At 45.4% G+C, this 72,089-nt stretch overlaps 1 protein-coding gene across 2 annotated transcripts; it reads right to left on the bottom strand.

Moving 5' to 3' along the window:
* Nucleotides 1-13,672: 13,672 nt before the first annotated feature.
* On the bottom strand, nt 13,673-70,915 carry renbp (renin binding protein). 2 transcript variants are annotated; one of them, XM_072449357.1, is made up of 11 exons: nt 70,681-70,906; nt 66,489-66,600; nt 51,239-51,314; nt 51,091-51,166; nt 47,972-48,150; nt 42,996-43,214; nt 33,990-34,071; nt 32,708-32,883; nt 20,247-20,378; nt 13,856-13,943; nt 13,674-13,787 (listed from the first exon to the last, which is right to left on the bottom strand). In XM_072449357.1, the coding sequence occupies exons 2-11, from the start codon at nt 66,587-66,589 to the stop codon at nt 13,717-13,719; spliced, it is 1,200 nt and encodes a 399-aa protein (XP_072305458.1). In that variant the 5' UTR covers nt 66,590-66,600; nt 70,681-70,906; the 3' UTR covers nt 13,674-13,716. The 2 variants fall into 2 exon arrangements, with proteins under 2 accessions (XP_072305460.1, XP_072305458.1); XM_072449359.1 differs by lacking the exon at nt 42,996-43,214 and having other exon boundaries at nt 13,673-13,787; nt 70,681-70,915.
* Between the last annotated feature and the right edge of the window lie 1,174 nt (nt 70,916-72,089).

Below are 72,089 nucleotides of genomic sequence, written 5' to 3'. Positions count from 1 at the left end.
AAAGACGATGATTTCAGTCTTGTCTGAGTTCAGAAAGTTGTTTAGCCTCCACACACTGATAGGCCTCCTTCTTCAGCCTGACGACATCCTTTACTTCCGGTGTCCACCACCTGTTTTGGGGGTTGCCGCCACGACAGGCACCGGAGACCTTGCGACCACAGCTCCGAGCAGCCACATCAACAATGGAGGGGGAGAACATGGTCCACTCGGACTCAATATCCCCAGCCTCCCCCGGGACATGGGAGAAGCTCTCCCGGTGGTGTGAGTTGAATACCCGGCTTCCTCCTCTGCAGACGGATCCAACTCACCACCAGGTGGTGCTCTACAGCTCTGCTCCTCTCTTCACCCGAGTGTCCAAGACATGCGGCCGGAGGTCAGATGACACGACAACAAAGTTGATCATTGACCTCCGGCCTGTGTCCTGGTGCCACGTGCACTGATGGACACCCTTGTGCTTGAACATGGTGTTCGTTATGAACAATCCGTGGCTGGCACAGAAGTCCAATAACTGAACACCGCTCGGGTTCAGATCGGGGCTCCTCTCCAGGTGGCACTGTCATTGCCCACGTGGGCGTTGAAGTCCCCCAGTAGAACAACGGAGTCCCCGGTCGGTGCACTGTCCAGTACCCCTCCCAAGGACTCCAAGAAGGCCGGGTACTCTGCACTGCTGTTTGGCCCGTAGGCCGACACAACAGTGAGAGACCTGTCCCCCACCCGAAGGCGAAGGGATGCTACCCTCTCATCCACCGGGGTGAACTCCAACACGTGGCGGCTGAGCTGAGGCCCACACCAGCCCCGCCTCTCCCCGCGGGCAACATCAGAGCGGTATCTAGTCGATACCGCCCAACCTCCTGCACAAGCTCAGGCTCCTCCCCTCCAGCGAGGTGACATTCCATGTCCCCAGAGTTAGCTTAAGCGTCCGGAGATCTGGTCGCCGAGGCCCCTGCCATCGACTGTCGCCCAGATCACTCTGCACCATCCCCTTATGGATCCTCTTGCTGGTGGTGGGCCCACGGGAGGGCCATACCACGTCGCTTTTTCAGGCTGTGCTTGGCCGGGCCCCGTGGCGAAAAACCCGGCCACCAGGCGCTCGCCGTCGAGCACCCACCCCAGGCCTGGCTCCAGGATGGGGCCCCGGTGACGCCAATCCGGGCGACGTAACTGGCCTTGATCTTTTACTTGTCATAAAGGGCTTCTGAACCGCTCTTTGTCCGACCCGTCACCTTATTTATAATTTATCCACGGTGTCACAATTGATGGGACAGAACATAAAATTGCTTCTATGATGATAAGATAAGATAAGATAAGATAATCCTATTGTATTTAACCAAACCAGACATTTCCAAACCCAACGTAATGCATTTTCATTGGGGGAATTGGTCCAATGTCTGGGTACAAATGAAATGTACAAAAACCTGAAATTCTCTCTCACTGACATCCCCCTCTGACCTTTAGAAAGACCTATCTATTTAAATGGTAAACGGAATCTCTTAGATATTTAGGTGTGGCCCTTCTAGAGAAAAATTATACCCCTCTTTTTAAGACCATCAAAAAAGTATAAAAATGTATGTTTCACTCAGGTTTCTCTCTCTATTACAGACTCCACCGATTTCCATCCCCAACCGGCTGTTTGATGAGTGGAATAAAGCATTTTCAGGATTAATATGGCAAGAAACCTCGAATCCGATTTAAAACTTTACAAAATAAAAAGGAGGCTGGTGTTTCCTTTTTCTGTAAAATGACTTTATTTCAGCTCAAATCAGAGCGTTGCTGGTGTGACTCAGAATATGAGTCACACCAACAACGCTGGTTGCTGGTGTGAATATGTGTCGTGGGTGTACTGCCTTACTGGCAGATGACAGACGCTTGAGTCATTTGGGTGAAATCTGTTCTCACAACATGGAAGGAGCTGATCAAAACATGCAAACTAAACAAAAATGTTAACATCTTAAATTGGTTGGTTTATCAAAATTAAAAGGAGAATAAGCTGAAGAGCTTTTATGATTCAAAAGAATCCTTCGACTTAGAGAAACAGGACTTTTATAGGTATTTACAAATAAGGAGTTATTATAATAAAGAAATCAAAAATATTGATGACCCTCATAGCCTTAATAAATAGCCTAGTAGCCATAGTACACACACCACAGAGTGAAGACAAAAGGACAAGAGCTCAGCGTCTCTGGAACTCCTTCAAGACTGTTGAAGACTATTTCAGGAGGCGACCTCTTGAAGCTCATCAAGAGAATGAAGAGTGTGTGAAGCAGGATCAAAGCTAAAGGTGGAGATACTCTGAAGAACTGAGAATATAAGACATATTTTCAGTTGTTTCACACTTTTTTTAAGTATATAATTCCACATGTTCCTTCATAGTTTTGATGCTTCAGTTTGAATCTACAATTTTCATAGTCATGAAATTAAAGAAAACTCTTTGAATGAGGTGTGTCCAAACGTTTTCTCTGTGCTGTACATTAAAGCCTCAAATGCTGAATTTCAAGGGGAATAATATCGAAATGATACAAATGTATGTATGTAGGCAGACTGTTGGAGAGGATGTGGCAGCAGGAGGCAGACTGTTGGAGAGGATGTGGCAGCAGGAGGCAGACTGTTACAGAGGATGTGGCAGCAGGAGACAGACTGCTGGAGAGGGTCTGGCAGCAGGAGAAAGACTGTTGGAGAGGATGTGGCAGCAGGAGAAAGACTGTTGGAGAGGATGTGGCAGCAGGAGAAAGACTGTTGGAGAGGATGTGGCAGCAGGAGACAGACTGTTGGAGAGGATGTGGCAGCAGGAGGCAGACTGTTGGAGAGGATGTGGCAGCAGGAGGCAGACTGTTGGAGAGGATGTGGCAGCAGGAAACAGACTGTTGGAGAGGATGTGGCAGCAGGAGACAGACTGTTGGAGAGGATGTGGCAGCAGGGGACAGACTGTTGGAGAGGATGTGGCAGCAGGAGACAGACTGTTGGAAAGGATGTGGCAGCAGGAGGCAGACTGTTTGAGAAGATGTGGCAGCAGGAGACAGACTGTTGGAAATGATGTGGCAGCAGGAGACAGACTGTTGGAGAGGATGTGGCAGCAGGAGGCAGACTGTTGGAGAGGATGTGGCAGCAGGAGACAGACTGTTGGAGAGGATGTGGCAGCAGGGGACAGACTGTTGGAGAGGATGTGGCAGCAGGAGACAGACTGTTGGAAAGGATTTGGCAGCAGGAGGCAGACTGTTGGAGAGGATGTGGCAGCAGGAGGCAAACCACTATCATGTGTTCTAGGATTGTCCTTTCGTTCGGGGTCATTGGACTGAGATGAATAATCCACTGCAGACAGTTTTTGACCCTGCCATCCCACTTGAACTGAAAGTATTTCGGCCTCAAAACTCCTGCCATGGACACAATCAGTGGATACATTTGGAGTGTGCTTTTTGTGGTGGGAACAAAGGCCATCACAAAGAAATTGTTGACACAAACATTTGACTGGATTGACAATGTGACTCAGATCAGACAGATGCAAAAAATAACATTCAGACTTAATTTGGAAATGGACACATTTGACAGACTTTGGACTTTGTGGTTTTGTTTGTGTTTTTATGTTTAGTTAATGACTACCGGTACTGCGTTTACATTTCATTTATTCTCTTGTCATTTTGTTTTGTTGTTTTTTTCTTAGTTTTGTTGTTTTTTTTGTGTTATCTTTTATTTATAAAACTGGAAAAAAAAATTGTTAACAAACATTTGGAATTGCATAAGTTTGAGTTACTTCTAATACAACATGGGTGGAGTTCATTTTGACAAACTCTCAAATCTTAAGACTGAAAATCCAAGGTGGAAAAAAATAAAGTATGAGGTGTAGAGTGGGGTCATGATCTATTTTTTTACTTACCACTAGCGAGTCATTTTGCAGCGTTCATTTTTTTAGACACACAAAAAATAAACTTGAACAGATTAGTTAATATTAATATTAGGTTGGTATAACATCAAAATGCTTGATTTTTTCCAATTTGACAGTAAAAAGTACTACTTTTTGTTGTTTGGATTGGCCCCCGGGCCACAGTTTGGACACCCCGGCTCTAAGGACAAGATGCCGTCACAAAAACAGAGCAATGTAGTGTATTCTGTCCAATGCACATGTAAAAAGCGCCACATAGTGAGACTAAACAGCCACTGCACAAGAGGCTCTATCAGCACGTCAGACACTGGAGTTCAGGACCACAGAGCGCTGTGCATCTTCATCTTAAAGCCACAAACCACTCTATCAAAGATAGTGAGGAGAAGATTCTAAGCAGGAAGAAAAGATGGTTGAAAGAGTTAAAGAGGGAAACTGTGTTCAAAAGATAGAACCCCTCTTCAAACGGAAGTTTAAAGTTCAACTTAGCGGTCATATATAATAGTGTGTTGAAACCCTGGAGCGGTAGACGCCCAGGACATGGGGGCGCTGCGACCAGCTAACAATAGGATTTTGATGGCTCATTACAGGGTATTAGCTAAACAAAGAAGAATAGTTACACTCACAGTGTAAACAAAACACGGATAGGCTATTAGCAGGAGGCTCCGCCCAGTGGGCGGGGCCTACTCAGAGTAGAATTATCTGCATTCTCAGATTTGATCCGCAGATTGAAAATGACTCTTGGATGAGAGTCGAAACGTTTTGTTTTTCTAAAATGTCTTCCAGATGAAACTCTCCTGGAACAACGAGGAACTTATCTCGAAAACTTGTGTGTTTGTTATACAGTGTCCAGCCCCGCAGTGTCCGGCTCCGCAGTGTCCAGACCCGCAGTGTCCAGACCCGCAGTGTCCAGACCCGCAGGGTTTGTCCGGCCCCGCAGTGTCCGGACCCGCAGTGTCCGTACCCGCAGTGTTCGGCCCCGCAGTGTTAGGCCCGCAGTGTCCAGACCCGCAGTGTTTGTCCGGCCCCGCAGTGTCCGGCCCCGTAGTGTCAGGCCCCGTAGTGTCCGGCCCCGCAGTGTCCGGCCCCACCGTGTCCGGACCCGCAGTGTCCGGCCCCGCAGTGTCCGGACCCGCAGTGTCCGGACCCATAGTGTCCAGCCCTGTCTCCACAGAACAGTGTCCAAACCCGTCTCCACAGAGCAGTGTCCAGACCCGCAGTGTCCAGTCCCACAGTGTCCAGACCCGCAGTGTCCGGACCCGTAATGTCCAGACCCGTAGTGTCCAAACCCGTCTCCACAGAGTAGTGTCCAGACCCGTAGTGTCCAGCCCCGTCTCCACAGAGCAGTGTCCTGACCCGTCTCTACAGAGCAGTGTCCAGACCCGCAGTGTCCAGCGCCGTCTCCACAGAGTAGTGTCCCGACCCGTCTCCACAGAGCAGTGTCCAGACCCGTCTCCACAGAGCAGTGTCCAGCCCCGTCTCCACAGAGCAGTGTCCAAACCCGTCTCCAAGGAGCAGTGTTCAGACCCGTCTCCACAGAGCAGTGTCCATACCCGCAGTGTCCAGCGCGTCTCCACAGAGTAGTGTCCTGACTCGTCTCTACAAAGCAGTGTCTAGCGCCGTCTCCACAGAGTAATGTCCAGACCCGTCTCTGCAGAGCAGTGTCAAAACCCGTCATCACAGAGTAGTGTCCAGACCAGTCTCCGCAGAGTAGTGTCCAGACCCGTCTCCACAGAGTAGTGTCCAGACCCGTCTCCACAGAGTAGTGTCCAGACCCGTCTCCGCATAGTGTCCAAACCCGTCTCCACAGAGTAGTGTCCAAACTCGTCTCCACGGAGCAGAGTCCAGACTCGTCTCCACAGAGTAGTGTCCAGTTCCGTCCCCACAAAGTAGTGTCCAGCGGTTGTGTTTGGAGGTGTAAACGCTGGCTGTGCAGCGAGCTAAACCAAATCTGAAACAATGGTATCGTGCAATATCTGAGTTATTCTAGTGATGAAAAAAGTAGCTGGAGGGCCGGGGGTTCCTGTACAGGTCTTATACTGAGAGTAAGATGGTGCCAGAGGTTCCTGTACAGGCCTTGCACTGAGAGTAATGTGGTGCCGGGGGTTCCTGTACAGGCCTTATACTGAGAATAATGTTGGGCCGGAGGTTCCTGTACAGGCCTTATACTGAGAATAATGTTGGGCCGGAGGTTCCTGTACAGGTCTTATACTGAGAGTAATGTGGTGCCGGGGGTTCCTGTACAGGCTACATCGTAGCTCGATCGTGGCTCGATTGTCGCTTCACTGTCAATCTCCATCGTCGATCTCCATCGTCGATCTCCAGTGTCGATCCCCATCGCCGACCTCCATCGCCGACCTCCTTCGCCGAGCTCCATCGTCGTTGTTATCAATAAATATTCTTACATACTCCATTGTGGCGTGGTCCCTGCTAGTGAAAAGAGTTTTTAAGTCCGTTTGTTGAAACTTGGCGCTGCTGTTTCTTCACTTCTCCTCTGCACATGCTCAGTTAGGGCAGAGCCTGCAAACAGGTTTATCCAGCGTGGTTTGAGCACAGATCCAAGGGTTTGTCCTCAGAGCACATGTGCAGACAAGGCTCAGTGTGTTGAATTGTGTCTGGAACTGGAAGATTTGGTTAATTCAAGGAGTCGTATGATCATTGTGAATATGAACACAGTTCAGACCTACTGTATGTTATTTTATTTCATGTGCTTTTGAGTTGATGTATATTCATTTCCTATTAATGACAGGCTTAATAATCAAGTAACATGATTGTTTGGTTATTGGAGCTGATGTATGAAATGTAGCCAAAGGTATTGTGAATAGAGCTGCCCATGTTATGCTCTAGGAGACGACAGCTTTGTGGCTCCTAAAGGCTGCACCTGGCGTCCTTGGGGCCTCACACCCGCAGCAGGCCGTGGGTGAGGTGAAGGTTAACTTCAGTTGGCCATGATGCACATGTCTACAGTAGGACACATCGTCCTTGATGTTCTGTCTTTACCTTCTTGTCAGTCATGTCATCATTGGGACGCCAGAGGCGCCCGTAGGCTTTATTAGACAGGACAACTCAGCGTGAAATGGGGATGAGAGAAGGGAGGACATGCAGTAAATTGTCTGGCATGGCATATGTGCTGCCACCTTAACCACTCCACTACCACGGGACACCAGAGATTTCTAAGGACGAGTGGATGTGGCAGAATGGACTTTACGGATATTGATCAACAAATGATACCGGCCCTGAAATGTGAAGCTCCTGTGGCTCGGTGGCAGAGGGGACAGCACATGTGCACTTGTGTGAGCAACATGTAGTGTCCTGAGTTCAAATCCAGCTCTCTGCTATGTCCTGTCTGTGTGGGCTTGTCCCCTTGGGGACAATAAAGTTTGCCTAATGTCCCCCGTGGTCAGGAGCCTAACCCTTATGTCCCCCGTGGTCAGGATTCTAACTCTAATGTCCATCGTGGTCAGGAGCCTAACTCTAATGTCCCCTGTGGTCAGGAGCCTATCCCTAATGTCCCCCGTGGTCAGGAGGAGCCTATCCCTAATGTCCCCCGTGGTCAGGAGCCTAACTCTAATGTCCCCCGTGGTCAGGAGTATAACTCTAATGTCCCCCGTGGTCAGGAGCTTAATTCTAATGTCCACCGTGGTCAGGAGCCTAACTCTAATGTTCCCTGTGGTCAGGAGCTTAACTCTAATGTCCCCGTGGTCAGGAGCCTAACCCTAATGTCCCCCGTGGTCAGGAGCCTAACCCTTATGTCCCCCGTGGTCAGGAGCCCAACTGACCTGGTACAAACAGTCCTAAAACTGACTTCATGCAATTACATCAGACCCAAGCAACAGCTTTAAACCACATTTAAACTGTGTGAAGATGGACTCAGGAGCAAGAAAATACAACAGGCTACTGTTTTGCCTGTTTGCACCAAATAAAGACCTTGAGAACGATCCTCGCCTCTCACAGTCTATTATTATAGACTAAACTTCAACACCAGCATCTGCACCTGCAGTTATGTGTGGGATGTTCTCAGGGCCCCTTTGCACAGCCTACACCTTGGGTCTTGTCTCAGGGCCCCCTTTGCACAGCCTACACCTTGGGTCTAATCTGGTGTGGCAGATCTGGGCCTCTAAAGATCTGGTGTTCAGGGCCTGCTATCCCCTGCGGGATAAGGAACTGGGTGTGGGCCTGGATCCTTCGCAGGCGGCAGTAGGGATTTGTTATAGTGCTGCTACTGATGAATCCTACCCTGGAGGTGGTGGAGGTGGTGGCCTGTCCAAGCCCAATCCAAGGCCTCAGAGCGCGGAGCAGGCCACCTCTGCACCCTCACTCCACCTCTGCACCCTCACTCCACCTCTACTCCCTCACTCCACCTCAGCACCCTCACTCCACCTCTGCACCCTCACTCCACCTCTGCACCCTCATTCCACCTCTGCACCCTCACTCCACACGTGAGACACGCAGACACATGTCTCATGTGGCACAAGGACACGCAGACACACGTCTCATGTGGCACAAGGACACGCAGACACACGTCTCATGTGGCACAAGGACACGCAGACACACGTCTCATGTGGCACAAGGACACGCATCAGATTATGTACATGGTCTTCTACTAATGTTCACCACATTTCATATCCGCAGACAAATCACCTGACCTGTAGAAAGAAGATGCTTGGATAAGTCTCTCCAAATCTGGTTCAGACACTATATTTTTAATTTTGGCAATGTTTTTCAGATGAAATAAAGATGCTGATGTCATTGAATTGATGTAGCGGTTGAAATTCATGTCTGAATTTTTTTTTATCTTGTTTACAGGTTTTAGAGAGAGACTCTGGAGGTGACACTAACACTTTCTCTTTGTTTCTGTGACAAAGACGATGATTTCAGTCTTATCTGAGTTCAGCTGGAGATAGTTGTTTTGCCTCCACACACTGATCTGTTGAAGGCAGTGACAGATACATATTCACCTGCCATCAGTGAGACAGATCTGAGTGTCGTCAGCATCATTGTGATAGGACACACCACTGTTTCGCATTAGCTGTCCCAATGGCAGCATGTACAGATTGAACAGAAGGGGTCCAAGGATTGACCCTTGGGGCACCCCACAGATCAATGCTCTCAGAGACACAGTCACCAATCTCAACAAAGTATTTCCTGTTTTCGAGGTAGGATTTCAACCAATTTAAGGCCATACCAGTGATGCCCTCCCAGTCCTCTGACCTCTGTGGAAGTATCCCGTGATCAACAGTGTCAAATGCAGCACTGAGGTCCAGCAGGACTAAAACAGAGGCCTTGCTCAATGCTCAGACGGATGTCATTTGTCACCTTAATGAGAGCCTGTGCTGTGATGCGATCTAAAACCGGACTGGAAGACAACAAAGGACTCAATTATTAGGAGGAACTGAGTAAACTGTTTATAAATGACTTTTTCAAGGACTTTTCCCCGGTAAGGTAAGTTTGAGATTGGTCGATAGTTGTTAAGTGTTGTGGGATCGAGGCTGCTCTTCTTTAGCCGCGGCTTAATAAACGCAGTTTTCGAGGCCGTTGGGAATGTTCCGGATTTAAGTGACATGTTGATTATTACTAACCCTCACTGAGCACAGATTTTGAAAATCTAGAGGGCAACATGTTCAGGCAGCAGGTAGAAGAGCTCAGGCTGGTGATGGTCTCTCAGGCTGGTGATGGTCTCTCACTCTCTCAGGCTGGTGATGGTCTCTCAGGCTGGTGCTGGTCTCTCAGGCTGGTGATGGTCTCTCAGGCTGGTGCTGGTGATGGTCTCTCAGGGTGGTGATGGTCTCTCAGGCTGGTGATGGTCTCTCAGGCTGGTGATGGTCTCTCACTCTCTCAGGCTGGTGATGGTCTCTCAGGCTGGTGCTGGTGATGGTCTCTCAGGCTGGTGATGGTCTCTCAGGCTGGTGATGGTCTCTCAGGCTGGTGATGGTCTCTCACTCTCTCAGGCTGGTGATGGTCTCTCAGGCTGGTGCTGGTGATGGTCTCTCAGGCTGGTGATGGTCTCTCAGGCTGGTGATGGTCTCTCAGGCTGGTGTTGGTGATGGTCTCTCAGGCTGGTGATGGTCTCTTGGACAGTTGTTTCAGTCACAGGTACAAACTGAGTCAGCTCCACATGTTTGACTGGCTGTTGAATTAGTATTTGCACCGTTGGGATTGGTGTTCTTAATGTTCTGGACGTTGTCCTTGAAGAATGTGACAAACTCATTGCACTTTGATGTGGAAATGAGTTCCAGCGGCATTTGAGCTGGAGGGTTTGTCAGTCTGTTACTGTCGCAAACAGAATGCGGGAGTTGTTATTATTATTTCCAATTATTTCTGAGAAATAAATCTCTCTTGTTCTACATAATAATTAGTTGTATTCAGAAGAGAGAGGAATGAGAACAGAGAGAGAGGGTAGAGAGAAGAGAGAGGGATGAGGGGAGAGAGAGAGGAGAGAGAGAGAAGAGGAGAGAGGAGGGAGAAAGAGAGAGAAGGGAGGGAGAGAAGAGGAAGAGGAGGGAGAAAGAGAGAGAGGGGGTGAGAAAGAGAGAGGGAAGGAGAGAGAGAGAGAAGGAGGGAGAGGAGAGGGAAAAGAGAGAGGAGGGAGATAGAGAGAGAAAGAGAAGGCAAGAGAGTGGGAAGGGAGAAAGAGAGAAGGAGAGAGAGGGGAGAAAGAGGAGAGAGAAGAGAGAGAGAAGGGAGAAAAGAGAGGGGAGGGAGAAAGAGAAAGAGTGAGAGAGAGAGAGAGAGAGAGAGAGAGAGAGAGAGAGAGCAGATAGAGGAGAGAGAGAGGGGGGGAGAAAGAGAGGGACAAAGAGAGAGAGGGTGTGGTGTGGGTGAGATGAGCTGAACGAGCTTATTTATGGCCAAAATTCACAAACTCTGAACTTGCTTCAGTTCAAACAAACAACAATGAATCAAAATGACTTAAAGCAGCGTTTTAGAATACGAGCCACCGCATCATCACCCCCTCCCAGGACCATATTCCCCGGGACTATATTCCCCAGGACCATATTCCCCGGGACTATATTCCCCCGGGACCATATTCCCCAGCACCATATTCCCCGGGACCATATTCCCCGGGACCATATTCCCCGGGACTATATTCCCCAGGACCATATTCCCCAGGACTATATTCCATTGTGGCTGGATATGCTGCTTCATGCTGTAAAACCTTTGGGACTGTATTTCCCCTGGAGTCACAGAAAGGACCGTTTAGTTCTTTATCTCGTGGGTTGTTTGGCGCTCAGACCCTGGCAGAAGACATCGTGATTATAGGTGCTCCATAATCTAAATGTATTAAATGTCTCCCCCCAGGAGGAGGAGGAGGAGGAGGGGAGAGAGAATGATGAGGATGAGAGGGATGCAGAGGAGGAGGAGGAGGGAAGAGGGAAGAGAGGATGATGAGGAGGAGAGGGATGCAGAGGAGGAGGAGGAGGAGGCAAGAGGGGAGAGAGGAAGATGGGGATGAGAGGGATGCAGAGGAGGAGGAGGAGCGAAGAGGGAAGAGAGGATGATGAGGAGGAGAGGGATGCAGAGGAGGAGGAGGAGGGAAGAGGGAAGAGAGGATGATGAGGAGGAGAGGGATGCAGAGGAGGAGGAGGAGGAGGTCTTGGGTCGCAGTACGGTCTGAAGCGGCCGAGCCAACTGCCTGAGGGTTTAAATGAGACCGCCTGTGCTCTGATTGGGAGCAGAGGAGGTGCAGAGGAGGTGCAGAGGAGGTGCAGAGGAGGTGCGGCGTGCCACGGGAGGAGTGATTTTGCTGCGAGGGACGATGTCTCGGGAGTCCTCTGTCCTTAGACCCTCCTTCTCAGCCAGGAAAAACTACAAAAAACCTCCTGGAGGAGTTCCACAGTGAAGGAGGGATCTGACTCTCACAGACGGACAGGCCGACGTGGCCCCGGCGTAGCCGTGGACGTAGATGCATCATCAGTTGCATCATCAGTTGCATCATCAGTTGCATCATCAGTTGCAACTAGCCAAAGTCAGGTCACAATAGTAGAGTAGAGAGTCCATCTCAGGGCTGTTGGGGGCTCAGGGCTGTGAACAAAGAAGAATAGTCTCAAGTGAAACTGGAGGTTCCACCCAGTGGGCAGGGCCTACACAGAGGAGGAGAAATACCTGAGTTCCCAGACTCGATTCACAGATTGAGAATGACAAGAAGACAAGAGTCCAGACGAGACAATAGAACTCTCCTGGAAGAACGAGGGATTACACCAAATGATGTTCTGTTGTCACACAAACACAGGAACAACATGCACAGGTCATTGTTGATCATGATCATTGATCAACAATGATCAAAGATGACTTTGGTCCTCATGGGAACAAAGCAGTGACAGACGTGTCAGTGACAGACGTGTCAGTGATAGATGTGAGTGACAAATGTGTCAGTGACAGACGTGTCAGTGACAGACGTGTCAGTGATAGATGTGAGTGACAAATGTGTCAGTGACAGACGTGTCAGTGACAGACGTGTCAGTGACAGAAATGTCAGTGACAGACGTGTCAGTGACAGACGTGTCAGTGACAGAAGTGTCAGTGACAGACGTGTCAGTGACAGATGTGTCAGTGACAGATGTGTGAGATGTGCCAGATGTGTCAGATGTGTCAGTAAACAGATGTGCCAGATGTGTCAGTGACAGATGTGTCAGTGACAGATGTGACAGATGTGTCTGTGACAGATGTGACAGATGTGTCAGTGACAGAAGTGTCAGTGACAGACGTGTCAGTGACAGATGTGACAGATGTGTCAGTGACAGATGTGTCAGTGACGGATGTGTCAGTGACAGATGTCAGTGACGGATGTGTCAGTGACAGATGTCAGTGACGGATGTGTCAGTGACGGATGTGTCAGTGACGGATGTGTCAGTGACGGATGTGTCAGTGACAGATGTCAGTGACAGATGTGTCAGTGACAGATGTGTCAGTGACGGATGTGTCAGTGACAGATGTCAGTGACGGATGTGTCAGTGACAGATGTCAGTGACGGATGTGTCAGTGACGGATGTGTCAGTGACGGATGTGTCAGTGACGGATGTGTCAGTGACAGATGTCAGTGACGGATGTATCAGTGACGGATGTGTCAGTGACGGATGTGTCAGTGACGGATGTGTCAGTGACAGATGTCAGTGACGGATGTGTCAGTGACGGATGTCAGTGACGGATGTGTCAGTGACGGATGTGTCAGTGACGGATGTGTCAGTGACGGATGTGTCAGTGACAGATGTCAGTGACGGATGTGTCAGTGAAGGATGTGTCAGTGACGGATGTGTCAGTGACGGATGTGTCAGTGACAGATGTCAGTGACGGATGTGTCAGTGACGGATGTGTCAGTGACAGATGTCAGTGACGGATGTGTCAGTGAAGGATGTGTCAGTGACGGATGTGTCAGTGACGGATGTGTCAGTGACAGATGTGTCAGTGAAAGATGTGTCACTGGTCGAACAAACTGAATTGACCTCAGGTCATTGTGATTGTGTCACTTTTGAACTAAGATCAGATTTGGTTAAGGTTGTGGCGATAAAAACTGTGATTATTCATCTTATGTATTATGATGACTTTAAGTATTATAAAGTATTCTCATTTGGTCGATGCTTTATTAGAAAACTTACTTACCAGACAATGTGATGGTTTATTGTGGAAGAATAAGCAAACATAGAGACATGTGGCATGATGTTTTATTACTGCAAACATACAGTTGTTCTGAGCGAAGGTACAGGCTCATTCCACTGTTCACCTCAAAAACAGTTCACACAACAATTTTCACGTAGATCACAATATTTATTTCATTACACACCAAAACAATAGAAAGTACCGAGAAGTCTCCTTATGATTATTCAAATCCTGTGGGTCTTGGTCCTGGTCTACTTTGAGTCCAAGATCTGGTCCAACATGGCCTCGCACATGAGGAGACAGCGCGGCACATGGAAAAACCCTGGAAGCAAACACATGACTTCTGTATAATGTTCCAAAAAACACCTGTGACCTCACCTTTGACCTCACCTTTGAAGGGTCCACCTTTAAAGTCCAGAGCCACCTTTCCCTCCCGGGAGAGATATCCAAACCACTCTCCGCTCAAAGCGTCAGGGAACTGCACACACCATAAACACCATCACGAACCTGCTCAGTGTTCACCACATTCTGCATCTGATGCTTTACCATTCACATCTCTGTAAATCTGTCAGTTCTATGTGGTATTTATGTGGTAATATCTGGTAAATATGTGGTAATATGTGGTATTTATGTGGTAAATATGTGATAAATATGTGGTTAATATGTGGTAAATATGTTGTAATACGTGGTAAATATGTGGTAATATGTGGTAAATATGTGGTAATATGTGGTAAATATGTGGTAATATGTGGTAATATGTGGTAAATGGTAAATATGTGGTAATATGTGGTATTTATGTGGTAAATATGTGATAAATATGTGGTTAATATGTGGTAAATATGTTGTAATACGTGGTAAATATGTGGTAATATGTGGTAAATATGTGGTAATATGTGGTAATATGTGGTAAATGGTAAATATGTGGTAAATATGTGGTAATATGTGGTAATATGTGGTAATATGTGGTAAATATGTGGTAATATGTGGTAAATATGTGGTAAATATGTGGTAATATGTGGTAATATGTGGCAATATGTGGTAAATGGTAAATATGTGGTAAATATGTGGTAATATGTGGTAAATATGTGGTAATATGTGGTAAATATGTGGTAAATATGTGGTAATATGTGGTAATATGTGGCAATATGTGGTAAATGGTAAATATGTGGTAAATATGTGGTAATATGTGGTAAATATGTGGTAATATGTGGTAAATATGTAGTAATATGTGGTAATATGTGGTAATATGTGGTAATATGTGGTAAATATGTGGTAATATGTGGTAATATGTGGTAAATATGTGGTAATATGTGGTAATATGTGGTAAATATGTGGTAATATGTGGTAATATGTGGTAAATATGTGGTAAATATGTGGTAATATGTGGTAATATGTGGTAATATGTGGTAAATATGTGGTAATATGTGGTAAATATGTGGTAAATATGTGGTAATATGTGGTAATATGTGGTAATATGTGGTAAATATGTGGTAAATATGTGGTAATATGTGGTAATATGGCGTCTTCCTGCAGTCTGGTCCTGTCCTGTAGATGGCGTCTTCCTGCAGTCTGGTCCTGTCCTGTAGGTGGTGTCTTCCTGCAGTCTGGTCCTGTCCTGTAGGTGGTGTCTTCCTACAGTCTGGTCCTGTCCTGTAGGTGGTGTCTTCCTGCAGTCTGGTCCTGTCCTGTAGGTGGTGTCTTCCTGCAGTCTGGTCCTGTCCTGTAGGTGGTGTCTTCCTGCAGTCTGGTCCTGTCCTGTAGGTGGTGTCTTCCTACAGTCTGGTTATCCTGCTTGGGCTCTTAACAAAGTGAGAACAAAAAAAGTAGGACAAAAATGACAAAAAGGAAACAAAACCAAGAATAAATGGAGCTGGTTTGAAAGAGGAGTTAAAGAGGCCATAAAAAAGAGAGAATCTCTCTTGAAACACAAATGTAGGTTTAAGGTTCAACCTTCCGGCAGTGTACAGTCGCATCATGAAGCCATTCTGATGCTTATCAGGTACTCATCAGTGATGAGGGTGCTGCAGCCAGGTAACAATAGGATTTCTGTGGCAATGTTACGGTGAACAAAGAGGATTAGTTTCAGGTGAAACTGTGAACAGGACAGACTATTATCAGAGCAGGATCAAAACTTGACTCTTGGTTGAAGGTCAAAACATCTACAACTGAATATTTTATATAGTATATAGTATATGGTATATAGTATATATTATGAAGTGTATAGTATATAGTATAAAGTGTATAGTATATAGTATATACTGTATAGTATATAGTATATATAGTATATATATATATATATATATATATATATATATATATATATATATATATATATATATATAGTATAGTGTATAGTATATAGTTTATAGTATATATAGTATATAGTGTATAGTAAATACTATATAGTATAAAGTGTATAGTATAAAGTATGTAGTATGTAGTATATAGTATACAGTGTATAGTATTATAGTATATGTGACTGACCGTGGAAAAAGCAGTTACAAGTCACCCCGGAGACATTTTGAGTTATTCACAGATTCTGAAAGCTTTCCAATTACGTCTCACTCATGCACATCTGATAATATTTGAGTAAGTTGTGGTCATTTGAATGTATACAACTCTGAATTCCTCTTAATGAGAAAACTGCCTCTAAAGATTCTCACCTGAGTGAGCCCAGAGTCACAGGGGGGGCTCATTTGCATCTCATTGGGATAAGCCCTCCCCCCTGTCACACTGACAGCACCTTCCCCTACAGGGAATACTATATACTATACTATAGTAAACAGTGATCCCTCGCTATAACGCGGTTCACTTTTCGCGGTCTCGCTGCTTCGCGGATTTTCATCATGCATTGTGTTCTGCATTCTGATTGGCTAAACAGTCTCTCCGCGTCTTCTCTACCTGTGTGTCAATAACGTTATGGATGTACACGTACGTAAAACCGCTTGCCAAATTGAAGTTTGCGAGGCCGGTGAGAGCGTGAGAGCGGAGCCGCCGTGTGAGCTTCAATGTTTTATGGAGTATTTCATTGTATAATAACTGTAAAAAAATAAAGGTTTCTACTTCGCGGATTTCGACTCCCGCGGGTTCTTCTTGGAACATAACCCCCGCGATAAACGAGGGATCACTGTATAGTATAAAGTGTATAGTATATAGTATAAAGTGTATACTATATAGTATATAGGAAATAGTATAAAGTGTATAGTATATAGTATATGGCATAAAGTGTATAGTATATAGTATAAAGTGTATAGTATATAGTATATAGTGTATAGTATATAGTATAAAGTGTATAGTATATAGTATAAAGTGTATAGTAAATAGTATATAGTATAAAGTGTATAATGTATAGTATAAAGTGTATAGTATATAGTATAAAGTATATAGTATATAGTACATAGTATAAAGTGTATAGTATATAGTATCAAGTGTATAGTATATAGTATATAGTGTATAGTATATAGTGTATAGTGTATAGTATATAGTATAAAGTGTAAAGTATATAGTATCAAGTATATAGTATATAGTATAAAGTTTGTAGTATATAGTATAAAGTCTATAGTATATAGTATAAAGTATATAGTATATAGTTTATAGTATAGAGTATATAGTAAATAGTGTATATAGTATAAAGTGTATAGTATATAGTATAAAGTGTATGGTATATAGTATATAGTATATAGTATAAAGTGTATGGTATGTAGTATATAGTATATAGTATAAAGTATATAGTATATAGTATAAAGTGTATAGTATATAGTATATAGTATGAAGTGTATGGTATATAGTATATAGTATAAAGTATATAGTATATAGTATATACTGTCTTTATTCTCTTGTTTGATTGAGTTCATTATGCTCTTAACATTAAAGGATTCTACTCGTAACTTTTCCGATACAATTGCATCTCATCAATTTACCAATTCTACAAAATGATCTGGTCAAACACAAATATGAGATTAATATAAACTGAACCTAAACCTGATCATATAAAAGATGATCAAATGGAGGGAGGAAGTCCATTTCTAATGAGGGGCCCCCATGATGATGAAGGGCCCAATCCCTTACACCCTCCACCACACTGCATTTCACATGAGGGCCAGCTGTTGTAAAGTTATGTCCTCTGCTGCAAGGGTAGCCGCGCAGGTCATGTTAGCCATGTTAGCCATGTGAGCTGGTCTTTCCACTGAGAATATGGTCTGTTAGCTTTGATTGTTTAGTTCCCAAAGCTTTAGTCAAGGAGCTCAGTGTCCCTCTCACAGTGTCCCCCTCTTCCCTCTCAGTGTCCTCCCTTCAGTGTCCCACTCTCCCCTCACATTGTCCCACTCTCCCCTCACATTGTCCCACTCTCCCCTCACATTGTCCCCCTCTCCCCTCACGGTGTCCCCCTCTCCCCTCACAGTGTCCTCCCCTCTCCCCTCACATTGTCCCCCTCTCCCCTCACGGTGTCCCTCTCTCCCCTCACGGTGTCCTCCCCTCTCCCCTCACGGTGTCCCCCCCTCTCCCCTCACAGTGTCCCCCTGTCCCCCTCTCCCCTCACAGTGTCCCCCTCTCCCCTCACGGTGTCCTTCCCTCTCCCCTCACAGTGTCCTTCCCACTCCCCTCACGGTGTCCTCCCCTCTCCCCTCACGGTGTCCTCCTCTCCCCTCACAGTGTCCCCCTCTCCCCTCACAGTGTCCTCCTCTCCCCGCACAGTGTCCTCCTCTCCCCTCAGTGTCCCCCTCTCCCCTCAGTGTCCTCCCCTCTCCCCTCACAGTGTCCTCCTCTCCCCTCACAGTGTCTTCCCCTCTCCCCTCACAGTGTCCTCCCCTCTCGCCTCAGTGTCCTCCCCTCACAGTTTCCCCCTCTCCCCTCACAGTGTCCTCCTCTCCCTTCACAGTATCCTCCTCTCCCCGCACAGTGTCCTCCTCTCCCTTCACAGTATCCTCCTCTCCCCGCACAGTGTCCTCCTCTCCCTTCACAGTATCCTCCTCTCCCCTCACAGTATCCTCCTCTCCCCGCACAGTGTCCTCCTCTCCCTTCACAGTATCCTCCTCTCCCCGCACAGTGTCCTCCTCTCCCTTCACAGTATCCTCCTCTCCCCTCACAGTGTCCTCCTCTCCCTTCACAGTATCCTCCTCTCCCCGCACAGTGTCCTCCTCTCCCTTCACAGTATCCTCCTCTCCCCGCACAGTGTCCTCCTCTCCACTCACAGTATCCTCCTCTCCCCTCACAGTGTCCTCCTCTCCCTTCACAGTATCCTCCTCTCCCCGCACAGTGTCCCCCTCTCCACTCACAGTGTCCCCCTCTCCACTCACAGTGTCCCCCCCTCCCCTCACAGTTTCGCCCTCTCCCCTCACAGTGTCCCCCCTCTCCCCTCACAGTGTCCCGCTCTCCTCTCACAGTTTCGTCCTCTCCCCTCACGGTGTCCCCCCTCACAGTGCCCCCTCTCCCCTCAAGGGTGGCCTCCACCTCACAGTGTCCCCCCTTCCCTCACAGTGTCCCTCTCTTCCCTCACAGTATCCCCCTCTCCCCTCACAGTGTCCCCCTCTCCCCACACAGTGTCCCCCTTTCCCCTCACAGTGTCCCCCTCTCCCCTCACAGTTCCCCCCCCTCTCCCCATGGAGTGTTCCCCTCGCCCCACACAGTGTCACCCTCTCCCCTCAGTGTCCCTCTCTCCCCTCACAGTGTCCTCCCTCTCCCTCCCCTCACAGTGTCCCCCTCTCCCCTCAGTGTCCCCCTCTCCCCTCACAGTTTCCCCCTCTCCAGAATGTATATGATTATTATTCACATACTCTTTTTGAATAAGTCTTAAGAGAACTGATCCACCCCTTCAGTTGTGACACATTGGTTTAGTCCAGGGGTGTCAGACATACGGCCCGCGGGCCGCATCCGGCCCGCCAAACATTTTAATCCGGTCCGCAGAACATTTCAAATTCATATTTATTAAAAAATAGGGAGTGTCAACACAGCCCCTCGGCTGTGATGATGCTCTGTGAGGAAATCATCCTCTACAAACCTGTGTGTAAGTCTGAACATGACTGTGTCCACACTAATGTGACTGTGAATACAATGACCTCATGAATATGGACTTTCACCTGCTGCATGAATATGGACTTTCACCTACTGCATGAATATGGACTTTCACCTGCTGCACATTTGTGCAACAGTCTCCAACTATTGCTAGGCTGTAAAAAAGCTAGTTATTTCTTATATTTTTTATTGTTTTATGTTATACGTTTTTTTCGGCCTACGACCCAGTCTGAGCGTCGAAATTCGGCCCGCGGCCCGCTGGATACACGCTCGCTGGGTACACGCCCGCTGGGTGACCCACATTTGGATTCTCGTAATTTACACGATTGTAAAGCTGCTGTGCTCCTTGTGTGCGCTGACTTAAGGAACTATTAACGATTCATACTAGGAATATACAGCCGACGTGATTTTATACATTTCAAACTTGATAAACAGAAAATAGGGTTAAATACGTAAGAGTGTATGTGATAATTGGAGAGTTTGTTAAACCAATTTGTTGAACATATTCATATTTCATGCTGTTTATTTTGTTCAAATATGATTGCACTTTCTTTGTAAATGAGCTGATTTCTGACTACATTTTGACTGTTTAAAGGGCAAATATTTAGATTAGTATTCTAATATTAATCATATAAACAATGTTGTTGTATTTTTACAACGCCATTTAAAGCATTAAAGACGTTATACGTTCAATCCATGTTTGGACCCCCTTAGGCCCTGCAGACAGCTGAAGTAAACATGGGTATGCTTTGTGTGGCTGCATCCTCACATGTTTAAAAGTGTAGTCGTAGACCTGGGTGAAGCGCTCCAGCACCTCCGGGCGCTGGGTCTGAGTGTAGGCCATAAGGAAGGCCACAAGGGCCTCACAGTGAGGCCACCACAGCTTCATGTTCCACTCCAGCTGAAAGAGAGAGAGAGGAACCAGGAGAGAGAGGGGGGAGAGGAGAGAGAGGAATGAAGAGAAAGAGAGAGAGGGGAGAGAGAGAGAGAGAGGAGAGAGAGAGGAACCAGGAGAGAGAGGGGAGAGAGAGAGGAGAGAGGGAGAGAGAGAGGAATGAGGAGAGAGAGGTGAGAGAGAGGAATGAGGAGAGAGGGGAGAGAGGAGAGAGGAACCAGGAGAGAGAGGAACCAGGAGAGAGAGGAACCAGGAGAGAGAGAGGAGAGAGTGAGAGGAGAAAGAGCGAGAGAGAGGAATGAGGAGAGAGAGGGGAGAGAGATGAGAGAGAGGAACCAGGAGCGAGAGGAGAGAGAGAGAGGAAACAGGAGAGAGAGGGGAGAGAAAGAGGAGAGAGAGAGGAACCAGGAGAGAGGGGAGAGAGAGGAACCAGGATAGAGAGGAGAGAGAGAGAGAGAGGAGAGAGGGACCAGGAGAGAGCGGAGAGAGAGAGAGGAACCAGGAGAGAGAGGGGAGAGAAAGAGGAGAGAGAGAGAGGAACCACGAGAGAGGGGAGAGAGAGGAACCAGGATAGAGAGGAGAGAGAGAGGAGAGAGAGGAGAGAGAGAGGAACCAGGAGAGAGAGAGGAGAGAGAGAGAGAGTGAGAGGAGAAAGAGAGAGAGAGAGGAATGAGGAGAGAGAGGGGAGAGAGGGGAGAGATGAACCAGGAGAGAGAGGAGAGAAAGAGAGAGAGGAACCAGGAGAGAGAGGGGAGAGAGAGAGGAGACAGAGAGAGAGAGAAAGGAGAGAGGAACCAGGAGAGAGAGGAGAGAGAGAGAGTGAGAGGAGAAAGAGAGAGAGGAATGGGGAGAGAGAGGGGAGAGAGGAGAGAGAGAGAGAGAGGAGAAGGAGAAGAGAGGAACCACAGGAGAGAGAGAGAGAGGAGAGATAAGAATGATGAGGAGAGCGAGAGAGGAACCAGGAGAGAGAGGGGAGAGAGGAATGAGAGAGAGGGGAGAGAGGAGAGAGAGAGGAACCAGGAGAGAGAGGAGAGAGAGAGAGGAACCAGGAGAGAGAGGAGAGAAAGAGAGAGAGGAACCAGGAGAGAGAGGGGAGAGAGAGAGGAGACAGAGAGAGAGAGAAAGGAGAGAGGAACCAGGAGAGAGAGGAGAGAGAGAGAGTGAGAGGAGAAAGAGAGAGAGGAATGGGGAGAGAGAGGGGAGAGAGGAGAGAGAGAGAGAGAGGAGAAGGAGAAGAGAGGAACCACAGGAGAGAGAGAGAGAGGAGAGCTAAGAATGATGAGGAGAGCGAGAGAGGAACCAGGAGAGAGAGGGGAGAGAGGAATGAGAGAGAGGGGAGAGAGGAGAGAGAGAGGAACCAGGAGAGAGAGGAGAGAGAGAGAGGAACCAGGAGAGAGAGAGGAGAAAGAGTGAGAGGAGAAAGAGAGAGAAAGGGGGGAATGAGGAGAGAGAGGGGAGAGAGGGGAGAAAGAGGAGAGAGAGAGAGAAACCAGGAGAGAGAGGAGAGAGAGAGAGAGGGAGAGAGGAACCAGGAGAGAGAGGAGAGAGAGAGAGAGAGGAACCAGGCTAGAGAGGAGAGAGAGAGAGGAACCAGGATAGAGAGGAGAGAGAGAGAGTGAGAGGAGAAAGAGAGAGGAATAAGGAGATAGAGGGGAGAGAGGAGAGATAGGAACCAGGAGAGAGATGAGAGAGAGGGAGGAACCAGGAGAGAGAGGGGCGAGAGAGAGGAGAGAGAGAGAGAGAGAGAAAGGAGAGAGGAACCAGGAGAGAGAGGAGAGAGAGAGAGAGGAATGATGAGAGAGAGGGGAGAGAGAGAGGAGAGAGAGGAGGAGAAGAGAGGAACCACGGGAGAGAGAGGAGAGATAAGAATGATGAGGAGAGAGAGAGAGGAACCAGGAGAGAGAGGGGAGAGAGGAATGAGGAGAGAGAGGGGAGAGAGGAGAGAGAGAGGAACCAGGAGAGAGAGGAGAGAGAGAGGAACCAGGAGAGAGAGGAGAGAGAGAGTGAGAGGAGAAAGAGAGAGAGGAATGAGGAGAGAGAGGGGAGAGAGGGGAGAGAGAGAGGAACCAGGAGAGAGGAGAGAGAGAGGAACCAGGAGAGAGAGGGGAGAGAAAGAGGAGAGAGAGAGAGAGAGGAACCAGGAGAGAGGGGAAAGAGAGGAACCAGGATAGAGAGGAGAAAGAGAAGAACCAGGAGAGAGAGGAGAGATAGAGAGAGGGAGAGAGGAACCAGGAGAGAGAGGAGAGAGAGTGAGAGGAGAAAGAGAGAGAGGAATGAGGAGATAGAGGGGAGAGAGAGGAGAGAGAGAGGAACCAGGAGAGAGAGGGGAGAGAGAGAGTGAGAGGAGAAAGAGAGAGAGGAATGATGAGAGGGAGGGGAGAGGAGAGAGAGAGAGAGAGGAGAGAGAGGAGAAGGAGAAGAGAGGAACCACGGGAGAGAGAGAGAGAGGAGAGATAAGAATGATGATGAGGAGAGAGAGAGGAACCAGGAGAAAGAGGGGAGAGAGGAATGAGGAGAGAGAGGGTAGAGAGGAGAGAGAGAGGAACCAGGAGAGAGAGGAGAGAGAGAGGGGAACCAGGAGAGAGAGAGGAGAAAGAGTGAGAGGAGAAAGAGAGAGAAAGGGGGGAATGAGGAGAGAGAGGGGAGAGAGAGAGGGAGGAACCAGGAGAGAGAGGGGAGAGAGAGAGAGGAACCAGGATAGAGAGAGGAGATAGAGAGGAGAGAGAGAGGAACCAGGAGAGAGAGAGGAGAGAGAGAGGAGAGAGAGGAATGCGGAGAGAGAGGAGAGAGAGTGAAAGGAGAAAGAGAGAGAGGAATGAGGAGAGAGAGGGGAGAGAGAGGAGAGAGAGGAACCAGGAGAGAGAGGAGAGAGAGAGGAGAGAGAGAGGAACCAGGAGAGAGAGGAGAGAGAGAGGAATGAGGAGAGAGAGGAGAGAGTGAGAGGAGAAAGAGAGAGAGAGAGGAATGAGGAGAGAGAGGGGAGAGAGGGGAGAGAGGAACCAGGAGAGAGAGGAGAGAGAGAGGAACCAGGAGAGAGAGGGGAGAGAAAGAGGAGAGAGAGAGAGGAACCAGGAGAGAGGGGAAAGAGAGGAACCAGGATAGAGAGGAGAGAGAGAGGAACCAGGAGAGAGAGGAGAGATAGAGAGAGAGAGGGAGAGAGGAACCAGGAGAGAGAGGAGAGAGCGAGTGAGAGGAGAAAGAGAGGAATGAGGAGATAGAGGGGAGAGAGAGGAACCAGGAGAGAGAGGGGAGAGAGAGAGGAGAGAGAGAGAGAAAGGAGAGAGGAACCAGGAGAGAGAGAGGAATGAGGAGAGAGAGGGGAGAGAGGAGAGAGAGAGAGAGAGAGAAGGAGAAGAAAGGAACCACGAGAGAGAGGAGAGAGAGAGAGGAGAGAGAGGAATGATGAGAGAGAGGGGAGAGAGGAGAGAGAGAGGAACTAGGAGAGAGAGGAGAGAGAGAGAGAGGGAGAGAGAGAGGGGAGAGAGAGTGAAAGGAGAAATAGAGAGAGGAATGAGGAGAGAGAGGTGAGAGAGGGGAGAGAGAGGAGAGAGAGAGGAACCAGGAGAGAGAAGAGAAAGAGAGAGGGAGGAACCAGGAGAGAGAGGGGAGAGAGAGAGAGGAACCAGGAGAGAGAGGAGAGAGAGGAACCAGGATAGAGAGGAGAGAGAGAGAGCGAGAGAGAGAGGAGAGAGAGGAATGAGGAGAGAGAGGAATGAGGAGAGAGAGGGGAGAGAGAAAAAAAGAGATACTTTTACACTCACATTTATGAACAGCTCATTTTAAAACACACACAACAGTCAAACATCATCAGTGTCTTCATATCCACACACTCACACTCCTCTAACGCCCCCTGCAGTGTGCTGTACTCTAGCGCCCCCTGCAGTGTGCTGTACTCTAGCGCCCCCTGCAGTGTGCTGTACACTAGCGCCCCCTGCAGTGTGCTGTACTCTAGCGCCCCCTGCAGTGTGCTGTACTCTAACGCCCCCTGCAGTGTGCTGTACTCTAGCGCCCCCTGCAGTGTGCTCTACACTAGCGCCCCCTGCAGTGTGCTGTACTCTAGCGCCCCCTGCAGTGTGCTGTAAACTAGCGCCCCCTGCAGTGTGCTGTACACTAGCGCCCCCTGCAGTGTGCGGGTGAGTCAGATTTTGGCCTGACCCAGTAGAAAGTTTGTCACAGTGTCTCCTCCTGATGACTGGAGACAGAGTCACGGCCCCCTACACCACCCAGTCTGAGCGTCAAAATTCGGCCCGCGGCCCAAAATGATTTTGACACTCCTGGTTTAGTCAGTTGCCTGGTGGGACACGTCATACCTACAGGGACGCTCAAACCTACAGGGACGAGTCATACCTACAGGGACGCTCATACCTACAGGGACACGTCATACCTACAGGGACGCTCATACCTACAGGGACGAGTCATACCTACAGGGACGCTCATACCTACAGGGACACGTCATACCTACAGGGACGCTCATACCTACAGGGACGCGTCATACCTACAGGGACGCGTCATACCTACAGGGACGCGTTCTACCTACAGGGACACGTCATACCTACAGGGACGGTCATACCTACAGGGACGGTCATACCTACCTACAGAGATGCATTATACCTACAGGGACGCTCAAACCTACAGGGACGAGTCATACCTACAGGGACGCGTCATACCTACAGGGACGCGTTCTACCTACAGGGACGGTCATACCTACAGGGACGCGTCATACCTACAGGGACACGTCATACCTACAGGGACACGTCATACCTACAGGGACGCGTCATACCTACAGGGACACGTCATACCTACAGGGACACGTCATACCTACAGGGACACGTCATACGTCATACCTACAGGGACGCGTCATACCTACAGGGACACGTCATACCTACAGGGACGCGTCATACCTACAGGGACGCGTCATACCTACAGGGATGGTCATACCTACAGGGATGGTCATACCTACCTACAGGGACGCGTCATACCTACAGGGATGCGTCATACCTACAGGGACGGTCATACCTACAGGGACGCGCCATACGTCATATCTACAGGGACGCGTCATACCTAAAGGACACGTCATACCTACAGGGACGCGTCATACCTACAGGGACGCGTCATACCTACAGGGACACGTCATACCTACAGGGACGCGTCATACCTACAGGGACACGTCATACCTACAGGGACGCGTCATACCTACAGGGACACGTCATACCTACAGGGACGCGTCATATCTACAGGGACGCGTCATACCTACAGGGACACGTCATACCTACAGGGACACGTCATACGTCATACCTACAGGGATGGTCATACCTACAGGGATGGTCATACCTACCTACAGGGACGCGTCATACCTACAGGGATGCGTCATACCTACAGGGACGGTCATACCTACAGGGACGCGCCATACGTCATATCTACAGGGACGCGTCATACCTACAGGGACACGTCATACCTACAGGGACGCGTCATACCTACAGGGACACGTCATACGTCATACCTACAGGGACACATCATACCTACAGGGACGCGTCATACCTACAGGGACGCTTCATACCTACAGGGACGGTCATACCTACAGGGACCGTCATACCTACAGGGACGCGTCATACCTACAGGGACACGTCATACCTACAGGGACACGTCATACGTCACACCTACAGGGACACGTCATACCTTCCCTGTTTCAGCTCCTCCTCCAGGTAGCACCCACTAAGCCATCCGAGTTTGTGTGCGGAGTCCAAGATTTGGGTGGTATTTCATAACTATTATGTTATGGGTGTTGCGCAACACTTATTGTTATTAAATATACCCTCATGGTGGACTACGAAACAGGAAGAAAAGCATGATATGGGACCTTTAATTAAAATTTGTATTTCTTCTTATGATCTTTATTTTTTGTTTTTAACTGAAACATGGCTTGACAAAAACACAGGAAATGTAGTTCTAATAGAATCTGCTCCACACAACATTAAGTTTGAATCTGAAGGGGGCAGAGTCTGTGCAATCTTTAGAGATGAAATAATTACCCATAGGTTATCTTTTGGGGTGTTTTCATCATTTGAGTATGTATCCTTTAAAATGGATCTGAAACAGTCCCCACCCATTCTCTTCATTGTTTTATACAAGCCTCTCCAGCACTGCAAACGTTTTATTGATGATTTCACTGAGATGTTTCAGTCACACAGACTTTGATGGTTTGGTCATTACAGGTGGTTTCAATGTGCATGTGGAGAATTTTTGTGACAGAAACGCTAAAGAGCTTGATGCTGTCCTTGAAACCTTCAGTCTTACTCAGCATGTGAGAGGCCCCACCTACAGCAGAGTGGCCCCACCCACAGCAGAGTGGCCCCACCCACAGCAGAGTGGCCCCACCTACAGCAGAGTGGCCCCACCCACAGCAGAGGGCACACTCTAGATCTCATAACTACAAAGGGGGTAAATGCTTCAAATGTCAATGTGGTCGATGCTGCTCTGTCTGATCATTTCTGTGTCTATGACATGTCTGTTTTTCCCAAACCACCGGCTGGTCCTGCAGTTGTTCAGAGGCTGTTTCTGCAGCTGTTCAGAGGCTGGTCCTGCAGTTGTTCAGAGGAGACACATAAATGATGGCACAGGTGCAGTTTATGGAAATGATAAACTTTGAAAATGTCTCATGTTCTAATGTAAATGATTTGTTGAACTCTGTTACATCTAGTGTTTTGAATGTTCTGGACACCATTGCCCCTATGAAGGCTAAAATGGTTAAAAATAAGCAGAAGGCGCCATGGAGACATGATGATTGGGTCAGGGCACAAAAAAGGGAGTGCCGCAGCGCCAAACGGAAATGGCGCAAGTCAAAGCTCCAGGTTCAAAAAGAGATTCACAAAGAGAAGCTGAACATGTACAACTTCATTTTATGTAGAACTAGGGAAAGATATTTTTCTGAAATTATTGGAAGCTGCAGTAACAACTCGCGTGTCCTGTTTCCCACAGTAACAGATGAGCAAACCCTCCAGCTCAGCTGCCGTTAGAACTCATTTCCACATCCAAGTGTAATGAGTTTGTATTATTCTTTAATGACAAAGTTCAGGGCATTAAAAATTATATAAATCCCAGAATGCAAAAAATTACCCTAAAACCATCTAGACTCCCAGAACTGACTCACTTTGCACCTGTAACTGACAAAACTGTCCATGAGATCATCACCAGTCTGAGTTCATCTACATGCTGCCTTGATGTGTTACCCACCAGATTTCTAAAGTCTGTGCTGAACAGTTTGTTAGCACCTTTGAAAACTGCGGTCATAAATCCTCTCCTAAAGAAGAGCAGGGGGAGGGGGGAGGGGTCAGGGGGAGTGGTCATAAAGCCTCTCCTAAAGAAGAGCAGTCTTGATGCTGCAGTACTCATGACCGGCCCATCTCTAATCTGCCATTTTGGGGCAAAGTCCTTGAAAAGTTTGTTCAGATTTCCTCTTAATAAACAACTCATTTGATGTTTTCAGTCAGGTTTTAGACCTCATCACAGCACTGAGACTGCTGTTGTCAAGGTGACAAATGACATCCGCCTGAACACTGACACGGGCAAAGCATCAGTCTTAATTCTGTTAGAGCTGAGTGCTGCTTTTGATCATGGGATCCTCTTACAGAGACTAGAGGACTGGGTGGGCATCACTGGCACTGCCCACTGTGTGGTCTTATCTGGAAGACAGGAAGTACTTTGTGTCTCAGACCACATGCCCCTGACCTGTGGGGTGCCCCAAGGCTCAGTCCAGGGACCCCTTCTGTTCAACCTCTACATGCTGCCGTTCATTTGATACGCAGAGAAAATGTGTTCTATCACAGTGATGCAGACGAGTCAGATCTATGTTTCACTGTCAGCAGGTGAATATGGACCAGTGTTAGCGGTCACCTCCAGAGTCTCGCTCTAAAACCTACAAATTAAGTTAGAAATTTGGGGGTAATAATGGACTCAGACTTGAACTTTAACAACCACATCAAATCAATAACATCAGCAGCTTTTTACCATCTAAAAAACATTGCCAAAATCAAAAATATAGTGTCTAAACCAGATTTAGAGAGACTTATCCATGCGTTTGTCTCCAGTAGATTAGACTACTGTAACGGCCTGCTCACTGGCCTCTCCAAACGAGCTGTAAAACAGCTGCAGTACATCCAGAACGCTGCTGCTCGGGTCCTGACTAGAACCAGGAAGTACCATCATATTAGTCCTGTTCTCAGGTCTCTGCACTGCCCCCTGTGGCTCAGAGAATATACTTTAAAGCAGCTCTGCTTGTGTACAAGTCTCTCCATGGCCTAGCACCAAAGTACATCTTGGACATGTTAGTGCCATATGAACCATCTTGGACTCTGAGGACCTCAGGGACCGCCCTCCTGCTGGTGCCCAGAGTCAGGACTAAACATGGACCGTCCTCCTGCTGGTGCCAGAGTCAGGACTAAACATGGACCAACCTCCTGCTGGTGCCAGAGTCAGGACTAAACATGGACTGGCCTCCTGCTGGTGCCAGAGTCAAGACTAAACATGGACCGGTCTCCTGCTGGTGCCCAGAGTCAGGACTAAACATGGGGAATCTGCGTTGCAGTTTTATGCAGCTTCCTGTTGTGTGAAGCACTTTGAATTTCCTTGTGTATGAATTGTGCTCTACAAATAAACTTGCCTTGCCAGATTAAGCAGAATTATCGTATGAACGCACATATTTCATAGTTTGGCAGATAAGATCATCTTAGAGTCGTGCTGTCCGGTGGTGGAGTGGTTAAGGCATCAGCACACGCATGTCAGGCTCCAAGTGCAGCCGGCTGCAGTGTCGGGAGTTTGAATCTCAACTCCGACAATGTACTGAATGTTCTCCCTTCTATCTCATCCCCCATTTCACGCTCACCTTTCCTGTCTAATAAAGCCTTCGGGCCAAAACATTCTCAAAAAGATCATCTTAGAATCAATATTTGCTCCAACACACAACTAGATAGATCTAGAACCATTGTATCTAGTGTCGCCATCGGTTATCGACCTATTTGTATATCCTGTTACCATCTACCTGCGCGCATTTTCCATATCTCAAATATTCTCTTATATCATCACTTTTATTTACGCGGTCAATACCAGCAAGCCATACATCATTTTAAAGCTTATTTTCTCAACAAAATGAATATGTCATTGATTTACATTGAATAATATGCCCCAAAAAGCAATTACCCATAGTTAGTGAGAAAGTCTCAACTTTTACAAACGCATGTCCTGTTTGCTGTTTATGACGGACGAAACGGCTTTAATTCTGTACATCCTTGTACTCAGTCTGTCCGTAAGGAATCATTGAACAACAATATCCACTTGTATTTTTACTGAAGTCATCCAATTTTGAGATATTAAGTAAACAAAGTTTTCTCCTTTGACGATATTCAGGATGAAGGCTCGTCCGGCGCATTTCTCCGTCCATAACAAATGACCTGTTTGACTTATAATAAGATGGTGTTTTGCATCGATCTCTTCCTCATACTGTTACCTACAGAATGATACCATCCACCATTTTTCTGTCCCCGGGTTTGTTCTCTACAGCCTCCGGAGGAAAAAAATGCGCAGCTTTCCGACGCGCAAAGCTAACGTGTTTTTAGCCACATAACTAACGTCAGCAGGGACTTAGCAGACTTTGATTGACATATTATTCTAGCCAATAAGAATAGCTTTAGAATGGGGGGCGGGACTTAGGGGTCCCACACACATAATTATCTGTATCCTCGTAAAGGCTGTAAAGAGCCTAGATTTTTCGGCAGGAGCCGACTAGATTTTACGCATAACGTTTTCTTATTTTATTAGCCTTTTGGACGCGTATTTTGTTAGATATATGTATTATTATACCAATAGAAAATATATATATATAATATAATTATTTCATTTTTTTTCACCTCTGTATGTGAAATTCATGGGTAAACTCATATTTACACATTTTCACATACATTGTTTTTTTCAGTTATAATAGGTATTAGTGGTCTACAAAACATCAAAATGTATGTTTTATGATCATAGAGGAGCTAAAATTGTAATAAAACAGTTTGGCACAGTTGGCACATATTTGGATCACTTGTTCCGAATATACTTTTTGATACAAAATGCCTGTTCCTACAGATCTGAAACTTTACACAGTTGTTGTCAATAAGATAAACATCATGTACAGTGAACAGCATATGCACACAATGAAGTATGTCATGCTCAGGACCATTACAAATTGACAATATTCAGGCGAGACTAAAAGAAGGATGTTTCGTTCATGTTTGGGCTTCTGTAGTGTGAGTTCTGAAGCCCTGACAGTGTCATGTGCACATCTGCAGAAACTAGAAGGCCTAAACTTTCTAATGATGCATCACACTTGCATGTGGAACATAAGATCCTCTTTTAATAAGCAATGCCATTTGGGTCTGACCAGTGTGCACAGGGTGAAATAGGTGGATGGTAACAGGATATTCCATATTCATATTAAATGTTTAATTATTTGGTCAATGAATCCTCATAAACCACATTTGGTAAAGTGTTTTCTTTCCAGAAAAGGGGTTAATGTCACGGTTACGTTTGCATAACCTTCAGATTAACGAGGTATTCTTTTTTTTATTTTTATAAATGAATTAATTTAGATATTTGATTGTAAAATTGTTAAATGCCTAATCAAGGCTGGTGCCCCACATAACTCTTGAAATATGATAATCACAGTTGGGGGTAACGCATTAGCTAGTAACGTAGTAACGCATTAGAGTACTCAAATTACTTTTTTAGATTAACGAGGAACACATTAGTTTCGGGTTCATGGTCATCTCTTTGCCAGTCTCATCTCCTCACCTCAGAGCTCGGCATGTTGTCCTCACGCCAAAGAGAAATAACCTTTCTGCATTTGAAAAACTCCTGCTCCTTCATTATAACCACTATTTTGTAGCTGGGAAGTAAATGTAGGTTAACACGATGTGGTGAGTTTGTTTTAAATAAACGAGGGTGCTAAAACAAGCTAAAACAAGCGGGTTCTGATGTTGTGCGTCGCTGCTCTTGCCAATCCATTCATTTTGTTTTAGCAATGTTTTTCAATTGCTTATTGTGTGACATTTTATTGTGGTAATCTGTCAACACAAAAGAGAAATCAAGGTCAGTCAAATGCATTTACTTTGCTTATTTATCTGATATTTTAATGATTATGTTACTGTGCAAAGGGATTGTCGACAAACGGTATAGGTTATACAATCATGTTAATTATAGGTAACGCAAGAGTACAATAACGCGTTACTTTTATAAAACAGTAAAGTAAAGTAACACGGTAACTTAACAAGTTACTTTTAAAACACTCATGCAGTGTCATGTTGGAAATCTTGATCCAATGAATTACAATATAGCCACTACAAATATTACTGTAGTAGGAGTCTCTAATAAGTACTCAGAGAAGAACAATTTCTTTCAAAAGTAAAATAGTGTACTGTAATTACTACTACTACTGCTATCAGTAATGAGTAATCTGATTGATTCATTTTTCTTCTGTGACAACGCCATTCTAGTTACTGTCAAAGTAACTCGAGTCGTTATTTGAGCAGTGATGACTGATCAGACATCGTTCTTTTTTCTCATTCAGAGAAGCTGCGATCTTGTTTATGGAAGTGAACAGAAGCAAGACAAAGAATTAAGAAAGAGTGAATGGCTAAAGAAAGAAATTGACAGTAAAAGTAGCCAATGAGAAGCAGAGTTAATCTAGTATAGAGACTTTTCTGACATTTCATTGGTTTAGCCGACACGCTTTTGTTGGTTTGAAAGATATTTATCATTATTATGCAACTCTTTGTGATGGAAGTACGGTAAAAGCAGACAACAGCAGGAGTGTCACATGAGACATGAGTGTGGACACATCCACTGGTGAGTTTAATTTAATTTAATAACATTTAATGAGTGCAGAAAAAATAAGGTTGACTATAACTATATTTTTACTTCAACAAGCAGCAGTGGGTGTCTTTTTGGAGTTTTTGAAGTCATTGATTTGTTATTTATCTAGTAATTAGTTACTTTTATCACTCAATAACACATTTATAAACACAATTACTTTACGGACAAATTATGAATAGTCATAACTAATTACGTTCTTGAAGGGACTTGCCCAACGCCGTTGATGATGATGTTTTAATATACTGTAGTAAATTTATTTGTGAACGAGCAACACAACATGTTTGTGCTGCTCATGTGTTCATCTGGAAGAATAAATCATACAAAACAATCTAATGTTGAAAGAAAAAAGTTGTACGCTTTTGAAAGAAGATGTTGTGTTTGTGTCAGGGGACAGTACTAGTCTGATAAAGATCCCCTCCTCATCCATGCACCTGTGTGGGGCAGTGACCGTCCACGTCCAGGAAATAGAAGAGCCCTCCATGCTCCTGGTCCCAGCCGCTCTGGAAGGGCCCCTCCATAAAGCAACTGATGGCAGTGTTCTGGAGGTCCTGGAGCCCCCACAGTGAGCTGTACTGCAACAGGAACCAGCCTGCCTCCAGGGTGTGTCCTGAGAACAACACAAGGTAAGTTTCTTTGTAGAGCACAATTCGTTCACAAGGGAATTCAAAGTGCTTCACACATCAGGAAATAAATGTATTAAAATCACAAAGACATGACAGAAATCACCAAAAAATCATTTCTATTCATTCAATTTAACATTTTTCTGACATGAACCAGACACTCTTTCCCATATTTATTTGACATTGCCATAGTGACAGGAGTCTGTGGGATGGACACATCACAGACGCTATCTGCCTCTGCACACGTCTGTGCTGAGCGTATGTATCTTTTACCACGACTCTCTGGTCAGCGCCTCCATCTTATGTGTTGTGCTTTGTATCTTTAACCACAGACCCAGTCTCGTCTGCCCCGCCCTAGATTTAGCTTTAGCTAAACTAAAAGCTTTTAGTATTAAAACTGGCTCTTGACCAGTGGGCAGGTGCGCCAGGCTCTTCTGGACTTTACAGGGGCCTTAGTGCCGACTGACCATCTGACCAGCGTGTGTTCTGAGCCTCTGCCCAGGTTCCTGCTCTGAGGCTCTTGGACATGGCACAATGGGCTATTGTGTCCAGCAGAATTATTTACATGTTCAATTGTAATTGTGTCTAAACAGTAGTTCTAAAATTTTACAGAATTTCTCTAAAAGTGCTATTTTTAGGCAATATATCAAATAGTTTAAGTAAAATCACAAAGACATGACAGAAATCATAAAACAGTTTAAGCCTCAAAAGAGAAGAGTGCAAAGAAAATAATTTCAGTCTTGTGTACTGAGCTCACCTGGTTTTGTAGCTCACCTGGTTCTTTAGTATTCACCTGGTTTCATAGCTCACTTGGTTCTGTAGGAGCTCACCTTGTTCTGTAGCTCACCTGGTTCTTTAGGAGCTCACCTGGTTCTGTAGCTCACCTGGTTCTGTATCTCATCTGGTTCTGTTGCTCACCTGGTTTTGTAGCTCACCTGGTTCTGTAGGAGCTCACCTGGTTCTGTAGCTCACCTGGTTCTGCAGCTCACCTGGTTCTGCAGCTCAACTGGTTCTGTAGCTCACCTGGGTTCTGTAGCTCACCTGGGTTCTGTAGCTCACCTGGTTCTGTAGCTCACCTGGTTCTGTAGCTCACCTGGGTTCTGCAGTCGGCCCACACAGCCCTGCAGCTCGGTTCCGTCCACAGACACGTTCTCCAGCACGGCCGCGCCTCCTCTCTAGAAGATATAAGAATAATAATCTTTACACATAATGAACCATATACAGAGCAAAACGGTAATAATAAATCTGTATGCTACGTTTTTTAAGATTTTTACAATTAAAATAAACACGACAAACAGAACCAGACCAAACACAGAACATGTGATCCTGTGGTTCTCCAGTGAGATGTACTTATACGTTACACTCTTCATCCTCCAGAACAAAGTGACCCTCTCTTTCCCATTGACCCTTCATGTGTCATGTGACTGTCCAGACTCTTCATACATTCAAATCATTTAGATATGAATTCCCGTGAACGTTCTGACTTATACGCTTTAATACATGTTTCAGTCAAAAGGCTCTGAGGTCATCATTCTGTTTAACTTCCTGGTTATAACAACTCCTTATCATAGGAGTTAAATACCTTAAATACAAGTCCAGTTTGTCCAAGCAATGGATTCTTTCAATGCTCCTCAAATGATTCTGTTTGGTGTGAAATTTAGATTGTACAAATTTAAGATTTGAACATATTTGTTTGTATGTTTTGATCAGCTCGTGTTGTAAGCACAAAAGGAGTAAGTATGTTTTTAAGCACACACATTTAGCAGAGTAAAAATCTGTCCATTAATAGTTCCTTTAACCAGAACATATCTCCCTTCTTTGTCTTTACATTCAAAACTCTTTTCAAAAGGTATTTGATTTAAAATCAATATTGCGACTCCCCTTCTATGTTTGCCTTTGTGTGATGAATAGTGAGTTGTTGTTGTTGTTTTTGGTTAGTTTTTGGTAGCGAAGGCGAGCGGGAGGAACATGCACGGGCGCCGCCTATTTGTTGTGATGACGCTGCTGGGCGTGTTTCAATCCCAGAATGCATTGCATAAGACACCGTGATAGAGCGTGACATGTACTATGGAGATTTCAGTGGCGCTGACAGAGTCAAACCAAGTTTTTTTTTTTTACAATTTTTTAATGTTTGATTGGGGGTTCTCTCCGGGTTCTCCGGCTCCTCCCACCATCCAAACACATGCATGTGTTAGGCAAAATTGGAACTCTGAATTGGCCCTAGTGAATGAATGTGAGAGTGAATGGTTGTCTGTGTGCAGGGCCGGCCCAAGCCTTCAGGGGGCCCTAAGCGAAAAAAAATTTGGGGGCCCCTAACCACGTCATCAGAATCAGTTTTATTGCCATTGTCAGTGAACAATTCACATATGGGAACTTTCTTTAACGCAAACAAAGCGCACCAAAACACCAGGGCATCTGTTTGCCATCTAGGTTAGTTTATTCTAAGCACCTCAACAGCTCAAATATTAAACTTAAACTTAAATCCCACAATGCAACTTGGTATTCCGCTGACATCACCTCTACTCCCTGTACAAATAACACACCTCCCAGATATGTTTTTGGGCGTATTTGTGGGCGTTAAAGGTCTACAGCCACATTAGCAGTTTAAATTAATGAACAGGGGGGTCTGGGGGCTCTCCCCCAGTGTATTCATGTATTCTGGTGCATTTTAATGTGGTCCAGCCGGCTAAAGTAAGAGTAAAATGTTGAGGTTGTAATGGTATAAAATGATGATGTGATGTAACTGTGCCAGGAGAAAATGATTAAAGCCAGTTATTAATACATTAGTGTACTTAATTACTCAATACAATAATGGCTATAAAAATAATTATGGTCAAATTGATTAATTTTAACTGTAAAAGTAATAGTTATCCTTACTACTTTATCTTTAACTGCTCCCAACTGTTCCTTGACAAAACAAGTTATATTAAATTAAACAAATGTCATAAGCATTGCTTGATAACGCTGATAAAACTACACAGTACAAAAATGTTATTCCCAGAGAATGAAGTGAAGATCCAAACCTAGCTGTAGTGAAGAGACTGCGTTTCTGCAACTTTGCCACTTTTATATAAAAATATATAGTATTATTATATAACAGACGTAATTATAATAATGTCTGGTTATTTTTCACTATCAATTTATTAGAAATTATAACAAATAGTCTAATGATGCTTTTTAAATCAATTGAAATGTTTTATTGCTCTATTAAAAGTTGATTTGTTCTGATCAGAACATCACACACTGGACTCCTGCGTGAAACAATGCTGCGATGTGATTGGCTGATGGACCTTACACGCATAAACCTTTACGTTCCTCTCATTGCACTTATTTCTTAAGAAGTCAAAGTAAAACAGACATCATGAGTCACGATTGATATCGATATCGATACGATTGATGGTACGGGCAGCGTGTGAGAGAGGGACGCAAACTCAAACCTGCTCATCTCTGACTGAGGCTGCACAGGGGCTCGGGACAGGGGCTCGGGACAGGGGTCCGGGACAAGGGTCCGGGACAGGGCCGCACACTGTTCACTCCAAAGTTTCATGTCAGAGGTTCTGGACGAGACGGCGCTCGTCCAGAGTCCCCCTCTTACTGACCTGGGGCATGGACGCCACCTCACCACCCTCACCTGCAGCTCACACTACCGGGCGTAAATGTTAATATCCTTCATTCAGACATATTATGCGCGGTGCAGAGCTCTCGTCTCGCCTCCAGCCTGAGCAAACTAACATGACAGACTCATGTACTTTGAAACAGCAGCATCAACCGTCTCTTTGTAAAATAAGTTCAATACGTCGAGAGTGTTGTTGAGTTTGCAGTTTCTTTACATCATCAAGTCGTTTCTTCTTTCGTTTTTCGGCACAGGGGGATATATTCTTCTGGACATATTCTTCTGGACATGAGGACCACGCAGGGACCACGTTGTATTGTGTATATGTTTTGCTCTCGATCTCCTCGCGCACATTGAAGTTGACCAATCAGCGCAGGTTTGGTGTCTTGGTTGCCAGATTGTCATTACAAATAAATGCGATTTGTGCGTTATGTTACCGTTGGGTGCGCTGCCGCGCTAGCAGCGCTACTACACTAGTGGCGCGCACTGCGCTTGCACTTCACATAAGACGGGTTGCCAGATTGGGGGCCCTCTTAACGCCTCGGGGCCCTAAGCAGCTTAGTTCGCTTATAGGCTGGGCCATCCCTGTCTGTGTGTCTATGTCTGTGTGTTGACCCTGCGACGAGTTGGCCCCTGTCCAGGGTGTACCCTGCCTAAGGCCCAAAGTCACTGGGATAGGCTCCAGTCACCCACGACCCCGAAAGGGAACAAGCGGTAGAAAATTAACGAATGATTGAATTATTGGGTTCAGTATGGCATTGATTGCAACTGGATGATCAATCCAATGGCATTAATGGAAAAATCAATACGACCAGTATTGATTTTTTCCATTGATAAAATCTGAATGCTTTTAGACACTGGTCGAACACAACAAATAAACATAAGAACATGTGGGTGTAGTCCGTCTGTGAGAGTCGGATCTCTCCTTCACTGGAACTCCTCCAGGTTTCTACGCTTTTTTCCCAAAGAGGTTTTTTTTTGTAGTTTTTCCTGGCCGAGAAGGAGAGTCTAAGGACAGAGGACCCTGGGACATCGTCCCTCGCCACCACAGACATTGTCTGACTTCATCGCCACCACAGACATTGTCTGACTTCATCGCCACCACAGACATTGTTGATTCATTTCTCCCTGTGGCCCTCAGAGGCAACTGTTGTTGTGATTTTGGGCCTTACAAAAATAAATTGATTTGATTTGATTTGATTAGTCCCTCATTCGTCCAGGAGAGTTCCATTGTAGAAAAAGGTTCAGTTGTTTCATCTGGACTCAATTTTAGAAAAAACAAGACGTTTCGACTCTCATCCAAGAGTCATTGTCAATTGGCGAATTTAGGCCGGGAACTCAGATATTTTTTGGCGATTTGAGAATTCAAGCGGAAGTGTGCATGTGCACTCACTCCGTGCAGAAGCACACAACAGCCTCGCCGCTTCACGTGCGTTTATTCATTAGTGTGATGGATCGCATCGTCTCTCGTCTCTAGATTTCCGTGTCTTCTGAGCTCGAACTGTCTTTCACTGTCTTCATTTTGTCCTGTACACTGAGGGAACTATATTATAATAGATCCATGCACTTAGACACACACAGGCATATCAACCACGCATGCACAGCCAGGGAAACATGCTGCTCTCCTGGGGACGAGCCGCACAAGGCTGCAGGTGTGCAATAGGTGCATCCTATGATTGACATGTGAATGAACTACCCGGCTGTCCACGCCACAAGGAAATGAGACTCAGATTTGGCGCCAAAAAATCCTCCATAATTCCTTTAAAGTGTTGCCTGGTTTAAAATAAACAGGGACTTCATGTTGTCTAAAAAATCTCTGCAATTTTTCAGACAGTCCCGAGACATAAAGGATAGAAACACCTTCCTTCTCTGTTCTGTTTCCCTTTTGTCCCTTTTGTCCTGCTTTTTGGTTCTCTTCACTCTGTTGAGGGCCCCAGCGGGGTATCCACAGGCTGAGAGAGCATTCCGGACATGTTTTTCCTCTTTCCTCTTGCTCTCTGAGCTGGTGGGCACCTCAATCAAATAGTAATGGATCACCATGGTGACCTCAACCCAAACTCACATGCTCCACGCTGGTGGCTCCATCTTGTCACTGCTCAGTTCTCTGTGTTTTGCATCTTCCTGAGGAGTACCTCTGCTTCTCCTGGTGTTCTGAGCATGAGCTCTTTACCTTCGAATGTCACCTGAAGAGTCGCCGGGAAATGAGAATGAGGAGGTGAGGATGGACTCAATGATGGACGTGTAGAACTGCACCATCATCTGCGCTGGAAGCTTGTCTTTCCTCAGCTGCTGCAGGAAGTACATCCTCTGCTGGGCCTTCTTGATGAGGAGCTGATGGTGGGCTCCCACTTGTGGTCCTGGTGATGGTGGTGCATTGGAAGTGGAGGGAGTCCACAGTGGAGATGGGGGAGTCTTGTCATGGTGAAGGGGAACTGTGACTTTCCATAAGTCCACGATCATCTCCACTGTCTTCTGGGCGTTGAACTCCAGGTTGTTACCGCTGCACCAGGACACCAGCCGCTCCACCTCCTGTAGACAGACTCTTCCCCTTCCCAGATGAGCCCGATGAGGGTGGAGTCGTCCACAAACTTGATCAGTTTTACAGAGTCGTGGCTGGAGGTGCAGCAGTTTGTGTACAGGGAGAAGAGCAGGGGAGAAAGTACACAGCCCTGTGGAACTCCTGTGCTGATACACAGCTAGGTACACACTGCGGCGTCAAATTCGCGCCCGATGCAGAAGTTGGACGCCTGTACATTTGAAGACAGACGCCTCCGACGCGAGTCCGTAAAATACACTCAGCAGCAGACGTGCGTTTTTTCTTCTGTATCTGCCTCTGTATATACCTGTGTTGCACCAATGAAATTTCCCCATGTGGGACAATAAAGGATTATCTTATCTTATCTTATCTTATCTTAAGTCGTCCTGCACATGCTCAGTGGAGGAGTTGTGCTGTGTTGCTTTTCTCATGGTGTAAATGGAGTTTAATGTTGGACCATGGCTTTGGTTTATTAACTTTACACAGTCCAAAAGCGGAGGCGATGGGCTACAGGGCCCGTCTGGGACCCGCATATACTTCAGAGCTGAGCAGAGTTTAGTCAATATCATTATCATCAAATCAAATCAAATCAATTTATTTTTGTAAGGCCCAAAATCACAACAACAGTTGCCCCTTAAGACGCAGCTCCAAGAGCTGCGTCTTAAGGATTTTTTTTTATCTTGCGGGTTTTGTTTTGGGTCTTCTTCCGGGTCGTGCGTAGCACGTTACTGGAGCGTCATCTCTGGCTGCTGTGCCGCGTCCAACGCAGAAAGTTGGACAAAGCTGAACATGTCGGCGTCGGACACTTTGGACGCTTCGGACGCACGTCCAAAGCGTCCATGGCGTCCGACAGCCCAGAAATCGCTCCGCAAAAACGCAGAAATCGTGCCGCGGAAAACGTAGGCATTCGACGCGCGTTTACATAGACTTTGAATGTAAACTGGAAGCTTTGGACGCCGCGGTGTGTAACCCCCTTTAGACATTCTTCCCCAGCCGCACGCACTGCCTTCCGATCTGTCAGGAAGTCACTGCTCCCCCTGCAGGTGGAGTCAGGCACGTTGAGCTGGAAGAGCTTGTCCTGGAGCAGAGCAGGAGGACTTGAGGTGGGGTAGGAACTGGTGCTCAAATGACTTCATGACTACAGACGTCAGGGCCACAGGTCTGTAGTCATTATGTCCAGTGATCCAGGGCTTCTTGAGGACAGGGACAATGATGGGCGACTTGAAGCTGGCAGGGACATGGCTTGACTCCAGTTCTTATGTTTGTGAATTCTGTTTATTGACTATAAACCCTATCTGATTCTGTGTTTCGGCAGAGTTTAATAACAAGAACTAAAAAGAAGATGGATTTGTTTGAAGCTCTCATGTGGCAAAAAAAACATTTGTTTTGTAAGAGTATCTACAGTCAACTGAGCTAAAGATTTAGAACCATGGATAGGGTATGGCTAGCCAGAGCATGTCACATACACCCCCAGTGGCCACTCCATTGGTACTGCATGGTATAACAGTGACCCGAGTGTAATAACAGTATAAAAACTGTGTTGTCTGAGTAATAACAGTGTGACCCAAGTGTAACAACAAAGTGACCCAAGTGTAATAACAGTGTGACCAAAGGGTAATGACAGTGTAAAAACAGTGTGGTTTGAGTAATAACAGTGTGACCCAAGTGTAACAACAGTGTGATCCAAGTGTAACAACAGTGTGGTCTAAGTGTAACAACAGTGTGGTCTAAGTGTAATAACAGTGTGACCCAAGGGTAATGACAGTGTAAAAACAGTGTGGTTTGAGTAATAACAGTGTGACCCAAGTGTAACAACAGTGTGATCCAAGTGTAACAACAGTGTGGTCTAAGTGTAACAACAGTGTGGTCTAAGTGTAATAACAGTGTGACCCAAGTGTAATGACAGTGTGACCCAAGTGTAATGACAGTATAAAAACAGTGTGACCCAAGTGTAATAAATGTGTAACCCAAGTGTAATAAATGTGTGACCCAAGTGTAATAACAGTGTGATGTACGTTATAGTATCATATCAAATCAAATCAATTTATTTTTGTAAGGCCCAAAATCACAACAACAGTTGCCTCTGAGGGCCACAGGGAGAAATGAATCAACAATGTCTGTGGTGGCGATGAAGTCAGACAATGTCTGTGGTGGCGAGGGACGATGTCCCAGGGTCCTCTGTCCTTAGACTCTCCTTCTCGGCCAGGAAAAACTACAAAAAAAACCCTCTTTGGGAGTAGTTTACTAGAGTAGTTTACTCTAGTATGGCTTTGTGTAGTGGTAACTAAGATCAGCCTACCCTCAACACGGAGAAGACCAAGGAGATGGTGGTGGACTTCCACAGAGGCCACGCCCCCCTCACCAGTGAACATCCAGGGACCGGACATTGAGAGAGTGACTCATACAAGTACCTGGTGTTCATCTGAACCACAAACTGGACTGGACTCATAACACAGACTGTACAGGAAGAGCCAGAGTGGGCTCTACCTCCTGAGGAGACTCAGGTCTTTTGGAGTGACAGGGCCACTCCTGAAGGTCTTCTCTGACTCTGTGGTGGCATCAGCTCCTGTAGGTGTGGTCTGCTGGAGCAGCAGCATCACAGAGAGGGAGAGGAAGAAGCTGGACAAAGCTCCGTCCTGGGCTGTGCTCTGGACTCGGTGCAGGAGGTGGGGGACAGAAGGATCCTGGCTAAACTCACATCTATGCTGGACCATGAGTGTCGCCCCCTGCAGGACACTCTGTCCGCTCTAGAGAGCAGCTTCAGTGACTGATCCACCCTCGCTGTGTGAAGGAGACGTTTCGCAGGTCTTTCCTTCCTGCTGCTGTCAGACTCTACAACAAACACTGTTATACCCATGTGCAATACTGACTTAATCATGTGCAATCATCCTGGTGCAATATTCTCCGTCCACATAACTGCTGTAAATAAGAGTGTTGCTTTTGTCCATCCATCCATCCATCCATCCATTTTCTACCGCTTGTTTCCTTTCGGGGTCACGGGTGACTGGAGCCTATCCCAGTGACTTCGGGCCTTAGGCGGGGTACACCCTGGACAGTGGCCAACTTGTCGCAGGGCTTTTGTTACTATTATTATTATTATGTTTAACTTTTTATTAAGAATATAAGAACTTTTTTATACAAGCTTTTCTATTAAGAGTGTTTTTTTTAAGCCTTTCTATAAGTTATCTGCTCTTTTACTTGTGTTTGCAACACTGACATTTCCCCATTGTGTGGACAAATAAAGACTTATCTTATCTAATGACAAATACAAAATTGGAGTGTCTCTTAACTAGAGTTGCATTGTTAACAGTGCTAGTTCTCTCTTGGCATATGATACATATGGTTGTATCATTCAGCTGATTTTGTGCTGAAGAGATGGAGACGAGAAGAGCGTTTCCCTTTAATCTGCCACACATGCCAATGCATTGAAGTACTCACAATTGTCAGTGAAGTTTTACTTCTGGGAGAAAGTGTAGAGTTGACAACCGTGGTTAAACAGGGTCTCATGTGTCTCAGTACACTTCGACATGGGAGCACAGGGACTGAAAAGCTAGAGTCACTTTGGCATTTTTACTGATAGTTGTATTTGTAAATATGAGTGTCTAAAAACCTATGTCCCGAGGCAACTGTTCCCACTGGTTTTGACACATGGTCGCTTTAGATTTTATTGTAGTGGATTGCATCCACTTTACAGTGGTGTGGGATCAGGTCAATCAAGGCAATCAGTGATTGACCTGATCCCACACCACTGTAATGTGGAATACATAACCATGGTTAGACCTTACCGCAAGGCCTTCTATAGCACAGATTTAATATTTTCTAAATTTAGAATCATTTTAAGATAAGATGAGATAATCCTTTATTGTCCCACATGGGGAAATTTCATTTTTCATTCCACAGTGATGTAGTTAATTTGAAGTTGTTTAGCCCTGCTTGTGTACGAGACCCACCTGTACATGTTGGAGAATCTGCTGCACACACCACTGGCCCACACTCTGGTACTTGAGGGGCTCCCGGCCCTCGCTCAGCTGCTGCACCAGACACAGCAGCATCATGGGCACAGCCATGCTGCTGGAGGGTGTGTCCCCAGGGAGCTTAGGGCGACCCAGGCCTGAAGAGTCCTTCTGCACCCAGTAAACCAGTTGCTCCATCATCTGCTCGGCCTCCATCTGCAGAGAGCAGGGGCTAGTGAGTCAGGGACCCAAGGAATTGTATCATCCATCTAACTTTTTCCACCAATCTGGGGCCGGGTTGCGTCTGTGCAGGGGCCTCCAGACTTCCCTCACCCCGGACACATACTCCAGCTGCTTTGGGTGGGTCCTGAGGTGTCCCCAAGCTAGCTAAGAGACATAGTCCCTCCAGTGTGTCCTGGGCCTGCCCCGGGGCCTCTTCCCATTGGAAAATGCCTGCAAAACCTCTCAAGAAAGGCCGCTCTTACCATGTGACTGAGCCTCACCCAATCTCTCAGGGATTGTCCTTTCAGCTCATGACCATAGGTGAGAGTAGAACATACATTGAATGGTATATTGAGAGCTTTGCCTTTTGACTCAGCTACTTCTTCACCACAACAGTCCGATGCTGCGACTGCATCACCGACTGTCTGTCCCTCACTCATGAACAAGATACTTGAACTCCTCCACTTGAAGCAAGGACTCCCCACCCACCTGCAGGGGACAAGCCACCTTATTCTGGTCGAGGACCATGGCCTCGGATTTGGAGGTGCTGATTTTCATCCCAGACTTTTTGCAATTGGCTACAAAATGCCCCAGTGCATGCTGCAGGTCCGGGTTTGATGAAGCCATCTGGACAACATCGTCTGCAAACAGCAGAGATGAGATCCTGTGGTCCCCAAACCTGACACCCTGCGACCCCTGACCGCACCTAGAAATTCTGTCCTTAAAAAACACACACTGGAAACAGGTCTAAAGTACTGAGCAAAGGAGGTGAATACTTAGGTACTTGTGCTTTTTTTAAAAAATAATTCAAACAACCGTTATGAGTAAAAAAAAAAGTCCCTTCTCACCCTCTGCGGGTGGTCTCGTCCATTCTTTCTAAGCTTGGGTCCTCAACTCGAGGCGAGGAAGCTTGAGGGTTCTGTGCAGTATTTGTTTTCTGTTTCTAGCACTGCACTTTTCAGGACTGTGATGTCTGATGTTTTATTTGCTGCAGCCACTCCTTCAGTTTGGGGGTCACTACCCCGAGTCACAAACGCGTTCATTGAACGAAAGTTCATGAACGCGTTCATAATTTTGGTGAACGTGAACTGAACGAACGGTATTACTGCTGACGAACAATAATATGAACGCGTTCATTCTGGTGTCTGTGAACGGCACCTTTGTTCTTTTTATTTTCGTTAAATAAAGTGTCAGATTTCTAGAGACTTCCAGGCGAAAAACACAGTTAAGTTGCCCAAAAAGAGCCTGTGTCTGCCAAGTGTAAGAGCTCCGAAGTTGTAGAGGCGATAGATCGCGGAGACAGACAGAGATTTGAAGTGTCGCACTGCACATGTGCATTAAAACAAAAAGCAGCATTGACCGCAACGTGAAGTCAACAGAGCAGCAGGAGTCGCCCTACGACCAGTTACGTGAGTTTTATGATAAGGTCGGTGAGGATGGGAACAATCTAACATTCATGTGCAAACTTTGCCCAGCAAGTTTTCCCTCAAGTTTTTGAGAATATACTGTGGGGCTGAAAGCTGCTGCTGCTGCTAGTGTGGTCTGACTGGACAGCAACACATGGGGGAAGTCTGTCCCTTCAATGTGAATGTAAATCCTGGTTGAGTAAGGATTAAAAATTGGATATGAAGATGAAATCTGACACAAGATGAAATCTGACACATTTTCAACAATAAACTAATAAAATAATTGCTACCTGTGGTTGTATTTGGGCTGTGGAAATAATTTAGAACAATTATTGCATAATATTGAAAAAAATAACTGAACTAGTTCATTTTTTGGAGCTTTGAACTTAGTTGAACATTTTGAATTATGAACTATGAACTGAACTAGTTCATTTTAAAATGTGTGAACTATGAACTGAACTAGTTTATGCAGAAAATGAACTTTCCCAACACTGCCGAGTCATCTGATGACCACAGGCACCACTTTCGTCTTCACCTTCTATGCTTTCTCCAGCTCTTCCCTAAACTCTTGGTATTTCTCCATATTTTTGTTTTCCTTTTCCCTGATGTTGCCATCACTTTTGGGGGTGCTTCCCACTTTGTCCTTGGGGTCTCCAGTCCATACTCTGGACAGATGTTACTGTACACTTTACCATCCACTTGCATGTATGCTTTCCTGCTAGCATCTTACAACTTGCAGTTATGTGCTGGATTGTATCAGGGCCCCCTTTGCACAGCCTACACCTTGGGTCTTGTCTGGTGTTGTAGATCTTGGCCTATATTGCTCTGGTGTTCAGGGCCTGCTCCTGTGCCACCATGATCAGGGTCTCTGTGCTGTTCTTCAGTTCGGCCCACTCTAGCCATTGGTAGGATTTATTGATATCAGCCAATTCAGTTATGTTCCGGTGGTACATCCCACGTAGGGGCTTGTCCTCCCATGATGGTCCCTCCTCCATCTCCTTTTCCTCTGTTTGCTATTGAGCACGTCTATTGTTGGGGCCCTGCCCTTGATGTACTTGTGGATTTTGGATGTTTCATCCTGGATAGTGGCTCTCACACTCACTAGTCCGCGGCCTCCTTCCTTACGGCTAGTGTAGAGTCTCAGGGTGCTGGATTTGGGTTGGACTGAAATTCAAAGTGCAATCAAAAGACTAAAAAACAATAAATCTCTGGAGAGTAAGGGGTTCACCTCAGAGTGGTATAAAGCTCTAAAAGACACACTCTTTTATCAACTTTTAACTGGGCACTTAAAAAAGCTCAGATCCCTCAGATTTAGAAGAAAGCCATCATACCAGCTGGAAGGAAGCTATCATACGCTACCTTCTATCGTTAATCCATAAATGATACACACTATTTTAGCATCTTATACACCAGTGAAAGTTTGATTGCTCTGTAAACAATCCGGAGCCTCATACAGCTCACTTTTGTTCAGTATTTAGTGGATTAAAACCCCCCTCGCTCTCTCGCTTGAGCCTGAGCAAGCCTAGCCGCTAGCGTCATGGCTGAATCTCCCTCTACCTTTACCTGATCAAGTTGTCATATGTGGAGTCAGAACCCTGGCTCTTTCTTCGACGACAGGTGCGTGAAGTGCAGTCCAGTGGTAGTTTTGGTTGCCAAGGTTACGGAGTTAGAAGCGCGGATCCGCTGTTTAGAGGAGCTAAAGTCTAGCTATAGCCAAGTTGTAGCGCAATTGGGCGCAGCATTATCATTAGCAGTGCTAGTGATCCTAAGACTAGCCCCACAGCGCCTCCCGTGCAGCCGGGAATAGACCAGGAACAGAAAAGGGACCAATTTGTGACCGTTTGGAAGGTTCTCCGTGGAACGATGTGCTAAACTCCGGCCTGTGGTGCACTTGCCTGACCAGCCAAGACCACACGCTTTGAAAATAATTTACAAAGAAGTTTTGGCCTCGAATCCAACCCAATCACTACAATTTCCAAATGGAGTGATTGACAGGCGTTGCTGACTTCTGCTTTGTCAACAAGCGACGCACAAAACCCCGTAAATCTGAGGTAAATGAAACCTTAGAATCTTAAAGCAGAGGAGACAGGGATTCCACCGAATCGTGATTCACGCGGGCGATAACGACGCCCGGCGGAGACAATCAGACGTGCTCAAAGTACAAGTAGCTGCGGTGTGTGAATTGGCAAAGTTGATGTCAGACACTGTAATATTTTCTGGTCCCCTGCCCAATCGGATCAATGCTGAATTGTACAGCCTCTTTCAGCATTCAACAACTGGTTATCTAGATGGTGCCCTCAAAACAACGTAGTCTTTGTTGACAACTGGACTGCGTTTTGGGGAAAGTCCGGGACGCAGGGATGGCATCCATCCCACTTCAGAGAATACATCCCTATTAGTTACTATGGCCCGGGGGCCAAATATGGCCCGGGGGCCAAATATGACCCTCAGACCAATTTGTATTGGCCCTCCGGCTTCCTGCTAAGTTGGTCCAAACAACAAAAAGTAGTACTTTTTACTGTAAAATTGGAACAAATTAATTTCATATAGTACATCTTGTGCAAGAAAAACCTTCTTGCCTTTGTACTGGAGGTCTCCTTTAACTTTTGCAGCCTTCATGATGCGCTCCTTCTCACGCTGATTCAGAAACCTCATTATCAATCCTTGTGGTTTATCAGCTTCTTATTTCTGTTGGCCCAGGCAATGTGCTCTCTCTATAGTATGGAGGAGTCCTGGATATAAGCTCCAGAATTATCTGGACTCAAAATCTAGAATCTTTCCCTTCATAGTCTTGCTCTCCACCTGGAGTTTAACCAGTTCCAGTAAGTCATCCATAATGTCTGAGATATGCTGCTCTACCTCACCGATGCGTGTACCGCACTTCCTGCCTTCAGTTCCAATATATCAGCTTCCATACTATTAAATGGAGATCGTTGCTCCCATCTCAGCTCTCAATGACACCTTGTCAGGCTGCATTTAACGCAAAATAAGGGCCACGTATTGTAAAGTTATGTCCTCTTTCCAGTCCATCTGGGTTCGACTGTGTGTTCAGCTTGGTGTGTTTACTCCTCTTTCAGTGTCTTGCTCCTCAGTTTGTGGGTAAAAATGAGATATTAAAGGCAATATCTGCAGCAGGGCGTAGCAGTGCGACTAGTCAGACTGTGTCATACCCTGAAGTCTCTGTTTTTATCTTTTATTGATATCTTTTTGAAACTAAGAAAAAATTAAATTACGAAATATAAAAGTATGGACCCATCTGTTCAGAATCTCTATCAGAACTTGTTTTTTAACTTTTAGTTAGTTAGTTAGTTAGTTGCTGAATATAGTCCCTCTGTCGCCACACACCTGCATGTCGCTGTTGTCTGTGACCCGGCTCAGCTCATCCAGGGCCAGGATGTAAAAGCACTCGCTGAAAATAGTCCGCTGGATCTTTACGGCTTTCCCGTCTCTTGTCAGGCAGAAGGCACACTTCCACGGACCACTGCTGCCCCCAACACGAGCATGTTTTCTCAGGAACACTCCACCTACAACACAAATATAACACTTCTTTTTGGGTTATGGCTGATATATGACAGGAAGAGCCACTATAACTGTGGCTCTTCCTGTCACTATCAGTGAAATGATGTGGCAAAGTCAAAATGCTATAATAGAGGAAAGTGAGAACTTGAGAGGAAAATAATTGTCAACACGGATGACGTCAGCAGAAGGGTCATTTTACTACGCCCAAGCGGAAAGACAAGAATCGTCCCGGCGAGGGATAAAATTAAATTCATTGTATCTGGGGGCAGGAAAAACGCAAAAATTGAGTAGTAAACAAGGATGGATATGCTAGTGAGCGGTATCACAAATTAGAACACCTTGACTTGTAATTTTGTGTGAAGGTTCCGTGTAACAATATTGAAAGACGCCTTAGTAGCGCCACCTTAAAACTCGATTAACATGGGGCCAATGGGAGCCCGATGCAAAAAAAAGTTGCAGTAAAAATATGACGCTCACTCCAAAGAATAGTTCATGTAAAAAATAATAATGACCCTGCCCTAAGTCATACAGGAAGTCGGCCATATTGGATCAAACACAGCGCTGACAAAAGTGCACATCGTCGTACTTTTGCCATTTTCTCCTACAGTTTTCATCAATACACATGGGCAAAGAAATGTTATCTTGTTATCTTTGAGACACTTACAAGTGTGGTCATAGTGGATTTGAAACAAAATAGGATTTTATTTTTTGAATTTCCAAAAAATCTATGTTTCTTAAATACAATTTATAGGTACATTTTACAGTAGCGTTTGTGAAGATTCCTAAGTTGAACGCAATGATATGCAAATTGAGTGGACAACTGAAAATATTTATAACGGGCTCATTTGTGACCGGGCACAAAGCGACAAAATCACGTGACTCTAAAAAATATACAGTCTTGTTCACTTAATTTCAAATCGTTCTCAGTGTACAATGTCATTCTGTAATACAAATACAAATAGCATCAGTCTGTTTATGGAACATAAATGAGGTATTTATACATTTATACTGTTTATACCAAAATGAATCATGTATGATACACTTGAATGGAACTGATTCATTAGTGCACTGAGTACATTACAATGATTATAGAGTTGATATTTATTTACACATTGGTAAATTGATTGGTACAATTGAGGGGCACAGATTTGTTAGTGCAGATGCCACTCTCATTATTTTGTCCAGAGTTGTGTCCTCTGCATCATCAGAGGAAAGGAGGCTAACGGCCACAGGTCCATGCAGTATTTTATAATTGGAGCGAGCTTGCCCAATCACCCTCTCAACATGTATGCAGCAGCAGCCAATCTTTGTGGGTCTTCCAGTTCAACTGCACCGAGCACTTTAAGAACAGTTTTAGACCGGGAACTCAGATATTAATAAGATAATAGATAGAAAGATAATATCTGAGTTCCCGGTCTAAATTCGCAAATTGACAATGACTCTTAGATGAGAGTCGAAACGAGTCCAGATGAAACGACTGAACCTTTTTCTACGGAGGCAGTCTTTGTTAAAAAATAAACGGCATTCTTAAATAGAAAATGTGGGTTAAGATTCAACTTTCCGGTCATTTATAATGGAATTTCTAATCCCTGGAGAGGTCGACGCCCAGGGCATTCTGATGCTCATCAGTTACACAGAGAGGAGAGAGAGAGAGCCAGGGACAATAGGAGGCTAATAGCCCATTAAAGGACTGATAGGAAACAAGAGGCTAGTTTTATAGAAAACAAAGAGGTTTAGTTTCTGGTGAAACCAAAAACACCCTGATGGGCAGGGCCTATTCAGAGTAGGATAAATATCTGAGTTCCCAGTCTTTATTCGCAGATTGAAAATGAAGTGTGGAAATGTTTAGTTTTTTCTTAACAGAGTCCAGATGACTGAATCGTTTTCAACAATGGAACACTCCTGGACGAATGAGGGATTACACCGATATGCTTTTAGTTTACCAGCAAGAATGGGAAAAAGAAATATGCTTTGTCATAAACATAATTTGACACAATTATTCTCCACATCACACTGAACATAAAAGTGAATGTGACAAAGTCACGTGACTCTCGCTCGAGTCCTTATAGGAGAAAAATAATGGAGAGAAAAAAAGTGTTATTTTTTAAGATTTCAAGATTGCTGAAACATTTTAGTCTAAGAAATAAAACAAAATGACTCGCTAGCACCACCTCAAATTTCAAAATACATTAAAGCCAGCAATAAAGGCCCTCGCCCCACTTGTGATACCTTACAACATACCTCTAATCCCGCCTCCTACATCACTCCTCCCCCACAAACAGTACCAACTTTATAGTACTTCGTTCAACATTTTCACTACCGTGCGGTTGAGATAATGAGTTTGAGTTATGTCCCCATAGGCTTTTATGTTTAGTGTGTTCAACTGTTGACAAAGTACATGTTTTAATCCCATGTCAACCAAAACACATGTAAGTCTATGGCAATGTTTGTCATGTTGCCACGGTAACATGCTTGCAGCTAGAGGACAGGCACAGTCCGCCAGTGAAAACCAGAGGGGACAGTGAGTCGCCTCCCTGGAGTCAAGTCCATCAGTGTCATCGACCTGGTTGATATGATGAAGCACCGTGGTGTTGTCGGAGTGAACTATGACATCCAGCGCCAGGCACACTGCCATCAGCTCTAGCACATGTATGTGCCCCCCGCTGACTGGTGGAGACCACTTTCCTTGCACCATCCGCCTTAGCCATGTCGCACCCCATCCTGTGAGGACAGTCCCTCCGGACAGTTTTCACCGAAAACACAATTTGGCCACAAGATCCGAACAAACAAAATTGCAAGTCGTTTTTCCAGCCCTCGGATACAATTTCAATAAGTCAATTAAGTTGATACGTTGATTAAGTCTTAAGTTCAGGTGTAGTTATTTCAAATTCGTGGTGTATTTATGTTTTTAGTGTAGTTTAGTTGCACAATCAGCACTGTCTCACCTGCTTTAGCAGCTTGTAGCAGCTCCTCTCTGTGAAAACGTGGCACAGTCCGGTACAGGCGACAGTACATCCACACCTGAAGGGAACAGCGTCAGTCAGACAGCCCAGAGGCAGGCCTCATGAGTGGGTACACATGGGCGACACCTACCTGCCGTCCTTGGAGCCACACATACTTCAGCTCGTCATACACCTGACCATCTCTGCCCAGGCACGTGAAGAAACCCCTGTATACACACACACACACACACACACACGAACGCACACACACACACGAACGCACACACACACACACACACGAACTCACACACACACACACACAAACGCACACACACACACAGACGCACACACACACAGATACACAGACACACACGGACGCACACACACACACATACACGAACGCACACACACGAACAAACACACAAACGCACACACACACACACGATCGCTCACACACACACGAACGCACACACACATGGATGTACACACACATAAACACACACAGACGCACACACACACACGAACGCACACACACACACACAGATACACACGGACGCACACACAGACACAGATACACACACAAACGCACACACACACGAACGCACACACACGAACACACACACAAACAAACGCACACACACAAATGCACACACACACAAACGCACAAGCACACACACACGAACGCAAACACACACACACAAACACACACGAACGCACACACACGACCACACACACGAACGCACACACAGACACGAACGCACACACACGGTCGCACACACACACGAATGCACACACACACACACACACACGAACGCACACGAGCGCAAACACACACACGAATGCACACACACGAACGCACACACACACAAACACGAACGCACACACACACACACACACACGAACGCACACACACGGCCACACACACACACACACACACACACACACATGAAATGCACACACACAAACGCACACACACACAAACGCACACACACGAACACACACACACACACACAAGAACGCACACACACACGAACGCACACACACATGGATGCACACACACGAGCGCACACACACACACACACACAAACGCACCCACACAAACGCGCGCACACACGCGCACACACACACACACACACACATCTTCAACTTCAACAGAAGCTAAACAGATGCACTCACTCCACTATTGAAGGAACTGTCTTTAAAACCATTGTTTGACCCACATAATCCCAGAGAAGATGAACAAGAGATTAGTAAACAAAGAAAACACAAGACAGGTGACCCTAAGGGGCCAAGACAAACAAAGCTGCCGACCCACGGCTCCAACAGCTTGCCTCACAAGCAAAGGAAGCTAACATGGCCGACACGGTGGGTCGCAGCTCTCCCCCACAGGGATGGAGTTCCGCGGCCAAGATTAAGAATGTTGGCCTCCTCCTGTTGGATGAAAGAGAAGAAACGTCTCTACAACATATGTCAAATGAAACATAAAATGCCGCATGACATGGCGTCACTAAGAGTAGAAATGGAGCGGCAGGTAGAGCAGCCTGATTCAATCGATTTGAATGCGACATAAGGGAGCTGAAAGCGAGGGGAGGAAATGAAGCCTGCATCTATTAAGCTGAACAGCGTATTTCAGACAACACGGATGATGTGGGCCAAAATCGAGACGCTGCAGTCAGAGAACAAGAATAAGAAAAGTGGATTTGGAGTCCAGATCATGTAGGACCAATCTCAGACTTGTGGGGTCCCAGAGGGAGAGGAGGGAGATGACACTGAAAGCTTTTGGAGAAGGTGATCCCACAGATACCACAGACTACCTCCCATCACAATGGAAAGAGCACATCGCCTGGGCAAAACAAGACCAGCAACTGACCACGAGGCCTGATAATGAGGTTTCTTTAATGATTATGTAAAGGAATGTGTTATGAAGGTTACAAAAGTTAAAGGAGACCTCCAGTACAAAGGCAAGCACGTCTTCTTTGCCCCGGATATCCCATAAGAGGTTTGTCAACAACGAGAAGTGTTCCACCACATCTGTTAAGAGCTCAGGAGGAGAAAACTGAGACATGGATTATCTTTCCCAGCGACTCTTCTGGTGACATTTGAAGATAAAAAACATGTGCTCAGAACACCAGGAGAAGCAGAGGTGCTCCTCAGAACACCTGGAGAAGCAGAGGTGCTCCTCAGAACACCAGGAGAAGAAGAGGTGCTCCTCAGAACATCAGGAGAAGCAGAGGTGCTCCTCAGAACACCAGGAGAAGAAGAGGTGCTCCTCAGAACACCAGGAGAAGCAGAGGTGCTCCTCAGAACACCAGGAGAAGAAGAGGTGCTCCTCAGAACACCAGGAGAAGCAGAGGTGCTCCTCAGAACACCAGGAGAAGAAGAGGTGCTCCTCAGAACACCAGGAGAAGCAGAGGTGCTCCTCAGAACACCAGGAGAAGAAGAGGTGTTCCTTTAAAAGATGCAAAACACAGAGAACTGAAGAGCGACAAGAGATGGAGCCACCGGAGCATGTGAGTTCAGATTCAGGTTGTGGTCACCATGGTGATACATTTCTGTTACTTTGAAGAGACTGATGATAGTGACGGGGCTTGTTTGTTTTAACGTCAGACTTTATGTTCCATGTCTGTCTGCTTTCGTACATAAACACTGGCTCTAGTTACATCCACTCATCTGAGTGCCAAATGTGGGAGATTGGATTTGAGGGAAAATGTGAAAAAAAAAATGTAAAGGTCAGCGGGGGGGCCTTCAATAGGAATGGACTTTCATCGGTTTCCAGTTTCTGTAGTTCTTGTGTTTACTATATGTTGTGATCGACCAGAGAGTTTAAAAACATTCAAAATTATGAATGGAATAATCAATACAATCAACCAAATGGCATCGGAAGTGTTACAAATAGCATCCTTTAATATAAACATAAAGATTTTAACAAAAATGAGAACAGGCATAATAGACATTATATATTAACAAGAGACGCATTTGAAAAACATGAAAAACTAACCTAATTCTGTTATAACAAAAAATGTTCTATTCATCATACAGAGGCAAACATAGAAGGGAAGTTGCAATATTGATTTCAAACCAAATAGCTTTTGAACAAAGTTTTGAATGTAAAGACAAAGCTGGCAGATATGTATTGGTTAAGAGAACTATTAATGGAAAGGTTTTTACTTTGGTAAATGTGTATGCTCCACCAGAGGGCGATATCACCTTCTATACTGATATTATAGACATTATTGCAAACCTCTGAGGGAACCCTAATCTGAGGCGGTAATTGGAATTTTCACATTAAACCTACATAATTCTTAAGAGGAACTGGAGGAACAATAAATAAGTTCCATAAATGAATGAAGAAGATAGGACTGATTGACATCTGGAGGGAAATTAACCCTGCTGGTGCCTGCTGGTATACCCATTTTTCTAATCCACGTACCATCTATTCCAATATGGACTATTTCTTTATCTTGAATATAGGCATATCTAAAATCACTGATGCAGATATAGGCTCAATGGATTTACAATGAGATAAAAAAATATTTGAACACCTTGCAATGTTGTAAGTTCTCCCTCTGGAAATTATGCAGGTAGTTTCCTGTAGTTCTTGACCAGGTTTGCACACACTGCAGCAGGACTTTGGCCACTCCTCCTCACAGATCTTCTCTAAATCTGTCAGGTTTCAGGGCTGTTGTTGAGCAACACAGAGTTTCAGCTCCAAAGGTTTTCTACTGGATTTAGGTCTGGAAACTGGCTAGGCCACTCCAGAACCTTAAAGGTCCCATGTCATGCAAAACTGACTTTTCAGAGCTTTAACCTTCTTACAGTGCTATTGGTCCTCGTATATATGACCAGCCGTGGATAAACCAGAAACAAGTCTCCCCAGAGACATTTTGAGTTATTCAGATTCTGAAAAGTGTACTTTCAAAGCTATCCAATGATGTCTCACTCATCTACATCTGATGAGTTAAGTGAAATGTTATTTTCACGTTAACAAATCTCTACCATCCAGAAGTCAGAGTTGAATTTAAAAATAACATTTCAGCTTTAGCTAATATATGAGCAGATTGCCGATGTTAGATGCACTGTCACTGGGCAGTGACTGTGACTCATCTATTTCATTGTTTGTTTTGCCACAACTTAAAACCCATTCCTTTGCCGTCCGTGCATTGTCCGTTTAATATTAGAGGCCTTACTTATCAATGATTTCCTATTAGTCTGCGCTCAACAGTTCCAGCCTGTAGCAGCGTTTTAGCTTAGCTTAGCTTAGCGCCGCCCGGCTCCGGTAGCATAACTCGACCCCCAAAAGTCAGCGTTGAAGCAATCCTTAAGAGTAAAAGTACCTCAGTTCCGTTGCAAATGGTCTCTGAGAATCCAATAATACAAGGGTCCAGTGCTGCAGATCTCACAGCGCTAAACAGTGCTCAACAGTGCTGCAGCGTTTTAGCTTAGCTTAGTATAGCTCCGCCCGGCTCCGGTCAGAACAACAACAAGCCAAAAGTGACAATAAAATCACGAAAACTAACACCAAACCACCATGAAACACAGCGTTAAAGCAATCCTTTAGAGTAAAAGTACCTCCGTTCCGTAGCAATGCAATGCAGGGGTCCAGTGCTGCAGATCTCACAGTTTAGCTTAGCATAGCTTAGCTTAGCACCGCCCGCCTCCGGTGGAACAACAAGCCGAACTCAGTGGCTAGTGCACGAACAAACGCCACGAGGACCGGGGGTACTTTCGTCTTAAGCTACGTACACACCGCGGAAGCCAAATCGCGCCCGACGCAGAATTTGAGCGCGTGTACATTTGAAAGACAAACGCACCAGACGTGCGTTCTCGAGGTGACTGCCCACGAGTCCGAAGGTTTACTGGTCCGAAGGTTCACGAGTCCGAAATTTCACCGAAATTTTAAAAATTTCACCGAAATTTTAAGGTTCACAAGTCCGAAGGTTCACAAGTCCGAAGGTTCATTAGTCCGAAGGTTCACGAGTCCGAAGATGTGAGTCTGCGCAGCGGGCTCTACTCGCGGCTCTCTTCACCAAAGCTGTGTCTCCGTGCAGCGGGCTCTCCTCGCCTCCCTTTGCCCCACACACTGCTTTTTGAACTTTTCTAGTGTTGATGCACTTTTTATGATTAAACTCACGTATTTTTTATAACCGACTTGTTTCTGTGCATAGCCTGAGCTCCTTATCGTATTATTAATGAATGAATTAACTCAAATAGCCCAGCAGTTTCGGCCGCGCGCCGTGGCTCTGTAGACACTCCCGTCTTGGCGAGCTGAATTTCCTTTTTGACTACCAATCAAACGGTGATCGGATCACGCGTTTCTATATATACATATATCATTTCTATACTTATGATAAAATGAAGGCATAGAACGGAGGATTCTGTTCACGCATTTTTCTTATGATCAAATGAAGGCATAAAGCGGAGGATTCGAGATGTTCCCTTGTTATTTTCTCATACACAGTACAACTTGTGGTGCCACCTGTGAGCAGCTGGTACATTAAACGTGATGAGCCCCAGTGCGTGTCTTCGTGCTTCGTGCGCATTTTACAGGCTGACTACATCCCGATGCCGTCTGCACCTTCACTTTAGCCTATGAGGAACTTTCGGACTAGCGAACCTTCGGACCAGTGAACCTTCGGACTAGCAAACCTTCGGACTAGTGAACTTTTAAAACCTTCGGACTTGTGAACCTTCGGACTAGCGAACCTTCGGTCTCCTGGGGGGTAACCCAGTTCTACTGTAAGAAACCTCAGAGTCTTATTTGACCAGGAGCTCTCATTTAAAGCTCATATAAATCAAGCCTGTAAAACAGACTATTTCCATCTGTGTAATATAGATAAAATCAGAAGAACCCTGCCTAAAAGTGATGCTGAAAAACTTATCCATGCATTTGTAACATCTAGATTAGACTGTAACTCCTGCTCACAGCGTGTCCTAAAAGCTCCATAAAAAGCTTTCAACTGGTTGAAAATGCAGCAGCAAGATTACTAACAGGAACTAAAAGAAGAGAGCACATTACGCCGGTGCTGGAGTCTCTTCACTGGCTACTGTCGAGTTTAGAATCAAATTTAAACTCCTGACTTACAAAGTCATAAATGACATGGCCTCTCCCACCCCAAAGATGCTATAGAACCATCTCATCCAAACAGAGCTCTTCACTCTCAAAATGCTGGTCTTCTGGTGGTCCCAAGAGTCTCTAAAAGCACAGTAGGAGGTAGAGCCTTCTGGTGGTCCCAAGAGTCTCTAAAAGCACAGTAGGAGATAGAGCCTTCTGGTGGTCTCAAGAGTCTCTAAAAGCACAGTAGGAGGTAGAGCTCCTGTGTTATGGAATCAGCTCCTGTCCATGTTAAAGAGGCTGACACAGTCTCTTCATTTAAGACCAGGCTTAAAACGTTCCTCTTTCAAATGGCTTATGGTCAGGCCAGTTAGGAACAGAAATATAAACCCTTTATGGCCTTAGGAGTAACTATGCTGGGGAAAGTATGGCATCACTATCCTCTGCTTCTGACTACTGTTCCTATTGACAATATTTAATTTCCCTTGCAAGCTTTTAATTGGCTCGAGCCATTCCATGTAATGGAATGCGACAAGTCTTTGTTCTTGCCAGGTTTCTTATTATTATTCTTCTTTCATGGTCATTTTGCCACAACTCAGGCATTTTTGACCCCCTGAACATTGATGAAAGTCACACATGGGATTCCGAACTTGAATAAAATGGAGGTTGCGAGAACGCTCGTCGCAACAGCGTCGACTAGTTCAAAAAAGAAAAAATATGAAACTCTTATTCTTTGGCCTAGGCACATGAAACTAGGAACAGTGATAGAGCTACCTTTGACCTCTGACCTTTGACGAGTAAAACACACCTAGAGCATCGCTATATGATAAACAGGAAGTCAGCCATGTTGAATCAAAGTGGCACCGCCACGCTTGAATTTTTTTTTTCAAAATTGTACTTGTCCTAGGTTTTTGTCTGATCGAGCTCAAAACAACACCTTTTGCATCTAGAGACATTGAAATTTAATAAAAATTCCCAACAATTTTGATATTTCTTATGGTCTCTGCGTAACACGCCCTCAAAAAAGGCTTCATTTCCTGTTTTTTCAAGGACAATTCACGCCTATTGGAATTGATCTACGGAGCTCATATTTCACTCACTAATGCGTTTTGATGGACTTATTGGAAATAATTAATACCATGTAACAAATTGACTCTATATCGTCCCCTACCCATTGTGTGAAAAACTCAACATTGTCTGATTTGTTTGAAACGGCATGAAAAAGCGCATTACCGCAATGAATGCCTTCACTTCCTCTTCCTCTTTTATTTTGAAGGAACATTTCTTCTCGTGCCGTGGTCTTAGCATCAACATTAGCATCAGCGTTAGCATCAGCATTAGCGTTAGCATCAGCATTAGCATCAGCGTTAGCATCAGCGTTAGCATCAGCGTTAGCATCAGCGTAAGCATCAGCTTTAGCGGCGGGTCTCTGTTGCCAGGTGACGGAGGTACAGGGAGGAGGGGGTCTAACGAATAAAGTCTAAAGAATAAAGTCAAAGAATAAAGTCAAAGAATAAAGTCTAAAGAATAAAGTCTAAAGAATAAAGTCAAAGAATAAAGTCTAAAGAATAAAGTCTAAAGAATAAAGTATTTTTTAAGAATAAAGCGGCTTCCACACCGCCGCGGCCGAAGCGTCCAGTTTACATTCAAAGTATATAGTAAACGCGCGTCGAGCACGTAGTGCGTTTTCTTATGCTCTCGACGCTTTGAGCGCGCGTATGAGCCGGCCGATGTGGCCGATGCGGCTTACCCGACGCGCTCAGATATGTCCAGGTCTCAGCCAATCAGAGCTGACGCTCCAGTGACGTACGTTAGTACGTATTTCCTATCGCATTTCCGGTATTCCCCGGTGGAATTTCCCAAGAAACGCCACTTCTTCCTTCTTCGTCAACAATGGCAGACGAAAGACTGATTGTGGCCGTGTGTGGGAGAAAGGAGCTGTACGATGTATTCACGGTGGAATACAGAGACAGAAACAAACCAAAAACGTGAAAACAACACTCTCGATATCCGCCATTTTACACAATGAAAGGCCACACCGACAACAACTCCACTGCTCATGCGACAACACCTCTACTGCGCATGTGCGCAGAGAGCTCGAGCGCGCCGTACGCTCGCCTGTGTATATTGGCCGGGGCGTCGATAGGGCACGTCCGGTGCGTAAACCTTTCAAATGTACACGCGCTCAAATTCTGCGTCAGGCGCGATTAGGCCGCGGTGGTCTGTACGTAGCTTAAAGTCTAAAGAAAAAAGTCTAAGAGAACGCAGTGTCGGGGCAATCGCGATCAAAACACGGCCGCGCGGGTGGCGAGAGCCGTCATCGCCGCTACCGTGGCTTTAATTGTATGTTTTTCTTCGTTGTTGTTGTTGTTGTTGTTGTTGTTTTATGGCAGTTGGCATCCAAGTGTTGCATTACCGCCAGACTTCGTTTTCCACTTCCCCTTGGGGAATGGAACAGGCCCAAAGTTGACTTATGGATCCAACTGCTCTTCAACTGCCTGGAGAAATGGTCTCCATTCCAGATGACCAGTTTTTATCTACCTTGAAGAACTGGTTTCCCATCCTTATGCCCTTTGTTGTGATTTCGGGCGTTACAAAAAAAGTCTAAGTCAAAGGATTGAAAACTATTAATACTAGACGCCGTGCAATGCCAAGAATGCATGGCCATATTCTGTACAGTTGCCGTGACAATGATGTCACACCATGACGGTAATGTCACTGACTATGAGACGGGAGATGGCGGAGGAGAGTGGATCGGTGGTCGAAGACGTTCTGGACGGCGTGGAGGAGCAGCCTTTTCTGGCTGCACGTGCCCGGAAACGTAAAAAGTCCCTTAGCTCGTCCGAGGGTTCTGGGAATGAGCAGCAGGATGAGGCTGAAGCTATTGATATCCGGAGTGAGAGCAGAGACTGTAAGGTGATCATAAAGCTTGCACAGGATAGTGCATCCTTTAAGGAGTGGAATTCAGTGGCATTGTCAAAGAGCCTAACTGTAGCTGTGGGAGTGATCTCTAAGTGTCCTTAGAGATGGCTCGCTGCTGGTCGTGTGCAAGGACGCGGCTCAGCAACGGAAGGCGATTGGAACTAAACGTCTGGGTGGAAAGGACATTCTTGTGTCTGATGCTGAAAGAAACACGGTCAGAGGAGTTATCGTAGGTGTCCCTACGGCGACGTCTGTGGATGAAGTTAAGGAGAATTTGACTGGAGCTACGGTGGTGGACGCTAGGCGGTTGAAGGTGACCCGGTCTGGGGTAAGATGTGACAGCTTGTCGGTAATGGTAACACTTGAAGGGAGGTGCCTGCCTAGTAAGGTGTTCATTGGGTTCATGTGCCATGACGTTAGGCCATATGTTCCACCGCCCCTGCGTTGCTTTAAGTGCCAGCGCTTTGGGCATATTGCAGCGGTCTGTAGAGGGAGGCAAAGATGTGGTAAATGTGCAGGAGATCACGAGTATGGGAAGTGTGACGTGGGAGCAAAACTGAAGTGCTGTAACTGTGGGGAAGAACATAGCTCTGCCTACGGGGGATGCAGGTTTACCAAAAGAGCTGCTGAGGTGCATAAAATAAAGGTCTCTCAAGGTATATCCTATGCAGATGCAGTCAAGAAAGTTTCAAGTAACGAGTTTAGAGTAAATACAGAGAGAGGAGCCAGCGCTGCTCCCAGCCAGGGCGAAATGAGAAAGGCCAGCGTGGCTCCCAAGAAGTGTGACGGTTTCAAGAGTGGAGGTCCCAAGTGTGCAGGTTCCAGAATTAATGAGAATACCCTGGTTGTGGATAGAGAGGATTTTGTACTCTTTATGGTGGATGTTGTAAACTGTGCTGCTCAGACTCAAAGCAGAACTGAAAGGATCAGGATCATTGCTAAAGCTGCAGGGAGATTCCTTGGAACAAAGGAGCTTGATTGGGCAGATATAGAAAACAGGCTAAAGGCGCTAAATGGGAGTCGGAGTGATGGGGGTCTGCTTTTGGGGAGTCAGAGTGATCAGAGTGACGAGATGGGGGTGGGGGTGGTCTCCTGTCCTCGTCCAGTCTCGTAGACGCACGGCTACCAAGCAGCGACATCAGTGGAAATATTAAAGCCTATAGAATGAAGCCTAAAGAATAAAGCTGTACGGTGGAAGCACCGAACGTCAAAGAAGGAGAGGAAGATGAAGAAGAGTCTCCCTGGAATAAAGCCGGTTGGTCTCTGAAACAACAACAACTATTCTAGTCACAAAGACATATCATGACCTCATGGGCTTTGTAACACCAAAGCAATGGAAGGAGTACTTTTACGGACTACGACGGGTCTGGAGAGACGGGAGATGGCGGAGGAGAGTGGATCGGGGATGGAAGACGTTCTGGACGGCGTGGAGGAGCAGCCTTTTCTGCCTGCACGTGCCCGGAAACGTAAAAAGTCCCTTAGCTCGTCCGAGGGTTCTGGAAATGAGCAGCAGGATGAGGCTGAAGCTATTGATATCCGGGGTGAGAGCAGAGACTGTAAGGTGATCATAAAGCTTGCACAGGACAGTGCATCCTTTAAGGAGTGGAATTCAGTGGCATTGTCAAAGAGCCTAACTGTAGCTGTGGGAGTGATCAAGAGTGCGAGTGTCCTTAGAGATGGCTCGCTGCTGGTCGTGTGCAAGGACGCGGCTCAGCAACGGAAGGCGATTGGAACTAAACGTCTGGGTGGAAAGGACATTCTTGTGTCTAATGCTGAAAGAAACACGGTCAGAGGAGTTATCGTAGGTGTCCCTACGGCGACGTCTGTGGATGAAGTTAAGGAGAATTTGACGGGAGTTACGGTGGTGGACGCTAGGCGTTTGAAGGTGACCCGGTTTGGGGTAAGATGTGACAGCTTGTCGGTAATGGTAACACTTGAAGGGAGGTGCCTGCCTAGTAAGGTGTTCATTGGGTACATGTGCTATAGCGTCAGGCCATATGTTCCGCCGCCCCTGCGTTGCTTTAAGTGCCAGCGCTTTGGGCATATTGCAGCGGTCTGTAGAGGGAGGCAAAGGTGTGGTAAATGTGCAGGAGATCATGAGTATGGGAAGTGTGACGTGGGAGCAAAACTGAAGTGCTGTAACTGTGGGGAAGAACATAGCTCTGCCTACGGGGGATGCAGGTTTAGCAAAAGAGCTGCTGAGGTGCAGAAAATAAAGGTCTCTCAAGGTATATCCTATGCAGATGCAGTCAAGAAAGTTTCAAGTAACGAGTTTAGAGTAAATACAGAGAGAGGAGCCAGCGCTGCTCCCAGCCAGGGCGAAATGAGAAAGGCCAGCGTGGCTCCCAAGAAGTGTGAAGGTTTCAAGAGTGGAGGTCCCAAGTGTGCAGGTTCCAGAATTAATGAGAATACCCTGGTTGTGGATAGAGAAGATTTTGTACTCTTTATGGTGGATGTTGTAAACTGTGCTGCTCAGACTCAAAGCAGAACTGAAAGGATCAGGATCATTGCTAAAGCTGCAGGGAGATTCCTTGGAACAAAGGAGCTTGATTGGGCAGATATAGAAAACAGGCTAAAGGCGCTAAATGGGAGTCGGAGTGATGGGGGTCTGCTTGTGGGGAGTCAGAGTGATCAGAGTGACGAGATGGGGGTGGTCTCCTGTCCTCGCCCAGTCTCGTAGACGCACGGCTACCAAGCGGCGACATCAGTGGACATATTAAAGCCTATAGAATGAAGCCTGAAGAATAAAGCTGTACGGTGGAAGCACCGAACGTCAAAGAAGGAGAGGAAGATGAAGAAGAGTCTCCCTGGAATAAAGCCGGTTGGTCTCTGAAACAACAACAACTATTCTAGTCACAAAGACATATCATGACCTCATGGGCTTTGTAACACCAAAGCAATGGAAGGAGTACTTTTACGGACTACGACAGAGTCTGAGGACTACGACAAAGTCTGAGGAATAAAGTCTGGCGGTAATGCAACACTTGGATGCCAACCGCCATAAAACAACAACAACAACAACAACAACAACGGACTACGACAGTCTGAGGACTACGAAAAGTCTGAGGAATAAAGTCTGGCGGTAATGCAACAATTGGATGCCAACCGCCATAAAACAACAACAACAACAACAACAACATATTCTGTACAGTTGCCGTGACAATGATGTCACACCATGACGATAATGTCACTGACTATGATGTCACCAATCACCAACATTTCCTTACTCTAAGAGATGGGGAAAAATTGCAAAGTTGATAACAGATCCCGAAAAAACTATAAGACCGAGGGAATGAATGGCAAAAATCAGACGACTTTTGTGATACGTACAACAGTGACCTGTGATACGTGCAGAAAAACAGGGTTTTTATAATATAATAAAGACGTACGAGAATTAATAGTGACTGTGTAATGATGAATGTTCTGCCCAGATTTCTCCATCTATTCCAGACTCTTCCAATTTCCATCCCCAACAGGCTGTTTGACCAGTGGAATGACCTGGCCTCGCAGGGGAAAAAGCTCTTCACCAAACAAAAATATTACAAAAGCGGTTAAAAATGTACAAAATTATTAGGCGAAAATAACTATTTGACAAATACGATATATAATACGATATTTTTATTTTTTTCACCTCGATATGGGAAATTCATGGGTAAACTCATATTTACACATTTTCACATACATTGTTTTTAGCAGTTATAATAGGTATTAGTGGCCTACAAAACATCAAAATGTATGTTTTATGATCATAGAGGAGCTAAAATTGTAATAAAACAGTTTGGCACAGTTGGCACATATTTGGATCACTTGTTCCAAATACACTTTTTGATACAAAAAGGTCAACAGCACCAAAATGCCTGTTCCTAGAGATCTGAAATTTTACACAGTTGTTGGCAACAAGATAAACAGCATGTGAACAGCATAAGCACACAATGAAGTATGTCATGCTCAGGACCTTTACAAATTGACAATATTCAGGCGAGACTAAAAAAATTATGTTTTTTTTCAAGTTCATGGGCTTCTGTTGTGTGAGTTCTGAAGCATGTGCATGTGCACATCTGCAGAAACTAGAAGGCCTAAGCTTTCTAATGATGCATCACACTTGCATGTGGGCTGTAAGATTCTCTTTTAATAAGCAATGCCATTTGGGTCTGACCAGTGTGCACAGGGTGAAATAGGTGGATGGTAACAGGTTAAAGGAAATTGTTGATAGATCCCTATGGAGGACCACACCTAAATATCTAAGGGATTCTGTTTGCAATTTAAATGGAGATGTCTTTCTAAAGGTATTAGAATTAGATAATTTCAGTTTTTTAAAGAAAAGGCATCACATTGGGTATAGAAATATGTGGTTTGGTCAAATATAATAGACCACTATCTATTTTTGTATGACATTTTATATGTCATCCAATCAATTGTAACACAAGCAATGTTAAAGTCGTAATGGATGATTTTTTTGGCCCAAATCTGAGTCTCATTTCCTCGTGGCGTGGACGGCCGATTAGTCCTGCCACGTATCAATCATAGGATGCACCTGGTACTCACCTATAGAGGCTCGTTCACCTGCAGAGCCTCGTTCACCTGCAGAGCCTCGTTCACCTGCAGAGCCTCGCTCACCTGCAGAGCCTCGCTCACCTGCAGAGCCTCGCTCACCTGCAGCCTCGTCGGCTCGTCCCCAGGAGAGCAGCACGTTTCCCTGTGTCTAAGCGCATTGATCTACCATAATATAGTTCAAAAGACAAAATGAAGACAGAGAAAGACTGTTCGAGCTCAGAAAAGACGGAAATCTACGGGAGACGAGAGATGATGCGATCCGTCGCGCTAATAAACAAACGCACGTGTGTGTTGTATCAGTCCGCACAGGGGAGTGGCATGTGCACGGGGGGGTGGCATGTGCACGGGGGAGTGGCATGCACACTTCCGCCTGAGTTCTCAAATCGCCAAAAAATCGTCCATAACGCCTTTAATGCTTGTCTAATAAATTGGGCCAATGGGGGAACCATACAAAGCAAACAGGAGGGGAAACCAGGCACAGCCCTGCCTCACCGCTCTTTCCAGAGTCAGTGAATCGGTCAGATGACCATTCATTTTAATTCTTGATGTTGGACCATTGTAAAGAGCCCCAATATGTTTTTTATAATAAAGTAATCTTAATGAAATTTGAAAGGAAATATTTTACTTTGCACTTAGTATAAGTGGAGTTTTTATTTATTTATTTATAGGAGATCTTCTACTGAAAGTGTTTTTCAGACTTCCTATAAGTGATCTGTTCTTCTGTATCTACCTCTGTATCTACCTGAGTTGCACCAATGAAATTTCCCCATGTGGGACAATAAAGGAATATCTTATCTTAAAGTAAAATAAGGCCAGCTAACAGAGTAAATACATTTCTCAACACCCAAACTAATTGTTATGGCTTTATGTTTTTGTATATTCGTTCATAATCTGTAAGGATCGTCTTATGTTGTCTTGCATTTGTCGGCTGGTAATAAATCTTGTCTGATCATTGTGAATTGTTTGGAGTATTTGTTCCATTCTTCTGGACATAATTCAGGAGTATAAACGATAATCCACAAAAAAGTCCAAATAAAACCACAGCGTTTTGAAGCTTAAAATACAGAGACACGATGTGTCTCCTGGACAGTGACCACTGTCCACTGACATCCCGGCCGTTAGCCAGTCAAAATCTATGAACGCACCATTGCAATGACCACAGGGTTCAAAGAGTGGGGAAAAAGTAGCGGCTTAAAGTCTGAAAAGTACAGTCAAGAAAAATTGGAATAAGAAGTTACCTTACAAGAATAAAGCCAATGTAAAAGGATCTCTCCATTTCATCAACATTCCAATTTATGGACATGGAACACATTAACATTAATTCAAAATAATTGTAATGAGTATCAAAAACTATCTATTACATTAAACAAGCTTTTTTTTCTATCGCATCAACACAGAGACAAGAAAAAAGGCTTTCAACAACTTTCCCACTTTAAATTAAATAATTTTATGCCTTTTAATTATTTTAAAGCACTGGTCAAGGATGACCCTCAGTGCCAATGCATTTGTTTTATATAATTTTATCTATATTGTATTGTAAATGTTTCACGTATTGGTTAATTGTATTGAATGTTTTATGTGTGTTTTAGTGTCCTGTGTTAGTTTGTTGGTCTTGTGGGGGTACCATGGAAAAGCAAACTTTTCTCATTGGGGTTTAACCTGTATAAATAAATCAAATGAGTGAATGAATGAATCCTTGTTTACAATATGGTTGCAAGGTAAGAGTTAAAGGCCTTTATTTTTTTCCAAAATTAATCAAAATCCTAAATATGATTATGTTTACTTAATATTAGTCTAAGTCTAAGCAGCAGCTGAAGTGAATCCACAGGAGATGGAGGTGAAGAGAGATGGATAGAGAGAGTGTGTAGAGTACCCGTGTTCAGTGTCATGGGAGTGTTTGAGCCAGAAGTCCACAGTACAGTCCAGCTCTCGGCGGAAGCTCTCTCTGATCTTCTCCAGCCTCTGCACATCCATGACTTCTTCTGCTGAACACAAGGAGAAACCATTAGAGTTTAAATTCTGACCCTGTCCTAGAGCAGAGGCCGGCACGTGGGACGTAAACTCCAGGAAAAGAAGAGATGCTTCAGACCTGTTCTCTCCGCCATCGTCACGGGAAACGTGAGATCGCTCCAGAACAAGACAGCAGAGCTGGTGGGACTCACACAATCCCAGAGAGAGTACAGAGAGAGCACAGAGACAGTACAGAGACAGTACAGAGACAGCAGCGTCATGCTTTTCACAGAGACGTGGTTAACCCCTGAAATGCCGGACTCTACAATCGCTTTGGACCACTTTCATCTGCTGCGTGCTGATAGAACGAGAGAGAGCGGGAAGAGGAGAGTAGGAGGCCTGGCTGTGTTTGTGAACGAGTAACAAAGACATTAAACTGTTGGCTGTGTATGTGGCCCCCTCTGCTAATGATGACAATGCCTGTGAAGCACTGCTCCCCTGCACCAGCAGGTCACAGACACAGCACCCACAGGCGCTCTTCCTCGTCTCTGGTGACTTTAACGGCGCTTCTCCCTCTTGTGTTCTGCCAACATACACCCAGTATGTTACCTGCCCCACCAAAGACAAGATAAAACTGGACTTGTTCTTTGCCAACACCAAGGAGGCTTATTCCTCCTCCCCCCTCCCTCCCCTGGGTGGCTCGGACCACAACCTTGTACATCTGAGGCCTGTGTATGAACCCATCGTGCGCAGGCAGCCTGTGGTGTCCCGTGTGGTGAGGATGTGGTCTGCTGAGAGCGAGGAGGCTCTGAGGGACTGTTTCAGCACCACTGTCTGGACTGAGCTTTATGACCCACATGGGGAGGACATCAACACCATTACAGAGTGCATCACGGACTACATCAACTTCTGTTTTGAGAACATTGTTCCCTCCCGGACGGTGCGGTGTTTTCCAAACAACAAGCCGTGGATTAACCGTGAACTGAAGGCTCTGCTGAAGGAGAAGAAGAGAGCCTTCAGGTCAGGGAACAAGGAGGAGCTGAGGACTGTGCAGAAGGAGCTGAGGAGGAAGATCAGGCAGGAGGAGGCCGGCTACAAGAGGAGGATGGAGGAGCAGCTGCAGCAGAGGAACATTCAGGGAGTGTGGAGGAGCCTGAAAACCATCTCAGGCTTCATAGTCCCCCCTGCCCAGACAGAAGGGGACCCACTGTGGGTGAACGATCTAAACTCTCACTTCCTGAGATTTGATCAATCATCCACCCCTCCCCCTGCGCAGACCGCTCCCCCTGCACAGCTGCATGCTCTCTCTTCCACAGCTGGACAATGCCCCGCATCCGTTCCTCTTCACATCTTTGCCCGGGCCCATCAGCTCCCCACTTCGCCTGGACTCACCCATCCCCCAGCACACAGTCCCCTGCCATCCACTGACTGTCACAGCAGCACAGGTGAGGAGAGAGCTGAAAAGGATTAAAGTGAGGAAGGCAGCAGGACCTGACGGCATCAGCCCGAGGCTCCTTAAGTCCTGCAGATTAACCGCTCCACCGTGGGCTCAGCCATGGACCCGCTGCAGTTTGCATACCGGCCTGGCATCGGAGTGGAGGACGCCGTCATCTCCCTGCTGCACCGCTCTCTCTCTCACCTGGAGAAGCCTGGAAGCTCTGTGAGGATCCTGTTCTTTGATCTCTCCAGCGCCTTCAACACCATCAGCTCCTGAGGGACAAGCTGGAGACGGCTGGTGTAGAGTACAACCTGCAGAGTGGATCCTGGACTACCTCACAGACCGACCCCAGTTTGTGAGAGCCCGGGACTGTGTGTCTGACACTCGGACCTGCAGTGTGGGGGCGCCCCAGGGCACTGTCCTCGCGCCCTTTCTCTTCACCTTCTACACTGCAGACCACAGACACGACACGGACAGCTGTGTCCTGCAGAAGTTCTCTGACCACTCTGCCATCATCGGACTCATCACGGACGACGATGATGCGGAGGACAGAGGACATGAGCAGGACTTTGTGGACTGGTGTCAGTGGAACCACCTCCTCATCAACGCGGGAAAGACCAAGGAGATGGTGGTGGACTTCCACAGAGGCCACGCCCCCCTCACCAGTGAACATCCAGGGACGGGACATTGAGAGAGTGGACTCATACAAGTACCTGGTGTTCATCTGAACCACAAACTGAACTGGACTCATAACACAGACGCACTGTACAGGAAGAGTCAGAGTGGGCTCTACCTCCTGAGGAGACTCAGGTCTTTTGGAGTGACAGGGCCACTCCTGAAGACCTTCTCTGACTGTCGTGGAATCAGCTCCTGTAGGTGTGGTCTGCTGGAGCAGCAGAGAGGGAGAGGAAGAAGGAGACGTTTCACAGGTCTTTCCTTCTGCTGCTGTCACACTCTACAACAAACACGGTTATACCCATGTGCAATACTGACTTAACCATGTGCAATACTCTGACATAATGTCAGTCATCCTGGTGCAATATTCTCCGTCCATATAGGTGTTTTTGTTGTTATTATTATTTTTATTAAGAGTATAAGAGGTTTTTTTTTTATAAGAGTGTTTTTTTTTATTATTATACTTCTATACCTACTCTGTGTTGCAAAACTGGAATTTTTTGCTTATCTTTATGGTCGAAAGCTAATGCACTAAATGAGCGCAAATTTAGGCCCAGTTTAGTAGCCAACCAACATTTAGGTTTATAGTTCATAATTGCAACTTTAATAGTTAAGGTTCTGCAACCAACTTGACAACATGGAGGTGTTTCTTTATCCACAATGTTCCATACTAAGGTGTTACCACTGGGGCATTTCTATTCATTCTTTATTAAGAATGTATAGCAGTTCATAGATTGAGAAAACAATACATCATATTTAACACTTACAAACAAGGAGTTATTATAACCAAGAAATAAAAAGTAATGACCATTATAATCCTCTGACTGAAATGTTCATCAAGGCTTATAAATCAGAACTTTCGAGGGGAATAATAAAATTATATCAATACATTTCTAATCTGGACAGCGCCTCACAGAATATATTAAAAACAAAAGGGAAAGAGAAGGAGATCTTGTTTTGACGGATGAAGAGTGAGAACATGTGTGTTTATCCCAGTATCATGTTTTCTTCAAAACCCCAGGTCAAAGGTCAAAGGTCTCATTCTTCACAGGGAAATGAAACTGTTGGAGAAACAGCGCCACCAGGAGGAGAACCACTGTCACGTGTTCTGGGACTGTCCTGCTCGAGGCTCTGCAGACTGAACTTTGTACTTGGATACAATGAATGCTCTGATCTTATTTTGTGTCTGTTTTGTGTTTTATGTTTTAAACTTCAAAAAAATAAAGATTGAAGACAATTATTTTAATTTATTCTTTTTTTTTGAAGAAAATGTGCAGCCTTAAAACTGACTCAATTGCATTCAAACATTTTAAGTCATATATTTGTGTTTATAAAGGACAGGGGCCATGTAACTCTCTGGGAGATTCCTTGTTTTGGAAAGAAATATTGAAAGTGTTGTTTTCAGAGTTTGGCTCCGCCCATTTGCCATATTCATCTTGTGATATCAAGGCCTCTCCAGCTTATGTTTGAGGCAAAAATACTCACAATATAGTACTGCATATAGTACTCCATATAGTACTGCATATAGTACTGCATATAGTACTATATATAGTACTGCATATAGTACTACATATAGGACTGCATATAGTACTGCATATAGTACTATATATAGTACTACATATAGGACTGCATATAGCACTGCATATAGTACTGCATATAGTACTGCATATAGTACTGCATATAGTACTACATATAGTACTGCATATAGTAATAGATATGAAGTATAAACCAACTCATATCTGACCGTTATACGGCTGATTCTCAGATCAGTTTCACGTCACGTGGTCACATATTTTGGCTTATGTATAAGACAAATCTCACTTCCTAAAAACTTGTGGGAAACCGCTGACTGGGACAGTTTATGTTCTGGATGTCACATGTCCAGATAAAAGTGAGCTGACCTAAGCCCTGCACCGGAGACGACACAGACACAAATACAAATACAAATACAACTACAAATACAAATACAAATACAAATACAAATACAAATACAAATACTCACTCAGATCTGGAACAAGTCAGATATTTACGTCTCACTTGAGATAATTCAGCGGTTCAGTTAAAGAAACTCTGCAGCTGCCGCGGAGCAAGGATCTGCACGATCTCATCAAAGTCCCTCCGTGTCTCTCCGTGTCCCTCCGTGTCTCTCCGTGTCCCTCCGTGTCTCTCCGTGTCCCGCCGTGTCTCTCCGTGTCCCCCCGTGTCTCTCCGTGTCTCGCCGTGTCCCTCCGTGTCTCGCCGTGTCTCTCTTTGGTCGGTCGGTGATGTGTGCACGGACTCTGAAGTGTCGGTCACGTGACAGGGCGCAGAGTGAGGCGTCAGGGTCGTGGAACTGTTAAAGTACTGTTAATGTAACATGTAATGTACTGTGTAATGTAATGTAATGTAATAATGTATGATGTTCAGACCTTGCACTCTTATTTCTAAAATGTATAAAAAGTTATTTTTTAACCCAAATTCTTTATGGAGCTTTACTCAACGCATGTATTTGAAGCATTAGGAGGTTTACACTTTATTTTAAGATGTACTTGTAGCATGGAAAGGATTCTAATTCAACTTTCTAACTTTCAAAAGATCCTGGTCCTTTCCCCCTCACAATATGATTATGGAATAACAAGAAGATGCTAATGTCTCCTATGTACGAACTCCTAATCCTTTGTAACCAATAAGATTCGGGAGTTATGGCTAACACATTTGGATAGATATGACCCTGTGAACAGTATTATTTCTAAATTTGCTTTAAATATAGACCCTCTTTGTTAATTCTGTCATAGTGTCCAAGAATCTGACCACCATATCCACTAAGATCTTTTGGAAGGACATATCTTTGTGAATGGAAAGCTTGATATGAAGCTACAACTTGATACAATGCATGTCCTCTCTGGTGTTTTTGAGGAAAATATTACTATTAAAAAAATATATGTGTTAAAACTGATCTTAAAGCTGTCAAAATACCATATTCATTGCTCAAATTCTCAAACCAGAAAACGAAATTTATAGTATTTTGTCCTCGTATTTTTCCTTAATTATTGTATTAACCTCAAAGCTGTGAAGACCAAAACTATGCATTGAATTTGAACTGTAAACTGAAGAATATTTATTTTATACGTATATTTTGTAACTGCAATTGTATTAAGCCTCTTGCAATGTTATTGTTCATATCATTGTACATTTGAATAATTAACAAAATAAAATAAAGAATCAGAAAAGCCATTGCTAATGAACAGAATTCACAAACACAGGAACTTTCTTTGGTGATTTAGTGCAACATAAAACAACTCTCTCCTCTCTCTCTCTCTCTCTCTCTCTCTCTCTCTCTCTCTCTCTCTCTCTCTCTCTCTCTCTCTCTCTCTCTCTCTCTCTCTCTCTCTCTCTCTCTCTCTCTCTCTCTCTCTCTCTCTCTCTCTCTCT

Source organism: Eucyclogobius newberryi, unplaced genomic scaffold (assembly GCF_026437365.1).
Source record: "Eucyclogobius newberryi isolate DKJ021-1_F unplaced genomic scaffold, fEucNew1.0.hap1 SCAF_17, whole genome shotgun sequence".
In the NCBI taxonomy this organism is placed as follows: domain Eukaryota; kingdom Metazoa; phylum Chordata; class Actinopteri; order Gobiiformes; family Gobiidae; genus Eucyclogobius; species Eucyclogobius newberryi.
This window is presented reverse-complemented; position numbering and strand designations above follow the sequence as displayed.

Bases quoted from the DNA above. Each gene is read 5' to 3' on its own strand.
- renbp (XM_072449357.1), bottom strand. From the start codon at position 66,589: ATGGATGTGCAGAGGCTGGAGAAGATCAGAGAGAGCTTCCGCCGAGAG. The intron at 51,315-66,488 runs GTACTCTACACA...GTGTGTATACAG, and splicing joins TCCCATGACACTGAACACGG to GGGTTTCTTCACGTGCCTGG. The intron at 32,884-33,989 runs GTGAGCTACAGA...TGTTGTTCTCAG, and splicing joins GGGCCGACTGCAGAACCCAG to GACACACCCTGGAGGCAGGC.